This window comes from Vidua macroura, chromosome 5, assembly GCF_024509145.1.
Source record: "Vidua macroura isolate BioBank_ID:100142 chromosome 5, ASM2450914v1, whole genome shotgun sequence".
NCBI classification, from domain to species: Eukaryota; Metazoa; Chordata; class Aves; order Passeriformes; family Viduidae; genus Vidua; species Vidua macroura.
Genome location: NC_071575.1, coordinates 51,193,228 through 51,265,316, shown reverse-complemented (window position 1 = coordinate 51,265,316; position 72,089 = coordinate 51,193,228). Strand labels below are relative to the sequence as shown.

General features: G+C 38.9%; 2 protein-coding genes across 2 annotated transcripts; one reads left to right on the top strand and one right to left on the bottom strand.

Annotated features, from left to right (window-relative positions):
• The first annotated feature begins 20,226 nt into the window (after nt 1-20,226).
• FAM3C (FAM3 metabolism regulating signaling molecule C) lies at nt 20,227-48,246 on the top strand. Its single transcript, XM_053978068.1, has 10 exons — nt 20,227-20,353; nt 32,906-32,965; nt 35,060-35,164; nt 36,306-36,335; nt 36,733-36,856; nt 41,353-41,411; nt 42,928-42,978; nt 43,449-43,533; nt 45,466-45,592; nt 46,607-48,246. The coding sequence occupies exons 2-10, from the start codon at nt 32,953-32,955 to the stop codon at nt 46,694-46,696; spliced, it is 684 nt and encodes a 227-aa protein (XP_053834043.1). The 5' UTR covers nt 20,227-20,353; nt 32,906-32,952; the 3' UTR covers nt 46,697-48,246.
• Nucleotides 48,247-52,236: 3,990 nt separating this feature from the next.
• On the bottom strand, nt 52,237-63,658 carry WNT16 (Wnt family member 16). The gene is made up of 4 exons (XM_053978639.1): nt 63,379-63,658; nt 63,033-63,280; nt 60,792-61,078; nt 52,237-54,239 (listed from the first exon to the last, which is right to left on the bottom strand). The coding sequence occupies exons 1-4, from the start codon at nt 63,462-63,464 to the stop codon at nt 53,775-53,777; spliced, it is 1,086 nt and encodes a 361-aa protein (XP_053834614.1). The 5' UTR covers nt 63,465-63,658; the 3' UTR covers nt 52,237-53,774.
• Between the last annotated feature and the right edge of the window lie 8,431 nt (nt 63,659-72,089).

Below are 72,089 nucleotides of genomic sequence, written 5' to 3'. Positions count from 1 at the left end.
TTAGACTTGGCCATGTCAAATATGACAGGTAATTATCACACCTGTGAAAGAAAGAATTTGCAGCCTACTATCCTGCAGCATTAAAAAAATGAACTGTGCTTTGAAAATTTTAATGACTTCTTTCCTTTTTACTCATTTGAACAGCTGAGTATGCAGCAGTTACTGTAAGATTATTTTAATTGATGATTCCTTTTTTACTAACACAGAAAATCAGTGCAACTCGAGTATTCTGCTGATGACGCTCTCTCTGGAAACCTGTTTCAAATTAGCTTTCTTCTTTCTTATACAACCACTGGAAAAAATGAGATAGTAAATCCCAGTATTCATATGCCTGTAATGGGTCCCAGTGAGGGGACATTCTCCATTCAATCTCAGTTTGTTCTTCCCTGTGTAAGTGTTATGATATCATGTTTAATTTTAAGTTACTGGCAAGATATTCCAGATTCAGAAAGGGAATGGGTGATACTCTGGGAAAAATCTGGAGCCTGTAAGAGTAGAGACTATAAGCTGCTTCCTTTAAAGACATGAATAGACATTCATTGGGTAAGCCAGGGAAAATCAGGATGGCAAGCGACGACCTTAAGACTATATGGTTGAGTGCTTTTCTGGGGAACTGAACTTTCCTCAACCACAGACTGCTTTTATGATTCTGGATATTTTTTACATTTAACCTGCTGTCTTGGCCAATAAGTGAACCTCATGCTTTGAAAATTTAGGGCCCTGATGTAATTTTTTTAAATAGAAATTGGAATATATTGTGTATTGATAATTTTAATTTTCATTTCTCTGCCTCTGCTTATAGAATGAGAATAATGATACCACATAATGTAATAGTCACATTAATTAATGGTGGTAACTATAATAATGCTTTTGAATTACTTAGCTTATTCTGTTAATAGCAATCATGAAAATTATGTAAAGAAAATGCAATTTCTTTTTAATCTAAACCATGGTCTGAGGTGGGGAAGTATTGAAAAATGTAGGTAGAGTTTCATATTATTAAAGACAATCACAATGTCTGTACATTGAAAGAGCAAATTAAAATTTCACAGAGATCCTCAATTCTATCATCCTATAAGTTCCAAATGTGATTTTTTTTTTTTTTTTTTTTTTTTTTTTTTTTTTTTTTTTTGTAGTTCTCCAGTTCTAAACCTAATATTTAACTTTCATTCCTAGTGCCCAATCACTCGAATCTCTGGAAAAGCAGATAATAATAATAAAATTCTATGCTAGAAAGAAACACAAGTTTGGAAGTTATTTTCTGATACCAAGATATGTATGTTAGTTATTACAATGTCTTTCCTTCTATTTTTTTTCCATCCTCCCATTGCTTTTCTGCCATTCAGATTACTAATCTTCTACTTCCTAATCCCTTTCTAGCTTCCAAAGGCTCTCAATGAACTTACATACAGCAGTTTGCTGCATTACAGAAAACAGGGAGTTTTGCTTGCAGAGCTAAGAATATTCTTCTCTTAAAGAGATTTAAAATACAGTCAATCTTTGTGCAGCATAGCAAATGGTGCTTTCCCAACACTAACTTCTGTATCAGATTCTTCCCTCATTTAGCCATGTTTCTCAACAAATTCACCCATTATAGGCCTGGAGCATATACAATTTTAGAAATAAAATACTGAAAAACCAGTAAAAAATGCTGTATAATCACCTAGCTAATACGAGCAGCCATGCCTGAAGTCACGTGGGATGGCACAAGAAGCTGAAGGAGCTCTGCCTGTTAAGATCCACAGCTGCAGAGGATGCAGAGTCCTGCTAAGCTTCTGTCCACACAACGTGCTGCAAGGAAGGATCCCTCCCTGCACCTGCACAATTACTGATCTGCTGATGTGCTTGCACCTTTGCTCCCCCCGTGTCATGTTGCACTAAAGGCATCTGAAGGGTTTCAGTCTGTAAGAGGAAGGTAGTGAAATTTTACACGAGAAAGCTTTGCTTTGGACTTCCTTTGGGACTGGTAGCTCATGAAACCCTATAATAATAATGTTATTCTAAGATAATCAGACTCAAAATATTATAGAAAAAGAAGCATTTTATGTAATACTGCTAGTCCCCTCATCCTGAGCAGCTAGTCAAAATTGGTGGACTTAGGAATTACTCCTTGTAGAAGCCTTTGTAAAAGGCTTTACTCTTTGTAAAAGTCATTGGCAATGTGTTTCTTTGTTATTGTTCTCATTGTTTCCAAACACGTATCAAGCTCATATCTTTGCATTAAGGAAAAGGAAAGAAATAAAAATGGGTTATTGATTTTTCTTTTGGTCTACATACCCATCTAAACCCCGTTCATTTGTTGCTAGCTGAAGTCATGCCCTAGAGCTGGAATCAACCTTTGGCCTCTGTTAACTTCACTGTTCCACTATATTCCTCCTTCTCTTGAAAAACACAGCTCTACCAATCTGTCTTCTCTTGATAGCACTCACATGAAGTCCCTCTGCTTTCTGCAGTCAGATTTTTGCATTCCAATAAATAAAAGTGATGACAGACAACCTGGTTTTGACTGAGAGTTGACAGAGATAAATCCCCACATCACATAAATTAGCATAAGCTATCTAAAAAGTTTAAAAATGTGATATGACAAGCTTACATTTATCTTACAGTAAATGTAGAAACCAAAACACCAAAAATAAACTTTACTAGTGTGGAGGTTTCACTTTTATCATAGTCATTAGATCATAACGACACCTCAGTTTCCAAATAACATTACTTTTAAGTTGCAGTATCACAGAAGTAACCATTTTTAAAAGCCAGTGAAGTAAAAAAAAAAAAAAATCAGCATAATTAGCCAAGCAGCTGTGTCTGAGATGAGAGATTCAATTAGAAAGTTAATTATGCAGAGCTTGTTTATACTGATATGGAAAAAAAGGATTCAGTCCAACCTTGGAAGCCTATGGCTTTTGTTAGCATTTGAATCGAGACAACTTCAAGAATAAAGGCTTTCTCTCAATCAAACAAAATCTTTCTCTGAGTAATTATTATCACACTTCAGGGAATGGAGCTTGTAAGCCATAATTCTGCCAAGGGACTGACTGATAGAGATATAGAAGTAGCCTTCAGAAATGCTCTGCTGGGAGCGCTGCTTGATTTTGAAATCAATTAAGGAGCAATAATTAAGAGCAAGATCAGGATTTTTTTTTTTGTTTTGTTATCTGAGAAGGTGAAATGGTATCAGAAGACATCCCTTTTTACTCTGCCTGTGAAATGATTACAGTCCCAGTATTTATTATCTCCTGAGAAAGTGATCAGCTCTGTTCTAGCAGGGCAGAATTGGGCACCCCTGCTGGTACACCTTCTGCAACCACAGAGGATACAGAACAAAAATGAAAAAATGCCCTTTTCAAGTATAATGGTGCAAACATTTTCATGGATGTTACAAAATTTGGGTGGTCACTTGCACATTTCCTCTCAACCATTTTAGTCTCCTAACTGAAGTGCCTGTTGCTTAGGGTCTTATTTTACAGCAAGAGGGAGAAATGTCTTTAAAGAGTGATTCAGCCAAGCCAACTGCAAGCGCTTATTTCTATTTATTGATTTGAGAATGTTTGTTGGACAATTCATTTAAGGGTCCAAAGTATTTTTAAACACATTTATTATTTCCAGAAGTGTCACAGGGCTGATGGAACTTCATATTATTCACACAGACAGATGAGTGCTTTGTAAGTACATTGAGCCCTCAAATAATCAGATCACACCTCTTGTTATTTTGCATAGTAGCACTTTTCCAGGGATATAGGACAGCCTCTTCTTGGTCCTGAAGCAATATTACAAACAAAAATTATTACATTATATTATGTTAATATTATGAATTTCTGTCTATGCTATTTTATCCAGTCCCATAATATTAAGCATTACTCTTTAAGATGAAGCAAATCCATATTAGTTATTTTGCCTAGCAAGTCATATATCCAGAAATTACAGATACATGTAGACTACACTCATTTTACTTCAAACTAAAGACAGAAACTGCTGTGTAAGATTAGTTATCTAAAATATACTCCAGTGTCATGCAGTGTACTGAACATTTAGAAAGTGGCTTGATACTTTCTGGCCATCTGTACAGGACCAAATGCACCACTGGTACAAGGAGGTTCAACTCTGATTGCTTCATAAGCATTCAATTCATTTGCTTGCAGAATAGTAAATATTGTCAAGGAATTTCAAAGGGTTAAGAGACCATCAGCAAAGCGAGACATGAACACGTATTATCTCATAGCCGTATTATATATGAAAAATTGATTATTTTCCATAATACAATTATGACACTCTATGATATGTTTATAAATTGCTGTGCATAAAAAATTGCCACTAAGAAGTCATTCTTCATTTGTAGTTGCTGTTCAGTATACCATATACTCTCAGGTACCATAATATCTCCCTCTATTTCAAGGGACAAATTCACGTGTGGAGGTACTTACTGCGGAAATGAGGTCTTCTTTATTCTGAACTTTTTGTAATTTTCCTCCTATGTACTGTGTGATACAGAAACTTTTTGCACACCTGGAGATTTGGTTGTTGTTCACCATGGCTCTCCTGGCAGGCTAACAGCCTTAATCACTCTAGTTACTAAGATAATAAGATGAATTAGGAGGCAACACTGTAGTTACAGTAAATCAGTGCATCTACACACAACTTCACATCAACTTTGATGTGAAACAAGAAAGGCAGGCCACAACCTAAAACTTTCTGTGGTGTTTGTATATGGAGGAACACAAAGGGAACACACTCATCCAAAAGCACTCCAAACTCGTCCACAGAGCAATGGCGAGATGGACAAATTAACTATCAACTCACACAGGCTGCTTTGTGGCTGTGGCCATAATCAGTGCGATGCTGGAAAGTCAAGGGCAAGGTAGAATTGATTGCTTGGTCCTTCCCAGTACATTGATGGATGTAGGTCTAATAAAAATGTCTAATAGAAGCATCTCATATGCCATCAAATTTTGGGTCTCTTCATGGGGAATTAAATTAGGCAGCTAGGTGTTAAAAATCACTATGGTTCAGAAACAGTGCTAATAAAGTATAGAAATATACCTATAGAAACAGAAATAGATATGGCAATGCAACTTCAAGAGTGCAGTTAAATACCTCTTTGTTATCTGAATCTCTTTGCTTATCTGAGTCAAGTAAGGCTCATAGGGACTGAAAGAGGTTGTAATACAGTCTGCTGAAATTAGTTCTGCAAAATAAGTTACATGGATTTCATCCAGCTTCCAAGAGAGATGTGTCTTCATCCCAAAATAAATCATCACTGCTTCTGCCACTAACAGTCATCTGTGCTGGTATTTTCAACAGAAGAGCTGAAGGCGCTGCCAGCAGATAGGAAATGGAATCTTTACTGCTCCTTAGGGCTGTCATTTGAGACAGGCACAAGACATGTGCAGTAGTAGGGAGCAAAGAGTGCCTGCATGTACTGCCTGAGAGCCTGCAGCTCCCCACTAACTCTGCCTTATGGCCTTATGGCCATCATCTGTCCTTCCACAGCTTTCATCTCTCAGTTACTTTGAGCAATGTGTGTGTGTGTGTGTGTGTGTGTGTGCTTGCCTCACATTTTTTGAAGTACCAAAGCATTCCTTCCCTTTTTCTTTCAAATGGATTAAAAAATGAGGTGAACCTAATAAATTATTTACCAGCACACATATAAAAAAGCTATTCTTGCTTCCACTACTGTCACTGGGCACAAAGCCAGGTTCCTGAGACTTGTTTCAGGAATGGTTGACTTCCATCTGGGGTGAACAGAGGTCTTCTAATTACTCACCTGTTGGTGTGATATGTTTTATAGATTTGATATTCTGTATGTACTAATTTTGAAGAAAGAATGAGACAGTACAAATTGTTTAGTATATTCTAGGTATGTATACAGGAACCTTATTCTACTATTTAAATACATTACCAAATATGTAATGCTGTCTTTATTTGTGGTCAGTGTATTGTTCAGCCACTTTTTGTGGTTTTGAGATTTCATTCAAGATTACTACAGTCCTTTTAATCAGCTTTTAAATTGGTATTTCTGCCATCCTTACTAGGAAAATTCGCACGATCTCTAATTCAAGGTATTGAATATACTGAACAGAAAATAATGAACTGCAGTCCTCGGAAACAACTAGAGACAGACTTGTGTTAGCCTTCTCTGAGAAGCAGTCTCTGCCAAGGTTCCTCCTCAGCAGCTTAGAGCATTCCTATCCCAAAACCTAGGTGTTACTAGGCCTTGCTACAATCAAAATTTAAATGCTCCTGTATGCTGCAGTACAATGTGGATAGACAAGTGCAGTGTATAGCAAATACGTAATAAAAAAGAGCTGAAGATGCTTAGGCAATTTACTTAATTTATCATAAAACTTATTGTTTCCATGGAAAAAAAATAACTCTTTAATACAAAAACTAGAGGAATAATTCTTAATTTGCCAAGTTTCATCTAGTTGTCAAGGTAAAATTCCTACAGAGGCTTTGATCAGCACCAGCTTTTAACTCTCAAAAGCAAAATAACTGAGATGTTTTCTAGTGTTATAGTATCACTGCAAAAAAAAAATATTCTGAGGTCATGTACAAAGGACAAAAGTTTTGGTATCTTCATGAGGTTCTCTATCTTTTCACTGTTTGCCTTTTTTAGACCATCATCTTTCAAAAGTAGTCTGCTTTACAAACACAAGGAGTGTTTTACATACAATCTGGAAAAAAACTCCGAACCAAACCAGTCTGTGAATTAAATGCATTTATTTTAGTGAGTCTACAAACTTTTGTCGCACAGGAAAAATATGCATCCAAATAAATATCAAAAAAATCAAAATCTTCTCTCAGAGATGAAAAAATATTTGACAACTTTATAATATTTCTTTTATCCATAGCTTCATCCTTATTTTTACAGTATCAACCTTGTGTTCTCAAAAACAGGTTTCATTTTCACAGATGCTCATGAAGTATACCATTTCTATACCATTAAATATTTAATAGGGAATGTCAAGGCTATAGTGTTTCATGCTGTAACCTGCTACCACCATATTAATATTCCTTTCATCAAGCAACAGTTGCAAAAAAATAATTAGATTTTTTTTCAAGGTCTTAGATTGAAGATCTAAAAGGTATAGTACAATTGGAACTGATTTATTTTTTAATCTGTAGTTTAAGTGAAAACTGTGACAGTTATCTCTCACAGGCCTAGGTTTATATCACAATAATCATCAGGGCTGACAGTTTCAGTTTTGCCTGTGCTGGGGATCAGAACACCTTACAAGCTCTTCATCCTGACTGGAGTGCTTTTGCAAAACAAAGTGGAAAAGCCTGTATCTGCATAGACTTTCATACCTCATGCCACTGCAGTTCAGGTTGAACTGATACTGCTTCACAGTATTCTTTACCAGTCTAGTGGAAAAAATCATGTGGTATTTCCTGGTGTTGCAACAGCTATGTCTTGCAACAGAAGTTATCTCAAACTACAAGTGTGTGTCAGTAAAAAGGAAGAAGTAAGAAGCAGTAATTATTAGTTTCTCAAAAGACCCTCTGATGGACTTTTTACAAGGACAAGTAGTGATAGGACTAGAGAGAGTGGCTTTACACTGAAAGAGGGTAGGTTTAGATTAGATATTAGGAAAAATTCCTTTACTTTGAGGGTGGTGAGATACTGGAACAGGTTGTCCAGACAAGTCTTGGATGTCCAATCACTGGAAATGGTCAAGGCCAGGCTGAACAGGGCTTTGACCCACGTGGTCTAGTAGAGGGTCCCTGTCAGTGACAGGGGAATTAGAACTGAATGAATTTTAAAGTCCCCTTTCAATTCAAACCATTCCATGATTCTACTATTGCTCAACTTACTCAAAACTAGCCCTTCTACACAATGGAAATTATTACAGTAGAAATATACTGTACCATGCTTATATGTGTGCAGCCTGCTGAAACTCAGGAAGCTCTGTGGGCAGGTTTGGTGGTTTGCTTGCATATGAAGAAAACAAAATTATTTTTTAGCAGCTACTGCATCACTAGCCGTTTCTTCATTTCTTTCCACATTGAAGCCTAATGTGTTGGTTTTGTCTGATATACAGGTTTACATTTTGTTCCTTACTTTGTGTTGTGTGAGAGAGCTCTCAAAGAATTGGGATAAAATGACAGCATTGTGTCCTTACAGGAAGTCGGGAAAGTTTCCCACACACTGGCTATCAATCATGTAAGGCAGATAGCCACAGTGATGTCTCTTCATATGACACATTTTCTATTCTGATCATGTGGCAAACGCCCATCTTGGTCACAAAGGTTTGAGGGGGAGGTCATGCTGTACTACCTCAGGTCTTAAAGAAGTAACAGTTCATGCATAGCCATTTATTCTGAATTGTGATTGTGAAGATTTACATAGGTTTTACCAGGGTATGAGACTGAGATGAGAATACTTGTTTTCTTCCTTAGTGATGAGTACCCTGGCCTTCTGATTTCAAACTATCTTGCAGCCTTTGGGAAAAGATCTACATTGCCCAAAACCAGTGATATTACAGGCATGTGTTGAGCAGCATGTCATTCTGCTGGTGAACTCAACGGATTCAGACTGTCATCTTCTCAACCCTGCCTACTACCCCTGCAATCTTCTTTCAGACTGACATGGGTCATATGTGTTTACATATGCATGGAGCCTGATGCACCCCAAACACAACAGAGCTTGTGCAGACTGAACTTCAATGCATGTGCTGCAAAACCAGTGTTCAAAATGAGTCTTACTTCCAGTGCGTGCACAAGTCAGTTGCACAGTGGATCCCATACGCTATAAACCTCTCAGGCTGTGCCTGCATACTATAGCACAAGTAAGCACTAGAGATGTGGCTGTATGTCCTGGATTTGTGGACATGCAGACACTGAGATACCTAGAAATCCTTGACAAATGGCAAAACTCCAGTAGTTCAGGTGATTCCTGAAAGCAGTAACCAGCTGCTGAACTTGGTAAAGCAAGAATGTGCAATGCCTGGCAGAGCTGTGCTGCAGACTAGTTTTCAGTTGTGGTCCCAATGCAAGCTCAGTCGTAATGCCAGACTGCAGTGTAATCAGGGAATGATGACCACTCACATTACAATGAAACCAATTTAGATTCTTAGATATTTTCAGAGAGCTTGGAAACTGTTTAAACATTATATACACTAAACTGAGAATAGGAAGTCTGAGGGGATGTATTGGACTGGAAACCCAAGTAAGAAATTATGAGAATAGGTGTAACTAAACTTCCACTGATATCTCTGACTCATCTGGGTGGGGTTCTCCACTCTGTGCCAAATTGACCTGAACTTTACTTTATACCTATTAAATGCCTTTTCAGCTGTGTTTTTCTGAATCACCAGGTAGTCAACTGAGTGAGGCAGTTGACTCAGGAAAAATAACTCCCTTGTATTGCTCTCGTACCCAATATTTCCTTTTTCTATCCTGGAGAAATTTTAAGTTCTAAGACTGAAAAATCGTATCCAAGAGAAAGAAAAGTCACCAGTGGAGTTCCCATACAGAGAAATGAGACCTATCAAAGCAAGCCAAGAAAAATAGTAGTAGGAGCCTAAAGATACATAGATTCCAGATTGAGTAAAAACCACACAGAAGTTTTGCTTCACAAAAAACCCTTAAGTTTTATTTACAAGCAGCTTGCTAAATACAAAATGTTGCAGCAGAGTACATGAAAATGTATCCACAGAGGGACTGATTCAGCTTAGTTTGAAGTCAAAGAGAGGAAAATTGGAGACCCAGTATTTTGGAAAGAAAATCAAGAAATAAGATTACCCTTGGGGCAAGAAACTTGAGTGTAGGTTAGCCTAAGAATGCTGTAACAGAGAGAAAGGCCTCAGTTTTGAGGTAGGCTCGGACACCAGCCTTTCATCTGCCTCCCAGTCACTCTGTGTTATCCATCTATGGCATAGCAGTTGTTATCCCATAACATGACTGGATGTTTGATTAAGCAAGAAATAAAGTTTAATCACCATATAACAGATAATTTGATACTGGATACAACTCTGCCAGCAGCTCTTGCTCACATTTGTCAAAATTTTGCCTCATGTGGTTCATAGAGTTGTGTCCATACAAGGTGTTGTCCAATTAAGTCAATGGGAAGTTTGCCATGATTTCAAAGGAGTCAGGATCTCCCCCATATTCATCACGTGGCAGTGTATTCAGCATGACAGCGAAAGTGAGTGTACTTTAAAACTTGTTTAATATGTGCAAGGAGTATTAAGTAACTAGTCAATGGTGAATCCTCACCAGTCAATACCTCATCTTTGCCAGCTCATATCTATCCTTCAAAAGGCACACTCTTTTGCATAGTTTGGTTTCTAAAATGCTCATACTTCTCTATTTTCATCATGTGACTGGTAAATTAGCACTGTTTGACAAGCTCTTAAATGGGCAGATTAAAACTATATGCTTGAATGCTGTTCCACTGAAGTTGATACAAAAACTTTCCTGGATGTTGGATAATACTGGGATTTCATGCTGCCTCAGAGGCAGTATCTGAACATACTGTGTCTATCAGTTATGACTGTTGACTGGAAGACAGTCAGATTTTTATTACCTTCAGCAAATATTTACATTCTACAAATGCGTAAAAGTCATTGTTATTTCCGTTAGAAATCTAGAACCAATATTTTCCTTAATAGATAGGTCAATGGTCCCTTTAGCTCTGTATTGACAATGGCTCATACTATATATTTGCGGAAAAAGGGTCAGGGAAAAGCCATGAACAGAACATATTTTTTCATGGTATATCCTACCATAATATCCTGGTTATTTGCAATAAGGGAATTTCCAGGATCTTGGTTTCAGTTAGAAAATTGTGTTGAATATTAATCAAATAAAATTTTAGAAAATAAAGTTTTAATTGAATCATAACAATGTGGAGGTTTACTGTTCCATTCTCACTCAAAGGAGGACTATAGCTTGTCTTACCTTTAAACCCTCCCTCATTATACAGATTAAAATAGCAATTGTATTATTCCCTTGGCTTTTTCTACAGTCTGAACAAACTCCCTGACCTGCTCCTACACCATCACCATGATAGTGGCTCAAACTCAACTTCACATTCATTGTGCCCTCTACCATGAGCCCATCTCATCAGTGCTGCTACTCAGCCAGTTAATTCTCAGTGTATGTGGTAATCCTGCTCCAGGTGCAGAACTTTGCACGTCTGCTCTTACAGCTGTATGAAGTTTCTGTTAGCCCAATCATCAAATTTCCAAAAGTCATCCTGGACTGAATCTCTACTCTTTGGCAGGCCACCATTACCCTGATTTAGTGGATTGCTAGTAGTTTTCATCACATTTAGTAACTATAATTGTATATTTGACATTGTGCATGACAAAAGGGATATTGGAGCTTTTCACAAAACATTTCAGTATGAGAATACCAAAGTATGAAACATATAAAGAGCAAGTAGCCTTTTTTTTTGGAAAATCTGGTGTGGCTTTGAAGTCACTGCCATCTCCATGACTGTTTTCTAATCTCATGTTTGTGTAGATCACCAAGTCAAAGTAGCATCAGTATACAGGTCATGTTGCCATGTTAGGCTAAATCTGAGAGAGAAGCAACTGCATCATGTAGGATTGGAAAAGAAACAGACACATACTCACTCTGTGAGCTGAGCTGTAAGGACTGTCCCTTGACTGCAAGATTAGCATGTGAGAAGTGAAAAGCATAAAGAACGGGCAATGAAGTTGTTCTTTACTTTGGCTGAAGACAGAACTGGATGATCATCTAAGGCACAAAAGAAGGCATTTGATTTTAACTAAGACTCTTAATAGAAAATGCTGGACTTTGAAGTAGTAAATCAGATTATATTTTTTTTTTTTTTTTTTGGTTCTAAAAAAACAGTAGCATTTCCTATCTTTTTTTTTTTTTTGTTTCTAAAATGGAATATCATGTATTAGTACTTCAAAGATATATTGAAAGAAGTAGTCAGTTATTAAGTACTATGAAGAAAGTGTTAGCAATAGCAGGGCTATATGCCCACATCAACATGGGCACTACTACCTTGTCTTATATTAAGGTATGGTCTTTGTCATTTGCATGACTATGTATAGTCAGCCTGTCAGAACTCCATTAATAACTGTGTAATTTCATACAACAGCTTGTGATAAATAGATATGCACATGCTTACAGGATTAGGCTCTGATCGGGAATAAAGACTCATTAGAGCATCTGGACGAAATGCAAATTTTTTTTTTATACAATAGATGATTTTAATATTTCAAAATTTGGAGTAAAACCAAGAAGTGTTAAGTCTTTTCATAGCATGATGCCTCAGTTCAGGGGAAGCCTGTTAGCCTCACCCCCACATGTCTGGGGAATCAGGATTGCCAAGAAGCCACGAAGTAGAGGGTTCTTCCTTCCTTCCCAGCTCTCAGCCCTCTGTCAAACCCAAGGCAATGCAGTCTGTAAGCTCAAGATCTCCCAGAACCAGCCAAATGGCTGTTAAGAAAGGAACTGGCAGGCTCATTTGTCTTGGAAGCCTGCCTAGATTCCATTGGAAATTGGTCAAAAATGGAAATTCTTTTGTGGAACATTTTGATTTCAATTAATGACATACCCTGATGAAGAAATGTTTCATCAGAAATTTTCTAGCCAGATTGTTCTCTGTTGGAAGTAGATTAAGCTATTTTTATGGATTTTTTTTTTTTTTTTTATTTTATTTGTCAGGTATTTTTTTCCACTCCCACGTTTTGGTAGGATCAGGTTAATGAGCAAAGCACTCTGAACATTCCGTGGCATTTGATTCTGAGGTTTTGCTCCAGGAACCCCTCCCTTGAGCTGAAATCCAAGTTCCTGCTCCATCGTGCAGGCTTCAGTTACTGAAATTGTTATCAACTGAAGCTGATACGAGAAGATAATTTATTGCTCTCTATTTCCACATTTCTTAAATATCCCTAAATGCTCTTAAGTTTAAAACAATTAATTCAACTAGAAGCCTGCCTCTGATTAAAGACGGGCATTAATACCAGATTAGTCCTAAATACAGGAAAGGGACATTTCCTGTGGAAGTCCTGATATATCCTTCGGTAAGCAGTTTTTATTCACTTAGACAGCTTCTAATGGTGCTACAAGAAATAAAATCTTGTAGCCCTAAAAGGTTCAAAAAGTGTAAGATTTTCTGATTATTTCAACTCTAAAATGGTAGTAAGTAAAAACCATTCTGTGACTGTAAATTTATTTTATTGGTAGGTGGGCAAATGTCAGAATAATGTCATTTGTTGTTGTGAAATCAATGAGAATTCTGTTAATGAAGAAGAAATGTTTCTTCAAACACCACAAAGACTAAATATCTTTCCTCAGTTCATAATCAGAGGCCTCATTATGCTAAAGAAAAGGAAAATTTTCTAGATGAGTTATCTAACCAAGTCAACAGGCCATGCACATAGGAGAAATGTGGTGGCTGTAATATGGTAGGAGGGTTGTGGACTCTTTTTGAGATTTTCAGGTGCAATCTCGGCAGATAAGAAATGAAGAAAACTTCCATGACACAGGTGCAATACTGCTGGAAGAAAAATGCACTCAGCTGTGTAATGCCAAAATTCCTATGCTGCTCCCAGCAGTCTATCCTGTCCTGGTTCTAGTGAAGAACACTACTCCCACTGGCACTCCAGATGATGAAGTATTGCATTGCTAAATAAGGAGCTGCAACCAATCTGTAAGAGCCTGTAAGTGTTTTGAAGAACAGGAATATCTTCAAAATGATCTTGACAGAGAGCAGAAATAATATAAAAAAGGCTACAACTTAGAGTTCAGAAAATCAGCTGCATAAATATAGGACTGGAAACTCTCAGCAGGGTGGCAGATCCACAGATGAGGATGTAGGGGTCATACACAGCTACAGACACGCGTCAATAAATGAAATTGCTGTGGCAAAAAAAAGGAAGAACTCATGTAAGAGTACTGTGTGCCATAGATAATTTTATGTTGGTGATTCCTAAATAGAAAAGGTGTATTGAGATTTGGCTACCATGTTTCAAAGAAATTGCAATCCAGAGAAGGAGGCTGCAAGTCTGTGAAACAATATCTGTTATTAAGGATTAAAGGGAGTGTGACTGTTTTGTTTAGGGAAGGCTGAGAGAAAACAGAAGGAAAAAATCTTCAAATAAGACTAGCACAAACAAGAATAGCACAGGCAAAGCAAATATGTGGTTCTCTGTACATGATCACTGTAGATGTGACGAAGAAATGAGCATGCACTACAACAAGGAAGGTTTAGGTTAGACATTGGGATCATAAATATAGATAGGTAATGTCATGGATGATTTAGAGAGACCAGACTCTGCCTCACCAGATGGAGTGTGAAGGAAAGTTTTGTGATTCTGATGGGAAGTAGAAAGGTGAATCAGGAGACCACCAGAAGCCCCTTTCAGCTTTTTCCTGACATCTATGAAAACTATGTGTATCTTTATCTGATCAACCAATCAGTTCTAGCAAATTCTAAAAGGAACAGATTTAGGTATAATTTAAACCATTTTACTATGAGAAATGTCTTTAGTGAATTTGTAACAGAAATACAGCACTTCAAGCAGGAAAGTACTTTGTAATGCAAATCTGTTACAGTAACAATTCTGTCTAGTCTAAGTGCAGTGATTTTAATTTCACTAGGGCCTGACTAGAAACTAACTGCAACAGCAGAACAGACTTTCACTCCTCCAGTATTTTCCTTTCCTCTTCCCTTATGCTCTGTTTGCAAGATAAAAGACTGATTACAAGAAATAAAACTTTAGAATTCAAGTCTTGCCTGGATTATTTTAAGGTAATTAATAGATTTTCCTTTTGACAACATTTATTGCTGAAAATTAAAAGAAAAAAAAAAGAAGAAAAAAAACCCCAGAACACCCCCCCAAAAATCCCAACCTACCAAACAAAAAATCCCTATCCCACAAACTAATGAACAAAGAAGAAGAAGAAAAAGAAAGACTACATTCAGGCAAATACAAATGCCAAAACCCAAAATTGCTGTCTGTTTTGTTTTAGGAGTGTTGCTAGAAAGGGCTGTTAGTATTTTATTTCAGAAGTGCAAGACATTTTGTGCACATACACTGCAAGACACATGTGGAAGTCACATTCTGTAGAACTAGTGAGGTTTCCTACAGAGACACAGGGTCAAAAGACAGGCCATGGCCTGCTGTATTGACCTGATAGAAAAAGTTCATGTTTTGGAGAAGTTTGTCTTCCTCTAGTTGTTGTACACCTCTGCATTTTTAGCGGCGGGGATGTGGGGGAGGGGGTGGGGCGGTGGCATGGGAATACAGGAGTTTTTTTTTGTCTGGACAATCTACAAACCAGTATTCAAGATGAAACGTGAACACAAGTTTAACAAACTGGGTGAATAGACACAGCAAAAGCAGAGCACAAAACACCGCAGCACCAAAGGGTGCCTGCCTTGGAATAACTTCCAAGCTGCATCTTCTTGTACCTTACAAGCTCTTTCCTTCCTTTGGTCTTTGTACAGCACATTGCTGCAAAACAAAGCAAATGATCTTTCAAAGTCATTATTTGAACTAAAATGTAAGTTATCTGTAGTTGTATCACATGGAAATATGTTTTTAAAATTCAATAAAAATCATACTATTTTTTTTTTGTCAGAAAATCTATGGTAGTAGGCTTGTATAGTATTGAATCAAGCAGCATGAGAAACAGTTAAAAGTGCTGATGCATAGGGAAGGGCTGCCCTGCTGCAAAAAAGAGGTGTCAGTTCTGACAGGGTACTGTGCTTAATGAAATTGTTATCAAAATTGGCCAGTTCTCATACCATACCTCTTTGGCTATTGAGGTAAGCTTCCTTCAAAGACATCTGAGTTTAAGTGACCATATCAACTCTGTAGTAGAAGGAAGTAACCAAGGAGAAATATTTTTTTGTCCTAAACTGCTGAACTCAGAAAACCACCATGACTGTGGTGAATAGAAAGGATTCACTGCATTTGTTTTATTGCTCAGAAAGGCTGAACCTGTGTCCCAGCCAGAAGAGCTTCTGAGACAGGAGTTGGTTAGCTGCAGGAGAAGCCAGAGTCTGCTTGCTTTTCTCTATAAATGTTATTGTGCTACTTTGAGATGCTCAGCAATACCATTGCTACATAGATAGAGGCATAACCCCAGTGTGAAGATAGCAAGTGAACAGTATTGAGGGTGTATGGGTTAAATAAGGAGTTAGCAACTTCCAAGTCATCCCAGAAGTTCTCATGTTTCTGGTTCTTTTGCCCACAACTGCAAAGCAAAGCTTTCTAACCTCAGCATCCAAACTACCATAGCTGTAGTATTTTAGTCTCAGAGTACCGTATTTTCTGGCCCTTGAAGAGATCACTTTTGCTATGTGATCTTATGAGCTCTGCTGCATCACTATGTATCTGTTCCTGGAGCTTCCACAGTTACCAGGGATTCTTTCATTAGATTTGAGATGCCTGTACTAGCTTGAGCCTAGTCTGGTCTCTAGATAAATCCCTTTGACCTGAAACCTTCTGCGTTTTGGTCTGTTGCACCTAAAGCATATTTGCTGTCCAAGTTCTCTCTTTCACTTTCAAGGACATTCAGATGCCTCTGGTATCAGTTCTGTAACTCTGTGGTTAGAGCTAGAATCCTGTTTTCAGGGCTGTTCCTATCAATCTGGCTAAGGATGCAATTACTTTTCTGTGGTCTAGCCAAGCATGACAGTAAGAATGGAATGATCACCACTGCTGCTGCACTTTTTATCTTACTCATCACTTGAAGCTTAGATGGATGGGTTCTGGTCATTCCATCCTGGTGAAAAATATGTGAGCTGGCAGAATGCTTAATTATACAGGCTGCTTTCTATTTCCGGATACACAGGGTTTAATTTTTTTATTATAGTAGCACCTAAGGGCCTAACTGAGTACAGTGTCTACCCTGCAGAGATTTGCTGAGTTGCCCTGTCTTTCTGCCCCATTACCCTGAGAGTTTTCTCAGAAAATTAAATTCTTTCCTTCCCACTAGAAAAACACAGACATGGTAACTACTCACAGTGTTTATATGTCAGTAAGACAGGGGGAGTGTTCGTCTTGGTTAAGCATTAAGGTGTGGGTGGACATGGAGAGACTGTCCATCAATTCCTCTCTCATCATTTGTGATATGTTGTAAAAAAACAGAGCACATTCCTTACACATTCACACAGGTGGGGGGAAAGAAGGCTGGAAACTCGTGGATTTTAGCAACAGGAGGAAGGCTCCCACTCCTATCTGCAGATCTGCACCTACAAAATCCTGAGTGCCCTGGCAGCAGGGTCCAGGAGCTTGGTCCAGGAAAACAGTTGCACCAGCTAAGCCTGAACCTGCAACAACACCAGGTGGAACCTGCAAGTGAGAGCAGGGGCAGACTCCCTGCTATGGAGGAGGAGGTCCCCATAGGCTGACCTCACCTGCTGGCAAAAGGCATTTTCTTCTTGCTGGGGCCTGCATTTCAGATACTGAAAAAAGACTTGTGGGGCCTTAGACTGTGCTGCTCTTCCACATGGGCAGCAATGATATTGGCCATGGGAAGCTGTGAACATATTAGCCATAACTCTATGGCTCTGGTAGCGAGGGTCAGGGACATGATGGGCACTCTGGTTGGTGGTTTTCTGGTTGATCCTGCCAGAGAAAGGAAAGACAGGTCTTGAGGAGGAGTGGACAGACACTGCAGATCATCAACTGGAATCATGCAGCTGGCATCAATAACAGGGATCTGGTTCTTATGGTTATAAGATCCTATCTGAGTATCAACAACTGCTAGGAACAAACTGTGTGTTTCTGACAAAGGGGAGCTAAAGCAGCTCTGCCATATGACTGACAAGAATGGTAAGGAGAGCTGTAAATTAGGAATGACAAAACAACAGGGAGAGAGATGACAGCCTACAGTCAAGTAAGGAAGTTGTGTGGGAGAGGTGTAATGAACAGAACAGGGTGAAAGAGGTCAATTTAAGTGGATACACAGCAGCAGAGGGTGCCAATGGTATGGCATTGTGGAAAAGCCCTCATATCTTCTCCTAGGACATCAGCTCAGCCTGGTGCCTTATCTGACATGCTTGTACATTAATGCATACAGCATGGAGAATCTACAAGGGGGGGTTAGATGTCTGAATGCAGTTGCAGAACTACAGTATCTCATTGGGAGCACTGTGATATCATGGCATAGTTCACACATGGGGGTGGTGCAACTGATAGATACAGGATAGAGGCAGTTTAGTGAGGACTGAGAGGGAGGGGAGGAACTGACTTTGAGAGAGCCGCACTGATGCATGGAGCTCTGCCTTGGGAGATGTAGGATCTGGTTGAGAGCCTGTGGATCAGGAAAAATATCTTGCTGAAATGAAACATTAATAAACTTGGAAGCAAACTCCATATGTTTTCTATGACAAAGAGTTACATTTGGAGAACGTTTTATTGTGTGGAAGAATTCTCATGCTGCCACAAGATGTTCCAAGTGGTGCTCATGACCTTTTACAAGGCAGTAACACATGAACACTAAAATCTGTAGTCTGTCTTTCTCAGGACATCTATGATTTCCAGCTGATGCTTGTTCCTGATCTCCATGAGTACAACCTCAGTTGGAAATCTTCCTTAGATGCTTCTCTACTAAAACTGGAGCACATTTGTGGCTATGAAACATGTTGTGTTTCATAACAAACAATCTATAGAAGGAAAAATGGTCAGTTCATCACAGACAATAATAGAAAGCAAACTCCTGTAGGTATAGATATTTATACTTCTCATATATTTATACTTAATGTGCATAGCAATTTTAATATATGAAAAAGGGACAATCACAAGACAAATTAGAAATAAAGAGGGTAAAGAGGAATTGTGAGCCTTCTTGAGACACTGGGAGGGCAGGCATACCGCTTTTTCTTTGGTTCTGTCAGCTGCCACGTTTCCAGGGAAGTGTGACTCTGCACCTTCTGTGTGTTGTGGCACCTTTTCAGCCAAGTAAATAATCAATGGGATTCAACTGCAGCCATTCTGAAGTCTAACTTATTTCTTTGACTTTGATACAGATGTATTCTGAGGTATTGGTTATTGTGCAGATAATATTATTTCTTCTTTAAATAATTTGATAATGCTACTTATGTAAACTTTTTAAAATGTTTGTTTCAATTGCAAACATTTGCTTATCAAAGAAGTTAACCTCTGTTAGCATACAGACTTTACTAATCTGTTACTGTAGACAGTGCCACCTAATTAGTAATCAGGAGAACATGGTTAAAATTAATACATTAAGCCCTAACTGTCAAAGTATTATATATCTATAACATCTTTTAGAACTAAAAGCTATAAATACTGTCTTTTTTTGTGTAATTCTCCCACTGGGTACTCCTTTGCTTAGAGATAACAGTATGCCTGAAACTTCATTGTGTTGTGAAAACTTACTAAAGAAATTACTTGATTGATGTTCAAATAGCCATCTCATACCAATGATCAATCAGTCTCAAAGCATGCTATTTTAAAACCAATAAAAGAAATAGCTATTGTCCAGAAGTTGTTAAAATAAGACATGGAAACATCCTTTTGTCTACCTGACACTGATGATGTGCAATATGCCCTACATTTTGGCTGTGGTTTTGTTCTCTGCTAAGAGAAGTGCCACACTGATTTTGTAAAAATGCTCTCTTGCTGGTTTAACAATAGTGGAATTTACAGGGTTTGGAGCTCTGCTTCCCCAGCACTTTCCATACCCACCCCAGCAATAGCCCAGCTGAGTTAGGCCAGTGAAAATCTTCCACAAAATAAAATACTGTTCTTCCTGCTTGTGTCCCTACCCACTCCAACTACCCCTAACTCCCTACCTACGCCACCTCATGGCGGGGTTAGAGGAAAATCAGTGCCAAAAAAAAAAAAAAAAAAAGGGGTAAAGAAGAGACAGGGATTATCTTTTCTTCTTACGCAGTAACACAGAGTGCCTCCGTCCTGCTGATCACAATGTTTTTGAAAGAAAAAAGGTCGGACTTTATCTTAAAACAGAAAATGCCATTTCTGTTCTGCAACAGAAGATAACTTCTGGTGTGTTTGGGTAAAAAATAAAAGAAAATGTGCGTAAAATATAAAAGAAAACAAGCAGAAACATCTCGGTGTCCAAGTCGCTCCCGGGATGGGCACCAGGCTGGCTGGCACGCTGTGTGCAGGGCGCTCCCGCCGATCCCCCGCGGAACCCCGCGCAGGACAGCGCGCAGCCCCCGCGTCCCGGGGCGGCCCGCGGGCGGGGCGCGGGGCGGAGCGGGGCGGAGCGGCCTCGGTCCGCCACCGGCAGGGGGCGGGTGCGCCCTCCGCGCCTTCCTCCGGCTGCGCAGCGGCCGCGGCTCCGCTCGGTTCCTGCTCGGGCCGGGGCAGCCTTCGCGGCGCGGCCGCCGAGGGGACGCTGCACGACGTGTCCGCGCCCCACAGCCCCGGTAGGTGCTCGCGTTCTCCGCGGGGCTGCGCGGGGCGCGGCCCTTGCCCGTGTCCCGCCGGGCATCCCGCCGCTGGCTCCGCCGCCCGGGCGCGCATCGCTCTCCTCTGCGCGGGGCAGCCGCTGGCTGCCAGCCCCTGCCTCCGCTGCTGGCATTCCCCGGCGGTGCCCCTTCCCCGGGCCGCCTGGCCCTTCCCCCATCCCCTCCTGCCTCGGGAAGGGTGAGTGGGCCGGGGCCGCGGGTCAGAGCCGGGCGGGGCGCTGGGCGGGGGCTCTGTCCCGTCCTCCGCCCTTCCACCGTCCCAGCCCGGCGAAGGGGTCGGGGCCAGGCTGGAGGCAGCGGTGGGGCAGGGGACGAGCGCCCGGAGCTGCCGGCGGGGCCGCGCGGGAGGAGGAGGAGGCAGCGGGTGGCGGCGGTCGGGTCGGCGGGACGGCCCGGTCCCGGGAAATGAGTGAAACGCTGGCAGCGTGGCAGCCCCTTCCTGAAAACGAGGTGGTGCTGCTGCTCAGTGGTGGGGTTCCCTTGGCTTTCTCTGTGGAGTACGGGGTCGCGGGCACTGTTGGTCCATGAGTTGTAGGGCTCAGCTCTAAAATGCATCGTTACAGACGGCAGCCGTGAACTCCTAAGGAAGTTATATGTGCTGTTTGCAGAGAGATACTTATCGTAGCAGTCTGTATGCCTTTGGTTACCGGCCTCCGAGTTGCTGAAGTAGGAAAACATAGAAAAATTATATATATATTTTTTTTTCTCTTAAGTAAATGCTACCATATGTTAAGTCACGTGTTTGGCTGAGCCACTAAGGGGCTATGTAACTTACCTGACTTGTTTATTTTCCCATTTTCTCACATTTGAAAGAGGTTAAATCATAACGTAGTAACTCCAGACTTGGGTGAAGATCTTTGCATATACCAGGTATTTTAATATTCTGTGTGGCCTATTGTGCCGCACAGACTTGGAGCCCGTGGTGCCTCTTTGCTGGTGAACGCAGCTGACTGCTCCTCTCGTTTAAGTATTTATTTAATACTAATTGGGGAGTTATTTATAAAAAGTATCAAAACCACAGACTCACACCAGAAATGGCTGCCTAATGACTGTCGTGTTGTTTTCTTTTTTTTTAAACTTTCGAAACTTCTCGAGGTATGAGTATCTTCATTAGCACATATTTTCCCTCAGGGTTTCTTTTATGCATAGTTGTTTGTGTGGCAAAACAAGTTTTGTGACTTGCTTTAAGCCTGCAGGTAGGCTCTTCACAAGCTAATAGCTTGCTATTGTCATGTAATAACATCTGATCACTGCAGGATGGAGAAAGCACCTGTTGGGTTCAGGCGTTGCTTCCATCGCTTTGCAAAAGTCCTGACCACTTCACCCAGTAAGAGCGCAGAGTAAATAGATAATAATCGTTGCTTCACCGTACCACGAGTTCCTGTCCAGCCTCTCTAAGTGCAGCCCGAGTGCTTCAGGGCATATGTGTTCTACCTAACCTGGTTTTCGTAGACCAGGTTGCTTAAAGCCCCATCCAAACCTGGCTTGAGTGTTTCCAGGGATGGATTACCTGCTGCCTCTCTGGCAAACCTGTGTCGGTGTCTAATCACCATCCCAATACCAACCTCAGAGGCAAGCTGCTCTAGTCCCTTGGACACTGGGCCACCGACTACAACTCTTTGAGTGGCCACCCACATTTAATGAGAACTATTAGTGCGTATAGAAGGGAGGGATGATGTACACAGAGTTTAAAATTTTAGTGGAACTTTGGAAAATTAGTATTTAAAAAATGCATTTCTGAATGCTTAGTTTTCAGGGTTTTGGGGAAAATACTGACATACAGGAAACAGATTTTTAATTTTTTCAATGAAATCATAAGATGGATTGATACTGTGCAAAAATACCTGTCTACATGCAGATTATATTGCAGCCTGACGATTAGGTGTCCAAAAAATGAATCCACAGCAGACACAGAGAAGTTGTTCTTAAATATTTTAATTGATCAAAGAGAATTTGCTATTCAAATAGAACTTAGGTTCTGGTTTTTAAACTTGTAGTTCCAGTGAAGTCACAGAATTGACATGTGAGTGTAATGGCTGCAGGTCTTTCGATTTATATTGGTAATCAGTGTGTCCATGAGTCATTATAGAAGTCATATGTATGTTCGGTTCTGAGTTTTTCACTAAAATTTGCTGAGACTGTGTAGGGCTTGAGGCATAATTATTTTAAACCTCCATGTTTTACCTGCCAGTGGCCAGCTGTATTAGCCCCGTGACAATTGTTTTGCTGTCAACAGTAATTGTAATTGTAAAACAATTGTAATTGTTTTTCAGTTTAGGAGGATCTATCTGAGAAGTCTCACATTGTTCAAAACCAAGATTGTACATAAATTCTCAGAAAAAAATGTAATTTGCGTGAGTGTCAGAAATCTGATAGTCTTGCAGTAAGATCATGACACGGGTGAGCAAAACTAGCAGCCCGATGCTGCTGCACTTTGCCCCTCACTTTGCCCCTTGAATGTTGTCCTCTAATCTATTATTAAGGTTATATTCTCTTTTACTTAATGAGCAAGATCATGTGAGCTGGAGCAGCCTGGCAGGTGAACTCACCTATCTCATCAGTTTTCATGTTTCCTAATATATAGGCATGAGGACACAATAGAAGGGTGATACGGAAGTAACTTTGAACCGGTATTGCTGCTTGAAATCTCATTTCCTAGTATTTCTTGGATTAAGCATCTGTAACCTATAAATAGGTGTCCCTGGCTTCTTACTTCATCATCTAAAATTCTGTGTTTGACCATGAATCCAAGCACAGCTTCCTCATACTTTTGTTATGGGTATATGCATCCTGAGAGGACTTTAGAAATTTTTTTGTTAAAATAAATAAATGAATATTTTTTGGGGAATTTGTAACTCTTAATTCCACCCTGTAATTTGTTTCCATCTACTTGTGTCTCAGTGTTATCCACAAATTTAAAAATCTTATCCTTCTTCAGTAGTTCATTGATGTTTATAATAAGTGGTGGATGACTATATTAAATGGTATTTTACGCAAGGTTCCTGAAATTCAATCACACTAAAATTGTCACATTAATGATAGTGACTTTTTGGAATTGTTCAGCTTTTTTTGCTCCCCATATACATTACTGTATTTTTATAATACAAAAATAGTTTGTATCCTGATTTGCAGACTGAGCTGCCCAGTAGCATTTTCCAGCCTTGGCCTCACATATCCTCAGTGCCAAGAGAATGTGTAACAGTCTTTGTGGAAGAGAGGAGAACCTCTGTAAGACTAACAGGACAGAGGGAGCTGCTGAAGTAAACTTTGCCTTGCATTTGATGTTACTGTTGAGTCAGTGACAGAAAGTTTCACAATATGTTTATATGTACAGGCACATGCTAGTTCTCATGACAGTCCAGTTAAAATCTTAACATTGAAATACATTACAGTCTCCCCTCTGTTCATAAGATTTGCTTTCTGGTGACTGGCTGGCTTCCCCTTCTCCCACCCTCTCTCCAGTTGTATCTGTGCTGTCTGAGGAGACAGTAACCATCTCCTAGTAGCAAAGGTTTTTTATTTTATTTTGATCTGTTCTGGTGTCATCAGTTAGTTGAGTCATCATTTCACAAATGTTTATGCTGGTATTTGCTAGTATTGCTGCTGCTAGAAAGCCACTGACCTGCTCCCAGACACTTAACTCTGCTTTTGGATCTGCCTTGATACTCTTCACTTTGTGGGGGAGGTGGTTGATGGAACTGCCATGGCTGCTTGTGTGCTTGCTGGTCAGCTGAGTATTGGTGACACGTGAATGGTTTTGGAACTGCATTTAAGTTGACTCAGGCAGAGGTTTATGAAAGGAGTTCCCATAACAGATAATTTCTCTTAGGAGAGCACGATCCAAAGGGGATCACATCGTGAGTTGTTAGAGCGTGGTTGCATATCAGTGTCTTTGTGTCAGCTGTGCATAGTTTCAGTGGTAAGGTCACTGTAATAAGCACCTTTCTGTCACTGAGGGATGCTGTTCCTCAAAGGAGTTTATATGTTCCTAATGTGGTACATTTCTACATAAGTAATGACATACAGTGAATTGCTATGCAGCATAATTTTACATTTCCCCACTCATGACGATGTTTAGATTATAACATCTCAAAGGATAGAAAATATCTATGTTGGATTTTAGTTAGCAGATGAATACCAGTTGTTAAATAAATATTAAAATTTACAAATTATGTAAACATATAATATATAAAAAAGAACACATTGTCCCTAGATTTTTTTTTCTGTGAAATTATTCCTCACAGATATGGCTTAGGGTTTTGGTAGTGGTTGCTGTAAAATTGCGCCTAGCCAAAATGTAGGTTGTGGATCTTTGTTCTGATATCTTCATGCTCAGAAACCTAGAAACTACAGGTTTTGGGGCTGTTTTGTGTGTCTTCAGTAGGAAGAGGTGAGTCAGTCTAGAGCTGTTAAGAATCTTGTCACTGACTGACTTCCTCTCTATTTTCAAGTCTGTTTCACCTCATCACTCACAAATGATGGCCTGTCCAGTGCTAATGTGGACCAGTAGCAATGACTTGCCTGCACCACAGAAGCACTTTGGTTCTGGGTGCCTCATGCACATGGAGGTTATCAGGCACCAGCAGCAGTCTCGCATATGCAGTGTGATCCCATTAGCAATATCCTGTAGGCGTAGCGTGGTGTGTGGTGCCTGCTGCTGACCTTCTTCCCAGAGCTGGTATGCAGTGCTTTCTCTGCTGGCTGCTCTGCTCAGCCAGTGACATGCTCTTTTAATCCTGCAAAGGGCCAAAACCTATCCAAACGCTACCTCACATGGGAGATGAATAGATGAAAAGGGGCTCCACAGTGTCCCTTAGAACAAGAGGAACTAGAGACACCAGCAATGCTGTGAGCAGTGACTGTCACTGGGGAGTACTTTCCCCCAGTTTCCTTGTGAGATCAGCATGTACTTTGCTGGGATGAAGTGGAGAAATAAGTTGGTGTATGAAGTTCAGCAATTTGTCCTTGATGACTTTATCTATCTGAACTTCAATATTGGAGTTGGGTATTATCCAACCCCATGAAACACAGAGCTAAGATTCTCTTCAGTAGATACGTCAACAGCAATGGTACGAGATACTTTGTCACATATAAATAGTGTAGGTTTTTAGGCACCGTAAATCACATTCTTAACTACATGACTCAGTAAATTTTTGTAATAATTGAGAAGAGTCTTCAAAGTATGGATTGAGTGCTTATAAGGCTAAAATTTTTTTGTTGTTGATTGGTTATGTTGGTTTTTTTTTCTTGGATTGGTTTGATTTTGTTGTTTTAATTGCAGAAGGAATGTGGGTTAAGTTTCATTCTCTGTGGGATGAATGAATGCCTTAGTACTTTTATCTCAGCTTCTCAGAATTCAGAAGAATTTTTCAGTGTTTGAGACTGACTAGTTTGTGTGTTGCCTAAGGTGAAAGTACTGGCTTGATGCCACTAGCAAAAGCTTGCATGGACAGTGATTTGACATGTTGTTTGAGAAAGATTTGTTTTGAATTTTAAGTTTCAAAGCACTCCAGCACAATGCTGCTTCTCATGTGTATTTCCTTTCCTAAGAGTGAAACCACAGAGTGGTAGTCACAACACAGGACAGGCAACAGTAGCTGGAGTATCTATTTATAATTTTGAAATAAGCTTGGATTTAATTTCCTACATGTATCTGTATTCTTTTGTTGTAGATATAACTTGATAGAAGTAAAATAAAATCTTGTATTTACAAGCAAACACTTTGGGTCTGATTCAGTTGTCTAGAATACTAAGATAAATCTTGATATGTATATGGAAGAACACAATTCTTATAAGAAGTCTCATTTATATAAGAAATTAATAATTTTACTTCATGGTACCATTTGTCACAAAGGAGAAAAGAAAATATGTATTCCTGAGTCTCTAAATGTTATTGTGTGGACAAAGCTTTTTCTTATGTGGAGTTCTGCCAGAACCTCAAAGAATTTGTATGGATGTAGGAGTGCTGCCTGTAGGGAGCAACTACTGGAGTCATAGCCTGTATTTCCAGAAGACACAAATGGTGCATGATTATACAATAAAATTGAGTTATACTATTTACTTTTTAAAAGATGTAATTCTTTTCCATGTGTGTCCTTCACTACTTTCAAATTAAATTAATTTTATAAACATACTGGAAAAACTGTTCATAGCCTAGCAGAAAAGTAAGCAATCATCTGGATAAGAAAATGCATCCTGCATTTAAATAAAATAGTCTTAAATTATTTTGAATGTCTCAGCTCTTTTGTCCATGGCATATAATCCAGGTTGGCACAACCACTGGTTTAAAACCAGAAGTCACATAAGAATAGCTAATGCTGTCCTTGACGTATCTAATTCACTGTGTAATATTGAGTAAAAAACCACCACTGCTCTGAAATGCTTGAACATAACACACTGAAATATCTTATCAACAGAGGCTGGATTAAACACAGTGTTGTTTCATTGATTAAATTTTACCAGGTGTGAAAAGCTAATTTTTGTTTGTTTGTTTGTTTTAAGGAATTTTTGATGTTCTCTGGCAGGAATAAAATGCATGTGCTAATCATTGAGGAATGCAGTTTGTGCTAAAAAAAAAAACACCAACAAAAGACTATGTCCTAATCTACTAAAGTCTTGGAGATAAAAATAAAAGCTCAAGAAGTTTTTTTGTTGTTGTTGTTATTGCTTTTTTTTTGTTTTTGGGGTTTTTCCTGGGCTTTTTTTTTTTTGGTGCTAAGTAATTTTAAATACTTGTTTTAAGTGCAGTATAGTGTATGCTATTCATATTAACAAATAGCAGATATATACAAAACCAGGTATTACGTTATTTGACTTTGCTAGAAAGTGTACAAACACGTAAGTCCTGGTTTGGGGGAAAAATTTCCCCCTGAATTGAATGCAAAGCATCTCAGGCTTCCACACGTTTAATATTATATAACCTGAGTACAGATTTGCATGTAATAGTATAGAAATGTGGGCTTAATATTGAAGGGGATATCAGCTCACACCTTGTCGACTATCTGTGTTAAGAAAAATTCTCTGTTTCCGGATTTTTATGATGATTTAAAGCCTCCTTTTAAATTTTTTGTTTATCCTTGTAACTGTAAGGTTGTTTTTCTTTAATATTATAACTACAAATAAGTAAGCTGCAGAGCATACTGGGAACAGTTACTCTCAGCATATTTTTAAATTATAAAAATATGTATTTAAAGTAATAATGTCTTTAATATGTATTTTAGATTTGCTGTAAATAATAGTACTTTTAAAAATATGTATTTATTTCTATAAAAATTTGGAATTACACCTTGAAGATAAGAGGTCTGATCCTGACTTCTCTCTTTCACAGTTCCTTGCACAGCAGACTTGATTCTTTTATCCCTTAGTTGGTTTATTTAGGTCATGTAATTCTTATCTAGATTCTTCCATTTGGGGATTATGCATTGAGATAGACTTAGGGAAAAAACTGCACATGGGTCAAAGTTAAGTCAAGATAACACACAGAGCATGGTATTTTTTGTTTATTTAGGCAGAGCAGTGTAATTGCTTTTTGTTCCATACACAGCAGTCCTATCAGTGCAGTTCACAATGAACAGTTACACTTTTGTGGCGGTAGGACATTGTTGACCCCAATATTAGACAGCTGCTATAATATCCTTTTCCATTTCTGCTGCTTATTTTGCTGCACTTTTTGTCAGTTTTGGAGTGTATTACTTTCTGTTTTTTTAAATATCATTGTTGATTTTGGGACCTCTTCCTAATCAGCTAAGGTCAGAATTCAAAATTATCTTGACCTTCTAAATTCTTGCCTCTCCTCTTTGCTTGTTTTTGTGTGCCCATGTTATCCACTCATGTTATCAAGTTGCTAATGGAAATACTATTATCCTGGGAATGAAATAGATTAATCTACATGTTTCATTATCATCCTTCAAAACAGTAATTACAATCGTATTTGAAACCCCTTTTAGAACAGAGTTGTGGCAAGTGGCCTCAGCTTTTCTGCATGGTAAGTAGGGCAGAGGCTGTGCTCCTGCCCTAATGAAGTGTGTCCCATAGCACCATCTCTGGACCAATGTTAAGAAGAGCCTGCTAGAGAATTAACCAAATTGAATTGCATTCAGCTTGGGACTGAAATCTGCACTTCATTCAGTGTTAAGTCAGTGAGGCAGGATTAATAGGAACCGTTAATTTGTCAGTTATCTCAATGCAGTTTTCTCTTGCACAATGATTCTAGGGGGGAAACTTGCATGATGACCATACATGTTCTGTCTGACACATGAATGTAGAAAGAACTCGGTGTGTTAGAAACTTTATATCATCTAACAAAATATGATGATAATTTGCTTGGAAGGACTGTAGGCTTGTAATTTTCCTAAACAAAGTCATTATAAGCTTCCTCCAAGAAGGACTTAGCAGGATTCCCTTAAGAGACACAGGTTACTTTTAAAAGCAAGCATCTGGTGGTCTATTTATTGAAACTAATTTAGGTATGAACAAAAATACATGTAGTAGCTCTGTGGAGTTATCGATTAAATATTTTGTATTTTTGTTGCGTATGTCATAGCACACAAGTGGAGCAGAATGGGGGAAAGCCCTTTGTTTTTCTCTTCATTGTTTTTTTTTTTTAATTGTAATCTGTTTTCTGTGCCTTATAGAGAGCATTTTAGACTGGGAGTTGTTTGATACACAAGGATGTGGCGGCTGCCTGCCACGACCTCAAGCAGTCGAGATGTGCCGGCTGGCACTGCCCATGTGAGGCCGGGTGGCCGCCACGTGAGTGGGCACTCCAGGGGAATGGCGTCTGCCAGCCTGGTCGTGCTGAGCACTGTGGTGTGGGTAATGCAGCTTTGGTAGCTTCACACGCTGAGAGGAGGTGAAGGGACGAGAGAAGGACACTTGTTTGCGAGCCCAAAGAGCCTTTATTCCCCCACGTGTGGCAGGAACACAGTGCTCTCGGGCTGGTTGCAGTGACAAAATGCCGAAGAAATGAAGGATGGCAACAGATTAAATAGGGGATGGGCAGACAGGGGTGGAAACCTGGCTCGCCCAATGGGAACAAACGACAGAGAAATGACATCAATTATGACAACCAATGGTAACATAACAGAGGTGGGTACAGCGTCCTGGGACGAATAGAAAGGTTAAGGTGGGGTGATTGATACAGAACTTTCATGAAGAAGCTGGGGGTGGTTTCAAGACTGACACCCAACAGGGAGTGAACAAACCCTGACTGATGGGACTAAATAAGGAGAAAACAGGGAGAGGTGAGGAGATTGACAGGTATCTGTGGATCCGAGAGGCGGGAACTCTTGGGGTGAACAACTTGGAACAAACCACTGTGAGGGGAAAAATGGGGGAGTACAAGGAACAAACCTAACTAACATTAATAAAACAACTGACTAAATAAAACCAAACCACAACACAAGGAAGCAACCAGTAACCTCAGCTCTGAACTGTCTTTCCATATATTCTCTCCCTAGTAGTTTGTATCCAGAATAAATAATTTTTTTTCTGCCTGGATGGATGTGCAACTCCATGCAGAGAACTGGACAATGACATGCCAGCATTCAAGAAGGATTTATAACTTCTAATTTCTTGTCTAATTTCCTGTTCACATTCTTTTGTGGATAACTTTTAATTTCACGCTGCACGAGATAATTTTTGGTTTCATTCTGCTGTCTAAGTTGTGGACCTTGACTGAAAAACTTCCTAAGTTTTGTGCTAAGAAAACAGTCTGAAGAAAAAGAAAATCCATATTTAAGTCAAATAATGCTTCCCAAACCCAGGCATTTTACTTCGCAACTTGAAGATGTTGATGGCTTCTGTTGCCTGTTTTGTGGTGTTTTCCTTGGCCTGTGCATCTCTACAGGGTTCTGCTGTATTCATCGGGACACTGCCTGTCAGCCCTGCTATGGGCTGCACATCCTGCCTCAGTCTCTAATAAGTGATACAGAGCAGCCTTTTTGTACTGCTTGACAGAGAATGATGTAGTAATAAATGATTATCTGTATTATGTGACACTCATAAGTCAGGAGGATACTAAGGTTCTAATTCTCCTGCCTCTGCTTGATGGAATATTACATCAAAGAAGAGAAAAATAGTGTTTGGGTTATTTTGGCTCATTTCTAAAGCAATCAAAGGAATGTTGTTAGAACTGCTTTTGTGCATCTGAGTTTGAGCAAGCTCAGTTGTGATCCTGTGTTCTTTGTTTTTAAATGATCCTAAAATGTGCACTATTAAAAATTCCAAACCCATTTTCTACTCAGTTCTCTAATTTCAGTTATGATGTCTAATGCCGAAGATGTGAAGTAATGGTCCATAAGCATTTATAAGGGTTCACAGTTTATTCTGTTTTATTCCTGTTCTGTCTTGAAATATTTCAAAAAACCAATCTAAGATAATAAGTGTAGGTCCATAAATTATTTTCCTGCAACAACACTTGTCTGTACTGTAGCACTACTGTATTATTTGGTAAATCAAACCTCATGTTTTTTCAGTATACCATAATTTAGAAAAAGAATCACTGTTTTTTAAAAATTCCTTTCAAGTTGTGGCATAGCATAATTTTTCCTTTTTCTAAATCAAAACACATTCCACACTTAAAAAGTAATGCGTATTTTTATTTGTTGATTGCAGCAAATAATGATCCCTGAGACATGTGAAAGGGGATGTTGGGATAAAAGCAGTCAAGGTTAGATCATGTGATTGTTTCACTTAGATTCTTCTTTCTGGTTTTGTTCATATTCTTGTTTTCATGCTTTGAATTCATGATCTGTTTTTGTTCAGAGTAAAAAAAGAAACTTTTTTTTCAGTGCAGACTTAAAATAACCTTGTAGCTGTTCAAAGTACAGCCAGTGTTTATTGTATTGATCTATTTCTGGATGTCTGGAAGAAGAAGCCTAAAATAATTCTGTTCACAGACTTTGAAATAAAATGAGTTTATCTGTCCCGACAGATTCTTTTCTGCCTTTTTACAAGAGAGATAAATACTAGCCTTTCACTGGAAGAAGTTATTATATGAGGATATAATATGTGTGGCTACAGCTAAATGGATATATTATGGTCTATAATATGCTGTGAAATTTCCTTTACAGTAAAACATTAGCTCTCAAAAACATTTGTCTGCTTTTAAACATAGGTAGTATTTTCAAATTCTAATAGAATATAAATAAGTATTTCTGTATTTGCAATTTTTTTTCCTACTTATTTCTCCGCTGACCATTTTATTGTAAACTTGAAGGGATAGAGCACAATGACTGAGTCTTTGACAAGGAGACAAAGACACAGATCACTGAACTTGAAGATACTGAACTAAGTGAAGGCAAAAGGTTTTCTGCATAATACCATTTTTTTCTCTCTAGTATAGACCATGAGAACTATGTGGGTGTTTTGGTGCTTCTCTGAAAATAATTTGTATTTCTAATAACAGCAGTTTTTCTAATAATTTCTAAATTATTGATGTTTTTCAAAATCATGGCATAGAACTGCAGAGGGTTAGGGATACTATAGCTTTCGTGATGGGGGTCTGGGACAACTGCTTGGATTAGAGTGAGAGCTGATTACATGTTTTCAAATGTGGCCTTAGTGTAGATGATTCAACAAGATCCCTGAATTGGGGGAAAGTTGTGCCAGATGTCCAGGCTCTCTGCGCAGCATGGGCCCACCAGGACTGAACATGAGCATGGAAGAGAGCCTGGAGCAGCTCTTGCTCTGCAGGTAGAGGGCAGATTTGGTATGGCCTCTGGACCTGCATTGCTTGAGGAGGAGGAGGAGGTGGGAGCTTTTGTTCAGAGCCTGTGGCGTTTGTGGCCCACTTTGACTGTGTGATGACATGCTCTTCTCAAGAAGCTTGTGGGTGCTTAGGCAGTGTTTGCTTAGAGTGGTTTTCAGTTTATTCTAAAATAATTGGAGTACTAGGGTTGGTGCTTCTGTCATCACTGACCATCATATTATTCCTCTGGCTGTACCTATGAGTGACAAATATGTAGTTACATTTCTGTAATGCACAGATTAAAGTGTTGACCTTTCAGTTCCATTGAATGCAGTTTATGTAGTATCCTAGAGACCAAAATGCTTAAATCTTTTCTCTCCAAAGCACAGTTTGCTATGCTGTGTTGCCAAATAGCAACTTGCATCTAGAAGCAGGTAGGGTTTTTAAGGAGTGCAGGTGGAGTTGTTGACTTTTACCACATAGCTTTAGGAAACTAAAGACTGCTTAGAGCACTGATAAGTACTTGGGTCATAATTTGAAGGACTGAAAGTTAAACTGAATTAATAGAGGACTAGGTAAAATCAGTGTTATTTCAGAACCCTTGTCTTGTGGAGAAACAAATGAAAGCAAGGCATCAGAAATCCATCTTAAATCTTCCCTTAAATGTGAGTGTTAAGAAATAAGTATTCAGAACAATCGGCATTAATTTTATTGACTAGAAAATCTATGGAGTTTTTTGCTTATCACAAAACTGCTTTTTTGGCAGTAATTATGGTGGTTTTTAGTTTTTGTTTTATTTTTTGTTTGTTTGTTTCCCATAGGTGGCTATTTTAATGCAAGAGTGTAATTTGCTTTCTGAAGACTAAACATGAGAATAGCAGGTAAGTGCGCTCAGTAAAATCAGACTTCGGTAATTTATGAAACAACTGCTATGGACAACATTGACAAGTTGTGACAATAAGGTTTTAAAGTCATAGAATCATAGAATACCAGGTTAAAAGGGATCTTGGAATCATCTGGTCCGACATTTCTTGTCAGAAGCACGATCTAGTCAAGATAGCTGTGATAGGTGCCTAATTCACCTGGAAAATTACTTTCCAAACATGTTTGTGTTTTTTAGCAAAAAAACAGTTGGATGGAAGGGGAAAAAAAAACCTAAAGTATATATGGCAGTTCCTATAGGATGTTTCACCTGTAGCAAACATGCCAGTTTTGGTTCAACTGCTTAAGGAACCTTCTAGGAAATTTCTTACTGTTCCTTTGAAGGGAGCACTTGCAGATCAGTGGAAAAGCTCAGAATATAGAGTAGTTGGTCCTCAGACTGAGTTCTTGTTCATCTCACATACTTTATACTAAAACATGCTTTCCAGATGCCACTTGCTAGATGACACATTCCAAAATCTGGTACCATCTTGTGGTTTTAAACAGTGTTGCTTGGAAAACCTTTACCCCATTTCGTAACATATATTCAGATCATCTGTTTCTCCAGTGCTTGCACATGGTTCCCTTCCTTTCAAGTGCAATGAACTTTGGAGTTCCAGCATAATATTTTTAAGCTAGGTTTACACCTGTGTTTTCTTACATCATAATGTATGTGTGCTCCCAGATGAAAAAGACCAAACTACAAGTGAAAACACCTTCTTCATCTTTCTTTTCTTTTTCTATCCCCTTATCTTTTTTCAGCCTTTTGGAAGGATTGATTAGCATCTCTCATCCTTCTGAAGGCTGAGTAATCTGTCTATTTTAAGATTTTCTGAGCAGCCCATCACAGCAGCCATCTGAGATCTTGCAGGAGTATATAAGTTTGTTTTTTTCTAAAGGATTTGGCTGCCAATCTGAGAAAAAGAAACATGCTTTAAGGTTGATTTTTCCAACCAGCTTGACATACTGCGGGGAGATAGGAAGGCAGGATGTTGATCAGATGCCTCCTCACCTGACTTGTACTCTCAGTCAGTATTTTACAGTCGGTTAAGAGTGGAGTATTCTTTAAAAATATATTGCAAATTATACTAAAAAATGGTGAGGTTTGTGGCAGTATCACGTACATTTCCATTTCAGATGTAAGCGGCTGTGGCTGTGTGCTTACAGCTTTTTTCCCAGCAAGTAGATTGGCCACTTAGCACTGCAGGAACTTAGCCTTGTAAAACTTAGAACTGCCTACTTCTGTATATTAAAAGGGAGACAGGAGAGGTACTGCTTTTTCTTACTTATTTTAAAATAGCCTTTGAGTCATTCAACTTACTTTTTGAAGGTCGTTAATATAGATTTCAATATAGATTTCTTGAAAAGTAAGTGAGAATGCTTGTTTCTGGTTGGCTTGTGGTTTGGAAGTTTTTTGTTGTTTTTTTTTGGTTTGTTGGTTGGTTTTTTTTAATGTCATACTCAGAGCTGACTGACCATTGTAGCCAAGCTGCACTATATCAACAGATCCCTAATCACTCAATCTGGGCCATATATTAAAACAGAGGTAGCTCAGTTTGAGGGCAGGGGAAACACTGTTTTTGTGAATGGTAAAGAACCAGGTACTCGTTACTAAGAACATGCAAGTGGAATGGAGAAGGTGGGAATTTTGCCTTTGGACAGCAGCCAGGTAGATAATCTTAGTTCATTTGCTTAAGCTGGATTTTCATGGAGATCTGGTTTCTCCTGGCTGCTGAGCTGAGTTGGTGTACTACAGTGTCAGACAAGCATGAAGGTAGAGAAAGTTAAGACCAGAGTGCATTTGGTATGATAACCTGATGGATTGGTGCAGTTACATCCTACATTATAATATCCATCCTACATTATAATGTCCATCCATAATATCCATCCTTTTTTTTTCAGATTTATTCTGTTTAGTAGGTCCACAAATTATCATCCTGTTTCTGAGTTCCCCAGAGTGTAATTTGATACACATTTCTGATGTTGCTAATTTTGGTAAACTAATGTTACCATTTGCAGGTAATTTTTTGAAACTTTTTTCTGTTTCTTAACAGGTGCTGCAAAGTTGGTAGTCGTCATAGCAATATTTTTATTGACATTTTATGTCATATCTCAAGTGTTTGAAATAAAAATGGATGCAAACTTAGGACACATATTTGGTAAGTGATGACTTTGTTTTGTCTGGACACATTAATATTTACTTGAGCCTTTATCAAGAATATCATATTAGTTTTGCCTGAGCTCTTCAACTTAAGAATTGTGTTTATCTTTACTATGTGTGCTTATTTTTTATATATATGTGTATTAAATTATTTTCTGTATGGAATATTTAACCTACTCTTTTAATCATTTTGATTCTTTTGTCTGCCAAGGATACATAATTTTACCTGCTTTTTTGTTGTTGTTGTTTACTGGAAATACATTCTTAGTGTAGAGTAATAAATTAGGCGACTTGATTAATGTTTCTGAAAATCTCTGCTATGCCTTACTACTGCTAAAGAGATTTAGAATTTGTTTTGGGGGTGTTGTTTTTCTCTTGTGCAGGTATGTTACCATGTTAAATTGAATGTGCAGTAATCAAAACATTTCAGATGTGCCCAGGTGTTTTACACAGATAAAGATTAGCAGTTGAGGTGTCTCAAATTTCAGAGTCTATTTTGAGCCAGAATTTTCTTTCAAGGTGCTTTTTATTACCAAAAAAAAAAAACCAAACAAAACCCGAACAATGTTTGGCACATGGGTGGAGTTTGTGTTCTTTACCTCTGATTACTGCAGCGTGAGCTGCCATCCGAAGCAGTCAGCAGAGACATCTCCAGTAATCATTGTAGAGGCGGAGGTGTCATTCAGACGTGTGCGTGGTGAGGGCACTTGTGTCTCTTCATATCTCAGGAAAGGGAGTCATGAATGGTTGGGCTGAAATACACCTGAACTGCAGGCTTCCACATGGGATGGAAAGAAACCCCATCCCAATGAAGCTGTAAGGAGGGAATTAATTTCACTTCAATCCCCTGAACTCCATAAATTCTCAGAGGTTTTGGATCTCTGTGGGTTTTTGACTCCATGACTCTCTAAGAGCCAAAAATTAAAGCAGCACTTCTGAATGGGATTGCTAATGACTTTCATTCTGCTAATTCATAAAAGTTGTTCTTTAATGCAGCATAATAATCAGGTGAATTTGATACTTCATTTCAACCAGCCTGTTTTTATAGGGGTACAGAAAGATTTTACATTTATAGGATACGATATAGCAGATGACACTTTAATAGTAACATCTTGTAAAACTTTCTTTTTTCATTTTAGCTAGATCAGCATTGGATGCAGCTGCACGCTGTGAGTATTCATAGGCATGTATTACTGCTGTGCCTTGCTTTTACTAATAACAGAAAGACTGATGAATTTTCATAGTTAAGAAAGTCTTAATTACACTTCAAATGCAATCAGAAACTAATTTTCCTCTTCTCCTGATTTTCCTAAATTTCTGGTAAAGTCTGTTTTGTAGTTTTGGCTTGTGGCTTTTGATGACGGTGCCAGAGCAAACAGCAGGGTGACAACAGGAAGTTGGAATAATGAGGTGCTTCAGGAACTCAGATTATTTTAAACTGCTATGTAACTATGGATGTGATAGTGTGCTTGTGTTTCCTCTCTTCCTTGAATTCCTTCAGAACGTATTTGCCTGTTAGCCTACATGTGGCGTTCTCTAAAATCTTGGTTTATTTCCTTTTGAAAGCTACAAAACCTCCAAGATACAAGTGTGGGATCTCTAAAGCTTGTCCTGAAAAGCATTTTGCATTCAAAATGTCAAGTGGAGCAGCAAATGTAGTTGGACCTAAAATTTGTGTAGAGGATAATGTGTAAGTATTTTTACCTGTTGTTTCTAAGTGTCTCTTTCAAATACGTAGATCACTTTGCACACAAAATCAGCAGTTTAAATTAGGAGTTTTTTGCAAACAGTTTGCAAAAAAACACATGTCAAAGTTTGTGACATGAGAAGGTCACATTGCATTATAACCTTATCTCTGATGAAACACACTTAATGCTCTGAAGTAAATACAGAAATGCATGTTGTTTTAATACATGCAAGATAGCTTGCACTTTGTTTCAGGTTTACACAGTTATGGGTTAGTTAGACTTTGTCAACTGAGATGAACACTTGTCTCTAAGTAACTTGTCCTGGTGCCTCTAATAGTAATTCAGTGAATAATTATATTTTTTGCAAGTAATCTTTTAAACTATATTTCCTCAGTACCAATGTAAGAACATATTTTCTACTTTTCTTCTAAGGTTGCCTTCAAAAGGGAAAAATAGTATTTTAATGATCAGTAGTTATTTAACTGTGCTGATGGTAGCTAAAGTTAATAAACTTTATATAATTGTGAAATGAGGAAAACAACTGCTTGAGACATAGTTTGGTTTAAGTCCTCTTCTTAATAATGTTTTTGACACAGTATTATGAGTAATACTGTGCATAAAGTATTTAACTGAGTACTTTTCAGTAAACCCCCATAATGGGAATATTAATATTTATTTTTAGACTGTCTTTTTCCTCTTTGGGTGATAATGAGCAGGAACAACCTGAGCGTGCAGCTTCCTATAACGTAATCTAATCCACTTGATTTTGCAGGTGACATGTCAGAAAAGACATAATGTTAGTGTTGTTGGAAGGAGATTTTTTAAAATATCAGTCACACTTAACACTTTTTGCCTTCCACTTGCATTTAAGCTACTCCTTTTTAGCTGTTTCTCAGCTCAGGCTATATTAGTACAGATAGCACGTACAGCAGCTAGTGCTAATGAATTCTAGAGCCAATGGCAACTTCTCTGTGAACAACAGAACCCCACATAATAAATAGGATAATACATGTATAAGAGAAAAAAAAGTATTGGTAGCAGTTTCCATCACTTTACTCTCCAAAGTAACTGTAAGGCTAGTCTCAAGTGATCTTAAAGAGAAGACTGTTTTTAGCACTAAGTCGCATTCCTGTGTAAGGCTGGCTTAGCTCAAGCTTGCTGGCTTGTGTGGGAGGCAGTTTGAGCAGAGCATCCGGCATAGCTGGGGAGCAGGTGCTCAGCAGGAGCTCACCTGGGCACCTACGGCCTACAGGCTGCTCCTTCCACTTTCGTTTCTTACTGGTGACTTGCTCGGTGACCTTGGGCAAGCTGTTCTAATCTCAGCATGGTATTTCTGCTGGTGTTACAAAACATGCTGCTGTCTCATTCTGCTTGCTTAATATAGGAAGCTTAATATCTGTGGAGACTTAAGCTGATTCAATGATTAAAAGTTGTGGGAATGCAAGTAATATTTTAATTTCAGGATTGTAGGGTTGTTTTGTTTGGGATTTTTGACTCTTTTTTGTTTAAATGTCTTGCTGACTGATTAAATAAGAAGAGGTTTTTTTATTTCTGTCCAAAAAAAGAAAAATCCTCTACTAGATATTTTGCTGAAGAAAGTGATGAAAAAAAAGTAGTTGTTGTAAGAAGTCCTCTAAGTGGGCACAACTATTGGATTCTAAAGTCCAGCTTTCCTTGGCAAACATCTTTCTGAATTCCTTCAGAGGGGAACTGGTCATGTCTGTCTAATTGTCCACCAGGAAATTTGATTGGTTTTATATGATTTCCTGCATTGCTTATAAGAGGTTTTATTTCTCTTTCAAAATCTTGTAGTTTGTAAATTCGTGAAAGAATTCTAAAACTGATGAAGGGCTGCCCCCCTGTGAGAAGCTGTTGCATTGCAGCCTGTTGTGTTTGTGATGATGCACAAGCTGTCTCCAGGGTATAAAGTAATATATCAGAGCTCTGAAAAAACCTCATTTCCTCTTGAGTAGCTCTTATTTTAGAGATATTTTGTGAACTCACACTTGGAAAAAGGTTTTTCTTTTTCTGATTACTTTGTGTTCTTCATACTTCCAAGACAGCACAGCAGGAATGAGTTTTCATAATTTGTGAATGATATTTACAGAGTAGAGTATTTTTCCTATGTATTAAATGTAAGGATGTCACTTGAATTATGAAAGCACTAAAGTTGCTGATACAATTCAGAATGCAAATAATTTGTCAACTTTTCTTTTTTATTATATAGATATTTTAATGTGAGACAGGATTTCTGTCAAGTTCAGTTCTGATTTCTGACAAGTTCAGTTATAGCCTTATTCTATATTGGGAAGCCATAATCCAAATTAGAAGAAAACATTATGGACCCATCATCAAAATATTAAATTTAATAATTTAAAATTAATTTTAAAACTTGCTACTTCATGGGCTTTTTAGAAGGGGCTATATTTACTTCTTTACCAGCAACTCCTCCATGCAGTTTTACATGAAGCCAGTTGCATGATTGTGCCACAGTAACCCAATAGCAGAATGTTGTACTACATTCCTTTAGTAACTATTAATTCTTGTATTCATCATTGCAGATTTTATCTGAATCCCTTATAACTTTATGCATGTGTGGAGTTTCAGTGTCTAGTAACCTCAGTATTAGTTATTTTTCTCTTGCTACTGATTTACAGAGAATTTTGTAGTTAAATGAAAGGATTTTTTTTCTTTTTTGTAAATTAAGTGCCTACTAAATTTTGCAGGAGGAAAAGAATGGGTTCAGAATTTCATTGCCTTTATTCATTTAAGTTCCAGTCTTTATTTACCATATATTTTTCTTGTTTAGAATGTTTTCTTGCTCAGACATGACATGAAAATCACATGATCAGAGCAGAAAGGATCCTCCAGTGGCTAAAATACTTGTGGAGTTTCCTACTAACCAGAATTGAATTCTGAATTTCAGCAGAAAATTTCAAGTATTTTCTTTCAGAAATTACTGAATTATAGTTTTAATTTAAATCATAGTCTTTGGCAAATAGTATAACTTAAGGGACTGACAGAAGAATGTGAACTCCATCATCTCTAATTACTAGTTCTTTAAAACCTTTTAAAATCACTCTGCCAAGAGTTGCCCTTATCTGGTGGTCTTTCACAGCCTCTCTGAATACTGAGTCTGTTTCTGATACTTGTCTATTCAGTTTGTCATTCCTGAAATTTTGGCTTCTGTCTTCATCCTGGGTGCAAAAGATGGCACCAGAGAGGAAGATTTTTTACATACTTCTATGATAGACCATTTCTTGTTCCTAGCCTATCACTAAGAAGTTGGCAGGAGAAAGCTGACATGGAAACTGTGTGTGTAAGGATGCATTGCTTGGTTCAGACATGACCAGAGAACCATATTGCTGAGGAAGAAATGTGAAAAAATTTTGAACATAACAGGATTGTACCATGTGTAGCCCCTTCCTAAAGCCAGCTAGGGAGGTTAAAGAATTCTTGATCAGGATGGAATTAAAGCATCTTCCAGAGTGTGTTTGTAACTAAGGACATGCGTGCACCTATATGCTTTTGCTGAGATGCTGTCTTTAATCTCAGCTGAAGGCTTCTTCATTATCTTAAATTATGTAATTGTTCCAAACTTCTGTTTGTCCTGTTTATGTTACCTCTTTTAACCCTAGCTTCAAAATGTCAGTGCTGGCATATTTGGGGTCTGAAGGCAGAACAGAGTTCTTCAGAGTGTGTGAATTGCCAGTGAACAGGGATGAGGATGTCTGGAAGCTTCCTCTCACTGGAGTGGTACAGCCATGGTCTAAGGCACAGCATCCTACCTAAATCTTAATGTTCCTGTTACCTCTTCTTTACCACTCTGAAGGGCTTCCACTTCACAATGGGACTCTTCAGCCCCTTTGCCTCTCTTCAGTTTGATCAATGAATTACTGTCATAGGTTCTGATATGTTTTTGGGATGTGTGATTGTAGTCCAAGATTGTATGCAATTTTTGCTTAAAGTCCCATCAGTGTACTGTTTTTCTTGCAGTTAGATTTCCTGTTACATGTATGAGTAGCTAAGTGCTTTGCCTTTCTTGTTTCTTCATGTGAATTTTAAATGTTTCTGTTCAGTTGGCTTTTAAACTCATTAACTCATTTTTGTTTATTGTGTGCTTAAAAAAAAAAGCTTAAAGTGTTGGGTTATGTGATTGTGCTGAGCTCCGCAAATAAATATTTGTTTATTTTTAAAAACATTAATAACTACATAAACAGCATTATTTTTGTGGCACTTTTAATATACAGATGTACTTTGAAACCATGATTAAGCAATCAAATTAAATCGATACAGCTGGGGATACTTGATGTATTATTCTTAATTCAGTGGTGCCCTAACACAGATTAGTTCAAGGAGATTTTGCTTCATTTAAGTACTCATGAACATGTGGTCTTTTAACTATGTCTCTCTTAGAACTTGATCCTATTTAAAAACCAGAAATATTTCACAGCAGAAGATTGCCTGATTAAAAATAAAAATATTCATTTTGTTGCAGTTTAATGAGTGGAGTAAAAAATAATGTTGGCAGAGGAATAAATACGGCCTTGGTCAATGGTAAGTGACATTTAAGTGGACAGATTCTTCATTTTCAAATTGTTTCTGAAATTGAAGGTGAAATACTATGGGATGGTGAAAGGCAAGCACCAAGGAGAAAAGGAAGTACTCAGCTTATTTATACTGAGATAATGACAGATACTGGCATTGATGCCCTGTTGTTACAAAGCAGAAAAACTCAGTGCATTTTTGTTTCTAAAAATGGGTTGTAAAAATAGTAATGTGGAGTGCAGTGGTGACTGTCTTTTCGATACATCATATAAATTCCTAATGCAAAAACAGAAAAAGACATGAGGTGCATGCTACTTCTTTTGACCTTGTATATTGCCACCACTAATTATACTGTAGAATGCATTCTTCTGTTGCTCTGTTTTCAGTGAAACTTCTTTAGCATCTTTATCAGTTTTGTTACTACACACAAAGACCAGTTAATTATTTCCTCACTTAAATCAGTATATTTGGTCTATAGACCTTGTCCATAAATACATCCTGTTAAGTGTTAATTGTGTTCTGGGTTTGTAATTTTCATTAAAACCAAACAAGTTTAGCTGTGTGTTACCTTGAAAGCTGAACTGAATGTCAGCACTGGCACATTTGTCTTTAATGTATAGGAAACGATTCCTTGTAGGACTGAGATAGCACTTTATCATTTCACAGCAATATAAATTCTTGTTATTTGCAGATTGTACTCAGATTTACATCATCTAAAGCATAATTTGAACAATACTTCCTAATCCTGTGTTGCTTTCCTAAATTGTCTCAATCTGTTCAAAACCAAAATACCTATCTTTGTATTTTATAGCTCCAGTCTTTCTCTCTGTCTTCCAAACTTTAAATGAATGTATATATTAAAAAATCCACCTTCCATCAAATACTCCTTTGTAGACAGCAATAAGAAAAGGTAATAAGATATACTATATTGTCCACTTTTTTCTATTTATTCTGGATGTTTAAATCTACTTGCAGTAGTAAGTCTATAGCAAAACATACAGTCTAATTTTAATCTTTCTGACTTTCCATATGGCATAAAAGGCAAATTATAGCTATACTGTCTATTTTTGCAAAACCAACTTTAAAAAAAAGGCAGATATATGAACTGAATATTCTGTGTTGGTTTTAGAGCCTGTGGATGCTTTGATTTATTTTAGATTCCACTTGAAGCAAAATCAGAATTTTGCCTAGAATCATAGAATGGTCTGTGCTTGAAGGGACGTTTAAGATCACACAGTTCCAACCCCCCTGCCATGGGCAGGGACACCTTGCACTAGACCAAGTTGCTTAAAGCTGTAACCAGCCTGACCTCCAACACTTCCCTGGGTCTTCTCATTTTTTTCCTCTTACCTTCCCTTGCATTTTTTCACAAACCACTAAAAGAGAAGTTACCATAATTCATTTATCTAGTGTCTTCTGCAGCACTTTGTCTGAAAGAATGTAAGAGAACTTGGGCATGTTATCTGTAAAATAATTTTGTCTATATTTGATGGCACCAAATGTTTCTTTTTCTCTTTTCCTTCAGGTAAAACAGGAGAATTATTAGATACTAAGTTCTTTGACATGTGGGGAGGAGGTAGGTGCAAGTACACTGGTCAGAGAGAAACAACAAATGTGGGTTTTTTATTCCTTCTTGTCCAGACTCCATTGGCTGTGTGATTTAAGGTGATAGTTAAGGGAATGCTTCACCTCTACCTTTGTAATTGTGAGGAGAGTGCAAATTTAAAGAAGCACAAGCAGTTGAGGTGGGAGGGAATGGTGTAGTTAATAAAACAGACTTGTTCTCCAGAGTAGTTCTTATTAGTGGTTATGTCTTTACACAATAAGGATTAAACTCTTTCTATAAAATAAGAGTTCTCTGATGCATTTTAGCTCTCTCTCACTCTGCATCTTTTTATAAAGATATATTTACAAATTTCATGTATATTTTATATATATAAATAGTGTATATATTTACAAATATTCTTAAAAGTAATGTCTTTGCAGATGTTTAAATATAGAATTGTTGCTTATTATTAAACAATTTTATGTTCTCTTTTTTTTCAGATGTGGCACCACTTATTGAATTTCTGAAGACCATCCAGGATGGAACAATTGTGTTAATGGCAACATATGATGATGGTGCAACCAAGTATGTAATTGATTTTAAACAGCAAATGTTGCTTAAACTTTTACATGCTGTTTTGTACTAAAAAAAATACATTATCACACAACCACTTTTAATAAGATTTTGTTCTTCCAAGATGACAGATTTGAAACTACTTTTAGTTTATTAGTTTTGTAATGCAGATGTGATTTGGGCACAATAAAAATCAAACTAAAACTAAGCAGATATAGGTGTGCTGATTTTTCTATTGCTGATGGCTCATTCTGTTTTAGGCTAGTAAATTCAGATAGGTCCAGATATAGAAACATGATTATGAGAACATACTCTGGTGGAAAGTGTCTGTTCCATCAGCACTTTCTTCAGATCACCTCCAAGACAGAGTTTCGTGGTTAAAGGATGGCAGAGACCTTTCCCAACAAGCCTTGCCTGTATCCTTACATTTAAAGTTATGTAAGTTACTAGTGTGAGTCTTATATTTTTTGGCCTGAATGTTTTACTGTTTCACCATAAAGCTATTATTTATTAATCTAGATGTAGACTAAGACGGTTTAGGTCTCCTGAAGCATAGTCTTTCAACTTTCACAACTTGGGTCAGTTTCAATAAATACTAAAAATTACTATAGAATATGTATTATAATCTACTCCTCACCTAAGTCATCCTATCCAAAGGATTGCTTTTCACTGTAAAAATTGAAACTTCTTTCTTTTTCTTCTGTTGTTTTACTAATTTACTTTTTTGTTAATGTGGTCTGTACTTCTTTTTTCCTCTTTTGATTCAATTTGTTATCTACAACTTGTCCGTATTTTTGATACAGAAGCAGCTTCCCTATGACTAAGTCCTGACTTTGCAGTGTGCAGTCTTTACAGGAAATAGTCAAGTGTGTTTACATTCACTGCTTTTAGGAAAGTTTACTGGGGTTTTAGCCAAGGTTGGATCTTCTCTCCATTGTTCTGTTCACTTGTTCTGTTACTTTACATTTTACCTTCTTTCCTTTCTTCTTTGACATTTTAGATGTTAAGTAATAATAAGTAGAGTTAGTTTTGCTTCAGTAATCATATTACAGCTGATGTTTTTGAAAGTTTGTTTGTAGCTAGAATACAGCTAAACAAGAAGTTGTATTTGTCCTTGTCATGCTGACAGACAGGAACTACTGCTTACTGACTACTACAACTATACTGGTAGTTGATAGTCCATATAAATGCCAGTTCTTAGAAACAAAATTGTGAAGAGTCAAACTGCCCTAATGCTTGAGAAGTTGGAGTATGGGTTGGGCAAATAATCTCCAAGTATTTCATAATCTTCATAATTTTGGCTAAAGTGAGTCATACAGCTATATCACAATAGGTGGTAGTAATCTGTAGGTTTTTATTTATTAACTTAAAGGAAGAAATAAAGAGCTGTTATGTGGAGATTTTGGAATTATATCCTACAGAACTGTTTTCCTTTAGATACTAAAATTATCCTACTTGGGTTTGCAGGCACTGAACCATGCTGTGAGGCAGCATTCTGAATTTAGAATTAACTGCCCCAAGCAGATGAGAACTTATTTCAGATATTCATTTCATTCTTCTAATCTAAAAGAGCTTTTACTTCATCTAGACTTCAACTTGAGCCTGCAAACAATGTTTACTTTAAAGACTCACTTTTTTAGTTGCTTGGAGAACTGCTAACAGAACTTGAGATGTACAAATTCTCACAGGAGAGAGTTCTTGGCTTTTGTTGATGTAGTGATAGGTTTATATCCTGGTTCTTTGAGATTCTAGTATGAAAGAGCAGCGCTTGATGCATCAGGTGATTTCAGAACTAGCCTTACCTGATTCTGAAAGATAGATCTTGCCCAATATTGACTGACTTAAAGTATATTAAATAAGATCAAAGCAGACTGGTGCACTGAACAATGAAAGCTCTAAGGGCGTGTGTTTTATTCACATATGAACTTCTCTGGTTTGTTCAAGGCTTAATGAGGAAGCACGGAAACTGATTGCTGAATTAGGAAGCACATCCATTGCAAACCTTGGCTTCAGAGACAACTGGGTCTTCTGCGGTGGTAAAGGAATTAAGACTAAAAGTCCATTTGAACAGGTTTGTGAGTCTATAACTTCCTGGAATTTAACAGCTTGCATTAATAGAGGCATAGCATGTTTTATAAATGCCATGCATTTGTTCAAGATGGGTATCTATTGCAGTACTGTCACACAATCTTATTTTCAAGTTTTTTCCTTTTCCTACTTTTAAACGTACAAAAAAAAAAAATTCTTTGGTGACTCATAAATAAGAAAAAAAAATCTTATATGGTGTAGATCTTACTATGCCAGTAACTAGATTATTCATCTTTTTAATGAATCAAATTAAACTGAAGAAGTCAAAGCTTTCTGCCTGAGTTGTGTTTTAAATGCACTAAGAACAGTGAGCTTCCAAGATATAAGGTGGGTAGTTAAGGAACATAGATGTTCCCAGCTGTTAGCTTTGCTCTTCTCTCAAATTGCTGCCATCGCAAAATTTGTGAAATAGAATATATTCCTATACTTTAGCTGTTACAATGCAGCATGTGCCAATGTTGCCTTTAATTACTGGTAAAAGTAGCTTTGTACTAGCAGAGTAAGGATGTGTTTTCTTCTGCCAGCTTTGTAAGGGAGGGGAAACTTAAGTGCAGAAACAGTGGCAGACTCTTGGAGGCAATAATGTCTTACCTGACTGTAGATGGTTGTTTGGTAGACAAATAAAATGTTCTTTCAGATCTCACTATTTGTTTTCATTGCTTTGTAATTTTAGTATCCTTACTTATTTTTACCTAGTGGTTCATGCTTTAATGCAGTTGGTAATTTCCTTGATTCTCTCTTCCTAAGCAAACATCTATAATAAAATTTAAAAATGTTTCCCCTGTATGGCTTAACTTTTTACCATACACTTGTCTGAGCAAGTTACTTTAAATGGTGAATACTTATAGATTGTTATGTTTGATTCAAAGCACAAGAAGATAATAATGTTTTTTCTTTGTCCATGGCCTGAAAATAAGTACATGTCTTAAAGCTATGAGTTAAACCAAAATGATAAATGACTTCATATTAACGGCAGATTGATATTTTCCATTTATAGCATATAAAGAATAACAAGGACACAAACAAGTATGAAGGCTGGCCAGAAGTTGTTGAGATGGAAGGCTGTATCCCTCAGAAGCAAGACTAAATGAAAACAGAAGAAAAGGAAAAAGAATATGGAAGAAAATGCACTTTCTGCTATTAATAGAGAGAGGGCTATGAAGGAGACTGTACTGTAAAAACTATTTTTAAAGCATGCAGCCATCTTGTCAGTGTGTGCATGAGCACTGACATTTTGAATATTGGGATTATTTATTGCTGACACACATAGATATTCTTTTTGTAAATATGTCCAAAATAAAAGAAACATCCAATCATTTCTATGCAGGTTTCTTAAAAGCACAGTATTTAGTTTGCCTGTGGTAAATAATACTTGTAGATAACTGGCTAATAAATTATGTATGTGGACAATAAATAGATTGTGACAAATGCACTGTCCTCTTAACAGTGCAATGTTGCTGTGACTAGGTAAACTTGGTGGAATATTGTAGATTTTAGTAATACATTAATAAGGAGCTTTATTTTTTTTTATCCTCTGCCTTTTTAATGGCATCGTCAATTTTTATTAAAACTGTTTGGTTATTCTAATACCAAGTGCTCCAAAAATTTATTTTGTGGTCCCCCATCAAAACTGAATAATCAGCAAAGGAAGTGTACATGATAGTATAACACAGATATACTATGAAAAGCACAATAGAATTTTTTTTTCTATCTTTAGGGGATGAACTAAGATAAATATGTAAATAGAATGTGTGATATTTAAAGGCAGCTTGGAAGAATTTGTACTTAACTTGAAAGTGTTTTCTTTATAGAAGGGACTGACACGTTAAGAGCAGTGCTGTGGCTAATTTTTTCTTTTTTTTTCAGCTTTTGTACCGCTGCTTAACCATTAATTCTTCCTATGGCTGTTCAGCTGCAGTGGCTGGTCATGCAGTGGATGTGTGTAATGGAAGAGCTTCCTCTTTTAGTTCTAATGTCAGGAAAAAATTTCCCGTCACAAAGAGCTTGCTGGAAAGCAGTTTGCCTTCTAGTGAGAGTTGTTTCAGGGTACACAGCTCTGTACCTTCACCACCTTCAGTACTTCTCATGAGCTGGGGCAATTTCTTCTTCAGTGGAATGTCAGAGAGAGCAGTGTATTGGGTTATGCAATCTGTGACTTAGAAACTTAACTGACAATGCTTCTGTCATCTTTTTTTTAATGGGAAAAAAAAAAAGGACCAAGTTTAAGTGGTCTTATTCTTTAGCTTGTATCAGAGCTGTGTGAAGACCTTGCTTTCTTTTTAAACTTGTATTTCTTTTAAGTAGGGCCAGCTTGAACTTTTCCTGAAACTGAGTTATACCATTCCAACTGACTTTGTCCATATTCACAAAATTAGGGCTGACACAGAACTGGCTGTAATCTCCTGGAGCTTTGTGTTGTGAATTCTGCTATATTACTCAAAAACTTCAAGCTAGTACTATGGGGCAAAAGCCACAAAGTATTTTTCAGGAATCAACAGTGAGTTTAACAGAGGCATTGGAAATAGTATTATTGTTGATGTTTTCTGAGTCAAATTCTGTGCACTAAAAATTTCAAGCAATATTGAGACTTACCTTGTAAGAAAAATAAATAATCTCTGATACCAGAGTAAGACTGGATCCTGAGTTGTTCTCTGTGTTTAACTAGCTTTTTAAATAATGTGGTTTCCCTTAATATTAATGTGAAATAGCTCTAAATGCACCTGACACAGTGCAATTACTTTTGTTAAATCTTCCAGATTTTCCTGTGTAGGAAGATGTGTTAAAATCACAGGTATTTTTTCATTGAAGTAAAATCCCCTTTTCTAATCAGTTTGAAATTTTATTTCATTAGTTAAGGCTGTAGTGAAAAACTAATTGTCTAATTCCTGGAATTTTCACAGAAATTCAGTTCTGCTGGTGTATATGCCAGTATTGGCTACGCTGCTATCCAGAATAACACCAAAATAATTTTGAAGTTACTCAGCAGGGTTTTAAGAGGAAAAAAGCCTATTTGGCTGCATTAGTAGTTTCCCTGGACTACATTTGTCTTCATTCTTATGGCTTTGAATGCCAGTGAATATTTCATCTTTCTTCAAATTAAAAAGTTAAAATTACCTCTGCAAAATTAAACTGAAGATGTGCCTTTATTAGCAATCCAAGTTGACTAAAGATATCATAATTCTCTTAACCCCTTAAAGTTGTACCAAAAGCAAACCTTTTAAACAATGTATTTTAAAACAATGGTAAAATTATTTTTGTTGCATCTTAAATAATTTGAGTCTTAAAATTTTGATGGAAATCTTCCTCTTATTCTCTTAAGCCATGTCCTCACAGCTCTACGGTATCATATTTAATAAGACTTGCCAAATATTTAAAAGTTGTACTGGGTTGGCCACACAAATGGGGTCTCCTTGCTTTTCTCCATCACCATGCTTTATTGACTTGCTTCAAGATCTGGTCCAGCCTTCTCTGCCTTGAGTGGGCAAGTTACAGTATCCTGCTGCTGAGATGAACTCTCTGAAATCAGTGGGACCTTCTGGTAATCTATCTGCATTTCATTTGAGTTGCCAAGCACAAAGATGACTGTTCTGGCCTCTCTCCAGCTGGGCATAGGAATTCAGTTGCAAAGATAAAGGTACAGGTGCATGTGTGTGTGACAAAGCTCCAGGATCCATATTTTCCTATATGGAAACATAGGTGATGGGACATTTGTAGCATCTTGTAGACTTGAGAACGGAGCAGCAAGGGAAGGGAAGGGAAGAGAAAGGTTGTGAAGTATGTCTACCTCAGAAAGTAGAGCTGTGAAAAGAGAAGGGGGAAGGACACAAGAAGTTTTCAACTTAATTTTCACTGCAGAATATCCAGCTGGGAGTCAAGGCACCTGAAGATGACTTGAATGTAAACCACAGCTCTAGACTGCTTTATTAGTGGTGCTTTATATGGATTAATTGGAGTCCTAAGAAAGAAACTGAAGGGGGTCTCTGCCTTGATGTACCCTCTGCACCTTCCCTAGTGTCTTTCATGATCCAGCTTTTTTTTTTTTTTTTTTTTTTTTTTTTTTCTTCTCCCTCTGGGAAAAGCAGACCCTTTTACAGCCCTAGTTTCTTTATTTTGCTCAGCATGCTTTGCTTTCCAGATGTCTTACTGTGGCACTTAGTTTCCTCAAACATTGAATTGACTGCTAAATGCTTGATGTGTATTTAATGTCTCCTGAACTGTTTGGTTTTTCTGCAGTCTGAGAGTTTTTCAAGAATAAGTGTATTAATAAGAGGCCAGGTGGGTAATTTCAAAAGGGGAATTAATACTGCCGTAGGTGCTGACTGACTTTCCTGTGTAAGGATGGGAAAGGCTGCAGTGCCTCCCTAACTGACTTGGGTCATAGCTAAGGTGGATACTAAGCAAAGGACTTTTTATTGATGAAATCCTCTTCAGTTTTAAGGCTGTAAGGCCATTGCCTAGCCTTAATACAAGGGGCCTGTGAAAGAAACTTGAAGAAACCTGTAGAGCTAGATGGGAACTTTGTGGCTGAAGCAGGAGAGTGTGAGAACAGCTCTTGACCTTTCCAGTGATATCATGAGGTGTCAGTGACTCCTGATGCTGTACAAGGGATGCAAGGGACCATGCTTCTCACCCTCTGAGCAACAGGCCAACAGGGCACAAACACCTGAGCTTCAGCCACACCCTGCTCCTGCCTCCCTGGGGGCTGATAAAGTGAAGAATGGCAAGAGAGAACATGTTCTACTTGAGATGTTTTTTTATGCATTTCTGATAACATTAAAGCCACTTTTAGTTCCTCCTTTCTGCCTTTGCAGTTATCCCTTTCAAGGTTTCAAAGATCTAAGGCATCCTTCATAGACTCAGGTTAAAACAGATTCCTCAGATATCACTTCCTGTGCTTAACTGTCCATCTAGGTGGGTTGGCTCATGTGCTATCCAAATCTTCTTAGCTGAAAATAAACAATTACTTTTTAGGAAGTTAAAAATGGATGACGCTCCACTTAGGTATCTTTTTGCATTCTTCCTTGCCCTATGTTCTCCTCTCCAGAACACACCAAACCAGTTCCTTTAATCTTGTATTTCAGTTGCTATAATCTCTAAATCTGTAATCACCTGTTGCCTCAGAAAGGTCTGTTCCTTTCTTAGGGTGTTGTCCATAGCATGATATAGCTACAGGCTTATGCAAAAACATGAACAAAGGCACTCCAGACTGAGTAAGAATTATGACTCCTCTTTGAGTTTGGTGGATGGCAGTGGAAGACAGTGCTAACTTCTGTGGAACATAGCTTGCAAATGTTTTTTTTCCTACCAAATGCTACAGCATTCTTTTCTAATTATCCTTTTCAGCCTTGAATGTTTCAGCATTGTTTTTATCATTACAGTGTCAAGTTCTCAGGTCTTTGCAGCTGAATCACTCCATTGAAAAACCTGGTGGATACGTTGATTTCTGACTTTTCTATCTTAGTTATCACAGATGCCTCAAAAGGACCTAACCCACCACGTAGATCACTACACCTTGTGTTAAGTTTTATAGTATATTAGTTAATAAAATGAACATCATCTGTTTATTGTCATTTGAAGTATGTAGATATGAAAACGCTGTTTCAGGGAATTAGAATATATAGGCAGAGAGGTAGGGATCAGCACAGAGCACTGTAATAGTCCAACTACATTGTCTGCTATGTAAAATGCATGGAAATCACTCCATCCTCTGGAGAGTTTCTGATCCCTGGAGGCAGCCAAAGCAGCTGTTTCCTTCTCTTTCCCCTGCTGATCTTGCAATCAATGAACAGGGGAAAAAAAACAAAACCAAAAACAAAACAACAAACTACTGAGTTTAAATAATATTTCAAGGTCATTTTAGATGTCAAAAATTGTATTTTCCCAAGTATGGTCTCAGCAGAAAGTATGATACTGTTCTATCAGGACTTAGTGCTGTTAAGTCATCTCCCATCCATGCTGCCAATTGGTCCTGTGGCACAGCCTGAGGAACTTGTGGGTTTATTTTCACTGTTGAAACAACCTGGGGTGACAACTCTCTCTTCAGGGTCTTCCACTGTGATATGTCTTCCCTATCCAAGTGTTTGCAGAGAAGGTGTTGAAACCTGTGACAGTGCCTTACTGGCATGCTGGGCACCCTTCTCCGAAGCAGATTTTTTGTGGTTCCAAGATAATAATTTGGTCAGGCCAATGGAGATGGACTGGCCAAATGTGGAGTAAAGGTCCAAACAGCAGATAATGGACTTCATTGTTGCTGAACTGATGTTCCTAAAATAATCCACATAAGGCAGTGAAATACCACAACACAGAAGATTTTGTTTCCTTCCTCCTGACTTACACATCCAATAAAGAGTGACAGTTCAGAATCTGGTCACCATCTTTCCTGGGAAAATGACTGACGACTAGGAAATGAATTCTTCAAAGTAACTTTGAAACCCTCAGCCAAACTGTCCCAAGCTTCTAAAAACTGGCTGTTAGTATGGAAGAAGTTAAGGGATTGCAAACCCTTCCAAGTTCCCTGGATTTCAGTGGGAGTACTTACTGCTGGAGCTGGGATTTCAGTGTTTGTAAAATGCATTTAAGAGAATAATAAAAAGGAAAGTATGCAGAATACTAATTAACTAATTAACATTTAGAAAAATCATAGTGTTTCTCATCAGTGTATATGAACTGCAATAGTTATAACCACCCTGATGATACAAAGCCCTAACATTTATGCAGTTCTCTGACTAATTTACTCCAGCACATGCAAACAAAATTCGATTGAAGGCTACTACAATATTAACAAATATCTAACCAACAAATCTTAAGGGCTGTAGTCTTATCATATTAGTTGTGGAAACCTTTTACATAACTTGCATAATTTAAATATTTACAAAATATAAACTTTCTTGTCTTATCAAAAATAGTTCTTTGCACAATTAAACAACAGTAATCCTTTCACATGATGCTTTTTAAGCTAGGCATAAAATCACTGCATAAAAATAAACAACCTTTCACAGATGTAAAATAAAATTAAGCCAACAAATGGAGATAGAGAAAGTGTTATAATTAACAGTTTAAATATTTTAATGGTGTGAGCCAATCCATAAATTGTATTGTGCATTGAACTTACTGAGGATGCTATCTAATGAAAAATTCTAGCTGCTGATTCTATAAAGAAAATCTGTTTTAAAAACTCCATTGCTTTATGGCAGATTCCTTTGGGCTAAATCTCATGTGGTTAATTTTGATAATGATGGTGAACCACCAATGAGATGGTTGAATGTGGCAGGTTATTGCATAGAATTCAAGAGTGGGGTGACAACCAGCTGACTTGCAAAATGTGTGCTCAGATACTCAGGAAATGCCTGCAGAGGGTTTTATTTCCTTCAAATATCAAACTGTACTTCTGTCCCTTCTCAGACCTGTCCCTTGTGTGTTTGAAGGTTAAAAATCCTAAGATTGCTGTTTGGTACCCCATTCACATTCACCAAGCTGTGCTCCTGCCTCTCTCCCCTGGGCACAGCTTGACCCTCCTTTTCCAGGCAGACACTGCTGAGCTCTCTGCAGTCACAGACATTCCTCACTTCCTGATGCTTTTCTGCACACTTTGCAGAAGGCAGTTTTCTGAACGGCTGCAAAGCAAATGCTTCGTGGTCAACAGCTGAACTCTTTCCCTATCTTTGTCTCTTTCCCTATCTTTGTGGGTTTTTCTGAAGTCTGCAGATATGAACTAACTAGTGGATCCATCTAGTCCCAGTTTTAAAAGCACAGACATGAGCACTATATCTAATGTGTCTTTCAAACTCTCTTAACTCTCAGGCTAATGAGATCTTGAGATTTCTCCACTGTACCTAGCCACCACATGGATCTTCAGGACATTGTGTCTATTAAATACTTGAAAAGTTTAGCATCTGTCTCTGCTTATGGAGTAACATGTTAAAATGTTCAAATGTGTCATCAGGAGTCCTTTTTGCTGTTTAAGCTGTCCCTGCATGCAGCCTGATATTTACTCAGCTGTCGTTTCAGTTGAGGCATGCTTGGATACCCATTGTCTGGCAGTACCTGTTGTTCCCCCTGAGGCCGATCCCTCTGAAATCCCACATGGTAACAGTGATTGCTGCCCCTGCAGCAGCTGTGTGCACTACAGAGGGTGGATGGTTTGGCCATGTTTCCTGTACTTCATCTTACTTGCAGGTGTGTACGTCGGTCATGGTCTCGCACCTCCTGCAGCGCACGTAGCAGCACCAGACAAACTTGCACTCGCACCTTTCCACGTGCCTGACAACGTGGGTGTTGTACCCACGCCCACAGCACAGCAGGTTACAGCCCTCAGGTCCCTGTGAAGTGCGGTTACATTCTCTTCCCTGAGTTCCAGGGATCCCCAGTTTTTGGTCTTCGACACAGTAATTGGGTGATTTGTTTACATACAGCAGGTCCTCCTTCCCAATTGGTATTTTTCTCTGGCTTTTCTCTTTCCTGCGTAGCTTTTTTTTCAGTCTGTCTGATATTTGTATGCTGTTTTCATACTTATCCTTTAAAAACCGGCCAATCTTTTCAAAGGATGGCATGGTTTTCCAACAAGTTTTCACAGCACAGGACCCAGAAACACCATGACAACGGCAATCCACAGACATCAGTTTTGCTACAGCCTGAAAGCAAAGGGAGAACAACATTTGAATGTGGTCTTTCATTCATGAGGAATGCTGCCTGACATCAGTAGCACAGAGGTCTCAAAGTATTTAATATTACAGCTGTCACTGCTATTTCCATAACAGGGAAGTCAGAGCACGTGTTAGGAACCAGGTTTCCCGTCCTGGACCCCCACTATGAGAGGCATGATTTTCAGACTTGCTCTTCATTTGCAGTTTCAAATGGCCATAATGTAGCAATATTGATCACAACAGTGAAAGCTGTGATTTCTGGACGGCTTTTCATTTTGGAGGATCCTAAATACCTGAATGACATGTCCTGTGTTGCTCCTCCCATTGCTGGAATGAAAAAGGCTCTCATGGGCAAAAGGGTCTAGTGGGTCTAGCAGAAAGGGAAAGCAAGGATAGGAGAGGTCATGGCACCCTTCCTATTTTGGAAGACACTTACTGGGCAAGTAAGTGCCCAGTTATGTTGCCTTTTAAGGGTACTTTACAGCTACCATGAAGATCACTAAACATTCACAACCGTTTGTAACTAAGGCCACAGGAATGGCTGAAGTCACACAGCAGTGCCTGGGCAAACAGTGTGGCTCAGAACCCAAAGCAGCACAGGAGGAGGCACCTCAGGGCAAACTTTTGGAAGAGCAGAAGGATGCCCACATATCTGAGCTTCACAGAAAGTCTGTCAAAAGACCCACCATGAGGTGTCCTCGGCTCAGGTATTCTGTAGTAAATCTCAGATGCTTCTCACTTATAGTCTTGAGCCCTGTTATTTTAATTTAGACATTACTAGTTCTAGTACGGGTTTCTAGTGTTTCCAGTTTCGTAATGGCTCTATTTAACACAACTATGTAGTTGCATTCCTATTACTTTTATAACTGTCAATGTTTTAGCAAGTTTCCACAGTTATTGCCAACACTTAAATACCCTTAGATGAGATACTTTTCCATGCCCATGCAGAAGCACGAGCTGGGCTGAACAGTAACTGTCTCACGAACAATGCAAATCTGAAGCCTGTGTTAAGCTTTTTGTAACACACAATTTTGGCTCAGTTTATAGGATATCAAGCCTGAAATAACTGGAATCTGTAAACAAGCAGTAACTTCCTTTACCTCATATCCTTGAGACTGATTCAAACACTCAGGAGACAATCAATACAATACTTCCTTCTCTAACATCTAATAGTCATTGTATAAAATCATATAATTAGTCTTGTGACAACCCTCACATTAGAGTTTGAAAAAGGCATTGAAAAATCACACATGCGCAGATATTGTACAAGATATAGTTTTTGGTTTGTTTTACATTTGCATTAACATACCTTCTGAAGCCATCCTGTAGACTCATATGGGCCATTGGTTAGTGGTGTGGAAAGCCCATGTTGCCGTCTTCCATTTTACTAACCTTTGCCCCCATATTTAATTTCCACAATCAAAACAATTGGGAAATTTAACAGTAACTGTAGATTTTAAATTAACTTATAGTAAGTTTGTCTTGAAACTTCTCATGCATCAAGGTCAATGCATATTCAAATTAATCCTCTTTGGAGGAACTGCTTTTATCAAAACATGGGGAAAACAAAAAAAAAAGAAATCAACATCCCAACTACATGATGTTTATTACATTTCATCCTAAGCCTTTGCTTATCCCTCAGCCTCCACACATACTAGCTGCTGTCAGTCTATGTCTTTCTGAAACTAAATTAAAAAAACAGAAGACAAATCTAACATCCTCCTCTGGTTGCCCCTGAAAAAGTAGTTTCATTTGTGCCAGTTCCTAAGCCTTGATTCTGCAGTGAGATCTGATACCTGAAATCCTATCAAGCCCCACTGGCCCTCTGTAGGACCAGAAAAAAACTCAAGTCCCAGACTCCATATTGGTAGCTCAGGCAGCACAAATACCATCCTCAAAATTCCAAAATCAGTCAAGGCATACAGCAAATTAAATTAGCTATTTCTAATCTATATGCTAAACTGGGACTTTCTATCATGGTGACTGTGGTCACTGAAGTTTTGGGATGAGTCCAGCATGGTTACTCCATTGTTTTCACTGGGCATTGAGGCCTCCTGGCACATTCTGCCCCAAAGACATTGACTCATGCTTGAGCTGGCATTTGCATAAAATTCTACAAACATTTAAAAAAACCACATGGCCGAAATGTTTGCTTGGAGTTGCATCTTTGGTGAATAAACAGGAACGATTTGTAGGTGGAGGTTACTATGGAAGCGAAATATGCAAGACATTCACAAAAAACATTAGCAAGAAAGAGCAGGCATATGCCCTGACCTAGAACAGTCATTAGCCTTTGCAAACTGAACCTGGCAAAGAGGTACTTCTGTACAGGAAATACTTCCACATCCTGTGGGCTGGAGATTTTTCTGCACTACTGGAAGAAATAAGAATATTGCAACAAGCAAACTCTCACCCATGAGCACACACAGATTCTTTTAGTGGCAAATCAAATGCTAGTTAATGCTGGTTGATACTTACCATGTCCTCTACACAGACTAGTTTCTCTTTAATAGATAGACTTGACCTTGCTCATATCTCAAGAATCTGTCAATAACAAAATCACTGGGTAGTCAGAATATTAATCATTAAGATGTAAGAGTGATTGAGGCAGATGAGAATTTAAAATACAAGGACAAAAAGTCTGTCAGAAGACAGATGACCAAATAAAAATGTGAAGGAAAACAAGATATCAAAAAATAAATCATACACATGACTTAAAAATAGAGAGGATTTAATAGAATTTTTCCAATTTTGAATGATGTTATTTTTATCAAGTAACTAGAATTTCAAAGTAGTTTTAAATCATATTGTGCTACTAGATTTATAAGGTTACAGATGTAACCTTATATAAGGTTACATATAAGGTACATAAGGTTACATAAGGTTATATATAAAGCTCTTACTAAGGGTAGAAGGATCCAGAAATTGTCAGAGGAAGCTCTGGACATGACTGCTAGGTGCTAAGGGTGAGTTACTTCCATGTGGGCAAGTAGCCCAGCAGATGACGCTCAGAGTTTTTCTCTGAGGATGAATTAAACAAAAGTAGAAGAAGATAGAATTTTGAAACAGGAGCAGAAACTGATGTTGAACTCTTAGACTGATATAAAAATATAAAAATGCAGCATACATTAGCAGTGTATGAATGAGCTGATTAATGAAAGAAATACAAATGTGATTCAGTGTCTTGCTTCCAAGCTGCTAGGATGGGCAAATTTTAAGCCTGGACTCCAATATACTTTAAGTTGCCAGCACAGGGAGGTGACATTTTGCTTTGCCTGATCACAGAACATGCTACTGCATCTCAGTCTGTCATGTGAACTTCAATGAAAAAGCTCCCATAATTGAACATCTGGCAAAATTTAGGGATTGGGCATCTCCTGATGGTACAAACAAGATGGTACACCTAAGATTGTGCCTATAGAGCCAACATGGCCTTCAGGTGGGACACAGCTGAAGCATACACCTGTGTCTCAGCGGTGCACAGTGATTGCAGAGTTACTGGGACCATGACCTCCAGACTGACTACACAACCAGTGTTCTGTTTCACATTTTAGGTTCATATGGTGAATCTGTTCAGTTATTCATGAAATAGTGAGAGGATTCTCCATATGAAACAAAATTCCATGGAGAGCTTCAGAGGAGCACTGTTACGGAAACCTAGTGGATAGATGTGTCATTCTGAGCAAGGTGGGACAAGTTTCTTAGGTGGGTTATGGTACTGACTGATGTCTGGTGAGAAATGACCAGTGTGGTGACTGAGCTGGGTCCACCAGTGTTGTGGTCAGCCACAAGCCCATCTGAGCAGTTCCTCCTGCCCCTATTGCTACTCAGCCTTGGTGGTACAACACGCACAACAAGAGTGCAGGTTAAGTGATGAACAGAGATGAACACTGCTCTTTTTTAAAATTAAACCTGAGAGAAAGATAATTTTTTTATCTGTATTCCTTTCACTAATCCAGTACAATTAACTGAGGGAGCAGCACAGGGTAGGAAACTGTGGCTAGAACAGACAGACTGTGGCAGAAAGCAGAGACTGATTTGCAGCAGAGTGTCAATGGAAGCTTGCATACCCTCTAATGCCCGTTAATGCTTAACACGTTCAAGTTAAGCTTTCTGTTGGCAGGCACTGCTCTCAGCTGTGAGACAAGGACTGCCAGTACTTGTTTTGTCACAGGAACCAATGCCTGTAATCAAATGTTGCAATTTCAGCCGCTGGTAGAACTAATATGATTATTTATGAAGACAAGCACGTGCCCTACCAGAGGTGCATCACTTATGAACAATTCCAAGCTTGGCGAGTCTCTTACCAATCCACAAGTATCAGTAAAAACAAACTCTCCAAAAAAGTCCCACACCAAATAAATTTCCACAAGTGGAAAAGTGAGCAGAATTTTTCCAGTAGTAAAATAATACAATGATAATGAACCCATAGTGCCTGACTCCCCACCTCCTTTTGTACAAGGAGCAGAAAAGCCCAACTCACATACACACATCTAAGCACACTGAAAATTGCCATGCTAAAAGATGATGAATGTTTAACTTCTAGCAGAATAAGGATGCAATTTGAATCTTCTGAGGGTCACATTAGTGGGCAACTCAAAAGACACACAGTTTTAAAGTTTTTATGTGTTGATATGAAAACTATGAGATGTGGAAGTATAAAATAACATTTTGTACTGAAATAGGAGAGAAACAAGAGAATTCTGCACATACCAGTTCTATTACTAACTGCAAACAAACACAGAAGTACTGTCCCTGGAAGACTGCTCTTGCAAGACACCAAACCAGCAACATGATAGTATTTATTACAAAAGATCATAAGATATCAAAACATTCTTCTTGTAAGCCCCAAAACATGAAGGCAAACATTTTTTAGCATCTCCTAGTTAAGATTTGAAAATACAAAAAGAAGAGTTATGCTAAACTTTACTTCAGATAATATTGCTGCTAGAAATCCCAAGTACCAACAATAAACATTCTTTTTCATTCTGGACAGTGATCAAAATATTTGCTTTATCCTATATTTTTCCACTAAATTACAAAATATTAATGCATGGAAGCTGACTATATATATTTCTTCCTTAACTATCTCACTCTACAAATATGATAAACAACTCTTTGCTCTTTCCTTAAGGAAATAATAATTTAATCTTCTGTTCCTCTTATTAACATCTCCTACTACAAGATAGCAATCACTTTCCTTGGAGATGATTTAGCTGACTGACATCTAATTAAACTCATAGCTTTTAGTTCTCAGTTTTTACTTAGGTTTAAAGTTTGCTTCAACTTACTTCAGTTATAAAAAGGATCTTTGTCACCTGGAATTATGGAATGATTTCAGTTGGAAGGAACCTGAAATATTTTCTGCTTTTCCAACTACATAGCTTAAATGAAATAACACATATTACCTGTAAAAATTACTTCAAATTAAAGTAATTTTCAATTATATCACCATGGCTCTTAGGTTGGCTTACTATGGCTACTCCTTGTCTGTGGTAGATAGAAAAGTTGATTACAGTAAAACCCACTGATGCTGCTTCCAGCTACAGGAAATTTCAGAGTCACAATGGAGTCCATCAATATGTGTAGTCAAAACCAGGTTTTCCCTTTTTTTTTCCCTTTAGTTAAAGCTGTGTCGCTGAGCAAAACAGATTTAAAGTATTATGGGCCCAGAGAGCCATTAAAGATGAAATCTCCAAGGTAAAGCAAAGAAAGTAATTTTAAAGGAAAAATAATACTAAAAATAATAAAAAAATAATACATTATACAAAATAATACATAATTTTATGGGAAAAATAATACAAATCTCTGCCATTCCAGATGAAAGCTCCAAGCACTAGATTACAGGCTCACATGTCCCTATATAGGCTATTGCTGCCCCCATTTTACATCCTCTGCAGGACAGGAAGGAGAATCCAATGTCACACACCCAAACACAGTTTTCCTCAGCAGCCCTGGGTTGGAAGTTCTTTGGACTGAAAAAAAGCCATCCAAAATCAGTGTCCTTTCATTTCTTTGATGCATGTCCTAACCAATGAGCTACTTTGAAGGTGTCATTTCTATCCCATGTTTTTAAAGAAAATATTAACTCTTGATTTCCCCTCTGAACAATGTTAAACTTGCACTCTCAGGTGTGGACTGCAGGCTGCAGATGAGTAATGAGGCCTTGTGTCTAGCTGACCTTCTCAGTCAGTATTAGAGAGAATTATAAATGCAGGTCATGATAATAACAGAATAATCAGTGACAAAAATCATATCATATTATGATGATAACAGGACTATTTCAACTTTGTAACTGAATATCAAATATCTAATTAAGATAAATTTACTATTTAAGCACTGAAGATCTATTACTTATTTTGTGGATTTTACTTTAACATAGAGAAATTAGTTGGTTAAAACCAGCTTGGATTCTGAGTTTGTACATGTTTCTTTGGTGATGTTACTGCTGTTCTTGCCAAGGCCCCACCTCCTTTGGCTGATGCCATTTTGTCAATGAAGGTGATCAAGCAGCTGCTGCCACACCTGAATGACACTTACCTGCCTCCCAGCCTCGTTGTTGTGCAGGTTCATCGCCACCAGCCCGCTCCCACTCTTGCCTGTTACGTTCTTGAACGGCACATCCAGGAACTTTCTGCTGAAGGACATTCCATAGTGGATATCATCAGAGCAGCCGCCCCAGTGCCAGCCCTCGCTGGCTGAGCCGCCGTGCTGCAGGGTGACATCGCAGGAGCACTCGGTCATGTTCCCCGCGCTGCACGACCGCGTCACCGAGTGCACGAGCCCAGCCGCCGTCACTGCCGAGATGAACGCGGTCTCCTTCGTGCCTGCACAGCAAGGCGTGGAAACGTTACTCCATAACTGCCTCTGATCACCTTCCTGGCTGGGCTACAGAAAGGGACTTTACAAGCCAGATGACTATTAAAAGGGAACAGTTACAAGTTTAAAGTCATCGCAGCTTGGTCTATAGTGTGAATTTGCTCAAAGCAGTGGATGTTCATACCCCAAAATGACTTCAGGGCCTCTTCATATGGCCATGCTATTAATGATGCTGTTTCTCACTACTTATACAATGCAATTTTCGGTAACTTCTTTCTAAATCTGATTAGGAATTTTATTTGCCACAGAAATTTTCAAGCCAAATAATAAATAAAGAATCAAACTCCAAACCAACCACATTCCAAACCCCTTTCTCTTCACTCTGTTTTTCACTATCCATATTGATTTGAAGAAGAAAAGGTCAGTCTAAATCTCAGAGAAGTTGTCATGATCCCAGGTTACTTTGGTACAGGGCCAAAACTTACCTCATGCTAAATTTAGCAAACGTTGATGTTCTTCTATTTCACAAAGGTTGCAAAGAGCCCCAAAAATCTTAAACCAGGCAGAAATCAGCACAAAGATATTTAGGCCATGTGCCTTTCCTAGAATAAGCTGGCCATGGGAAAGACAGCAGCATGAAAGGCCTTTACTTGTTAGACTGTATCTCAGAAGAATCATGGAGGGACCTGCCCGGGCTTCTTACGCCTGCCCCATTCTCTGACACTTCTGGCATAATGTGGCACCCAGCCACATTTAACACCTTACTGTGTTAAGTAAGGCATACTCTAAGCAAATTGAATATCATTGAGTGGTCAATAAATGCAGATGAAATTTTACTGAAGTGGGCAATTTTTCACTGTTGTGAAAATTATTTCTTTCCAGTCTTCAGAGCTTCTGCTCATGGGCAGGAAAAGTCGTGTTTGTTTCTCCTGTTTGTATTAGTCTGTGGTGCCAGTACCATCATAAAAGTCTTCCACAGTACACACTAGTGAAGCTTTGTGGGTGAACAGTGGCAGTCATTTATGGGTCTTCAGAAACAGTCCTTCCTGTTGAACAGAAGGACTAACACACATATGGCTCCATACAGTGGGGAAAACTCTTTTTTTCTTTTTTCCCTCTTTCCTTTTTGGAATATGCACCACTTTTTATTCCTCACTTTATGTTTTCATGATTTAAACTTGTGGGTTTTACACTGTTTTAGTACAAAGTGAAGATTGCATGAACACAAAGTGAAGTACCACAATACTTACAATCATATCCATCACACAATCAGTGACCAGGGAGCTAAAAAAAGTTTTTTGCAGGATCCCTGCAACTTGCAGGAAAGCTTTGGTGTGACTTTTCTTACAAAAAAACTCATCCTTGTTTCAGTGGAAATTCCAGCAATTTCATAATTATTTTATAAAAAAAAAAAAAAAAAAAAAAAAAAAAAAAAAAAAAAAAGCGGCTTTGGTTTCATTGTGCTGATCAATACCACATAACTGAGCACATATGATATATTTTAAAGAATTTCACATTGTATTTAGTGCCCTGAGCAGACTTTTTTATCTGCAAGTGACCTGTTTGAAATAACATGTCATAAGCCCGCTTATTTAGTAACTATGACACAAGGGGATAAACCCAACATAAGTCTAACAACAACAGTATTTCAACATAGTTAAGTGGATCTACCTACGGGCAGTGTAAACCACGGACGTTCTACGCGAAAATTACAAGAAGCAACCACAACGTTGCAAAGACAAGGGCAGGTTTTCTCTGCTCGGTGCATTTCGTGTGCCTGCGGTACCTCCCGGGACGTCGGCAGGACCGCCCGGCCCGGCTTCGCCCGGCTCTGCCGACGGGACGCACGGACGGTCCCCGCCGCCCCGCGGGGCTCCTGGCCACGCAAAGCGATTACCCCGGGGCAGCCTCGGGTCCCCGCCCCGCCGTGCCCGCAGCGGCCCCTCCGGCGCGGTCACTCACCGCTGCTGAGCTGCTGCCCGAAGGCGGCGGGGGCGGCGGTCCCGCGGCGGGCGGCGGGCGGCGAGCGGCAGTCCCAGCGCTCGTGTCGGAACTGGCTGCGGCACTCCTGGAGGCCCAGGCGCGCTCCCTCTCGGATCGCGGGCATCAGCTCCGGCTTCTGCTCGCACAGGTCCTGCTGCCGGCGGTTCAGCGAAGGGCTGGCGCAGCCCGGCTTCTCGGGCCCGCCGGCCGCGGCGATGCCCAGCCACCTGCGGAGGCAGCCGCCCGTCAGCGCCGGGCCCCGACGGACACGAGGGGACGGGCTCCGCGCAGCCCTCCCACCCTGAACCCGCGCTCGGCTACTCACATCCAGGTGCTGCCGGCGGCGGGGCAGAGGGCGAGCAGCAGCACTGCCCGCAGCAGGCACGGTCCGAGGGGAGCCCCGCGCCCCATGGCAGCCGCATCCAGCCCCGCCGTGCAGCCGCCCCTGCCCGCGGCCCGGCCCCGGGCAGCAGGGACCGAGGGGGACTGTACCCAGGGGCACCCCCCTACTCGGGTGTCTGCCCCTCCAGGGACAGGAGGCAGCCGGCGAGGCGAGCCTGGGCCGTCGGACGGCCGTCCTGGGGAGGCTGGGCTGACAGGGAGGGTGGCAGGAGGGGACACATCGGGAGCGCTCGGTTCCTGTCAAGGTGACAAAGTTGGGATTGATGTTTTCCCCGGCTCCTTCCCCGGCTGTGCCTCCCAGCCCGTGCATTGGCCGCCCGGGGGCCGGGGCGGGCCGGGGCGGGCCGGGCGGGGGCGCGGCGGGGGCTCCGCTGCACAAAGCACCGCTCCGCACGGCCCCGCACGGCCCTGCACCGCTCCTCACGGCCCCGCACCGCTCCGCACGGCCCCGCACGGCCCCGCACCGCTCCTCACGGCCCCGCACCGCTCCGCACGGCCCCGCACCGCTCCGCACGGCCCCGCACCGCTCCTCACGGCCGCGCCTCTGCGGTTCTGCCTCTCGGGCTGCGAGGCGCCCAAAGCGGCTGCGAGGTGTGTAGCGGGGACCGGGCACGGCAGAGCGGAGCTGAGGGCAAAGGAACCCGTAGGTCTGCAGTGATTTAATCCACAGAAATGAGAGAGATGTTAATAAATCATAACATTCCCTGCACTTTTTATTCAAATTTTCTAATGCTTTAGCAGTGTTACCTGAGTCAGCATCAATATTCATTCGGACAGCATTTGTTCACTCCTGTTAACTTCAGTGAGACGGGCTTATCAACAGCTACCTTGATTGCCAGTCGTTAGTTACACATTAAAAGCCAGTGAGTCAGCTAGCACCTGATGGGGAGCTGGTGTTGGCACTCTGGACTTTCAAGTCCTCTTTGATCACAATATATTGCTGCTTCCTTCTGTGTAAGCAAAACACCTGCACTAAAAATAATCTGGATAAAATGACAGATCTGTAAAACTTTGATTTGACACAGTTGTAAATTAGTGAAATAGCTCTTGTGGACTGACAACAGCTCCAAGTGAAGAACACAATAAATCATCTCAATGACAAATGAACATTTTTATGAGTACAACATCTTGGGAAATAATCACGTAGATGTGCTGTTTTCCCTGCCTTTTTTCTCCATGAACGTGCAGAGATGTTTTAAGAGCACAATCTGTGGTCGATTTAGATCTATAAAATGATGCCTCCTTCCCACTTCATGCTTATGTGTCTGCTCTCAAAACTTCTCCAAAGCATCATCAACTCTGGGCAGATTGCTAATGACCCCACTAGTTATTTAAACCTTTCAACATAACTTATTTTCTCTGTTCTGAATTTTAGTCTAGAGAACATCTGCTTGTGGTTGCAGAGGAACTTAGACCAGAGTGAGGGACCTTGGAACATAGGGAACCAGTCATGAAACAGGCCTGAACCAGCCAAAATGCAAGGGCTGTGTCAGAGAATTATCTAATTATTTCAGGACACATGGGTTATTTTATCCTCTTTGCTGCTTCCTGGCTTCATCTTCTAAAGTTAATTCAGAGCCTTGGTCTAGCAGACATGGATTCCTTATGTACTGTTTTATCTGCTCTATGAATTTATCATCCACTCTGAAATTATTTTTTCCTGCAGTTTCTTTAAACAAGTTTCTTCTCCGTGGTTGTTTGTTTGTTTTGATTTTGTTGGTGCTGTTTTTTTTTTTTAATTTTTAATTTATTAAAGTTATTATAGATATTTTGGTTCTAAATTCTTATATGTAAATTTTTCTATTTACATATAACATACATATAGCTACAGAATTTCATATACAAATAGCAATGTAAGATTGAAATTTTTAAAATATTGATTTCAAAAAAGTCCAATCCTATTTGTAGCATTTCCGATATGGCCCCTTAAATAAATAAATTACCTTTCTGTTGGGTTCTCATGGGGATCTGATTTTATGTACATTTTTTGCTACAATCACCTTTGTCTAGCTAGGGAAACCCTTTGATCCTATACATTGTCAAGTGAAACGCAATTTGGAGGGCTGATGCTAAATAAAAAGTAGTATTTATTTTAAGGGAGTTCTTGAGATCATCCAATTCAATCTCTAAGAGTGACTGGAAGCAAACAACATTTTTCCATGACCATCTGATTTTAAAAAGTTTGGGTTACTATGTGTTTGAATCCTAATCTCCCATCTGCCTTTCTTCCCATCTGTTTCCCTTAAAACCACTCCCCGTTTGCTGTCACAGCCGGATTCCTCACCAGATCCTCATCCTCTGCCCTTCTGCGCTTTAGCTTCCTGCCTGCTCTTTGCATTGTCTCTCTGCTTTACTCCCTCCAGCAATACTCTCTTCCCCAGACAAAGGCAGCACATACAGCAGCGTTTCTGTTAGTCTAGAGCTCTGTGTCTGTATGCAGGCCAGTTGGCTACCAATGGAGTGGAAGGGCAAACACTTTACTTTGCACAATATGTGCTTTGCAAACCAGCAAAGGGGAACAATTTAGAAATGCCTTGCTGATCTCCCAAAATTTATTATAATTTGTCATGTGTTTCTGAGGGCTGTAATTCTAATTTGCTGATGCTTCAGAGCCCTCTTTGCTGGAAGACCATTCACTCCATCACAGACAACAACATGAGTGGGATGCAGAAACAGTGAAGCAGAATCCAAGCCAAGGTCAAGTGCTAAGATTCAGTGAACAAAACTTACCATAAATACGGGAAGATATATTTGACTTTCTGCTTATCTTGCTTTCTCTGGCCATGGTAGGGCTATCTGTGGCCATTCATACTAAAATGCCCACATTTTTTATTTTAAAAAGAAGAAATTGAAATGTCGATAAAAGACAAAAAAAAAAAAAAGGAAATGTGTCTAAGCAGGTTTGTATTTCCTGATGGGACATTTATTAATTTAATATTTAATGAACATTAGTGTGATCCTGACAGGGTCAATTACATACATACATACATACATATATATATATATGTACATATACGTATATGTGTATATATATTTATGATTCACTAATATATAAAGAAATACTCTGTTGTGCAGAATCTGTGTGAATAAGCTTCACTCTACAGATAACATGCTTCAGAGATAGACCAATTATCTCTTTAAAAATATAGTGGCTAGTGCTTTCACTATAATCAAAGTTTGTTGTCTTATTAGATGTAAGCACATACAAAGTTAACTTCTCCTAAACAAGACTCCTCTTTTGAAATCTTTGTTCAAATTATTTTTCTTCTTCTGGAACTTCTGATGCCCAGCAGAGACATGAATAAGACAGAACAAACTGCATTATCCTACCTGTACATACAATGCGGTCATTATCCTGTTATCTTATAAAAATGAACAGAGGAAAATCTTATCAGGTTATCTCTTCATCTATGGCATTTATCACATGTGGTGACCAAGCTCAAAATCTGTACTTCTAATACAAAAAGCACACTTTCAATCTCCCTCAGAGCTTGGCTGCACGATGTGTCATCACTCTGGGAAATGCAGACCTGCCAAGTCTTTGCATTGAAGGAACCTTGTTGGCAAAATAGTGGTACCCAAGCAGAGCCATTGCACCACGGGGGTAGTGAGAATACTGCCCCTCAGTGAGAAGGGACATGAGGAGAGATGTGCAGAGTCCCTGGACTTCAGGGCAAGAGTCCTCATGCTCTTAGTGCAGTGCTCCCTCACAGTGCAGCATCTCTCTGCCAGGGGATTGTACAGAAGTCTCAGGACTTCAATAATACATGGCCTTCCAAGATCCCTCTGCCCCTTGTCCAGAGGTTTAACATTATTGCTGTTACTCATTGTAAAATTTATACCTGAAAGTAAACACTGTTTCTGATTCAGACATAGCATGCTGAGTTCACAAATGACTGAGACAGAAATTAAAATGCATCCAGTAGTCACAGGTTGTCAGATGGAGACTTCACAAACAGGCCTTACAAACATGTAATGGTTCCAAAGCTATGTCTGAATATTATGTTTATATCTGCACAACACAGCATACAGAATCACTTTTTCTATGTGCATGGATATATAATAAAAAAGGGAGAAGTAGCACCTGGAAGGTGAGGAAAGGACATGCATGCTTCTCACAAGCCTTTCTGTTATTGACAAGGCATCCAGAAGAAAACTAAGCTTTCTGGAGCCCATAACTCCAGATGGTTGCTGAACCAATTGCTGAGCAGGTCTTCTGGGAGTCTACATCTACTGATGGTGTGCTGCCAGAAAGCTGGGGCTTAGGAAGAGAGGACTCAGTCTGACTTTAGAGTCTGATGTTTCCTGTGGTCACAAATCTAGAGACAGTGTCCTGGGCTTACAATAATTACATGAGTGCTTGAGAATTGTTCATTTTTGGGGGAATCCTATAACTAGGTGTGAGTTTCCTCTGAAGTGCTCTTAGCAAATTCTGCTCTCGACATGGACCATCTAAATGTCGGTATTTTCTAGAGTTACTCCAGGGTGATATTTTCAGCCTACTATTAGTAAGTAAAATTCATCAAGGGAATGCTGTAAAGGCTCCAAAGATGTGAAAGATGTGGGAATAAAATCCACTTATTAATTTGGATTTCACTTTACTTAAAGCTAAAATTAGTAGTAAAATTGTATTTGATAACATTATGCCTGTATGGCGTCAATGAATTACCCTGGTGATTTTGACGATGATGAGAAATGCTCTTACCTTTCTTTTTCATTATGTCCTTACACAGGACATAATGAAAAAAGGATTTTTTCAGTAGCTTAAAGTTTGTTTTATGTATTATTTGTACTTAAAGCAAAATAATTTAAATTTTTTATTTTTGTTTTTTAGGTCAAGTGTAGGTGCTGCTGGCTGGTGTTGCAGAACTTCTAGGAGGTAATTGTGTAGCATGATGAAAAGAGTAGCTCAAGCGCATGGAAGAATCCAAGTTACCTCAGTGCACAGGGGACATCTGGAGGTATTCCTTATTTAGTTTTAAATCAGACTCCCCTGAGGATGCAATACCACTGCTTTGCTGATGTATGTGTAAACTTTATCCAGAATTTCCTGAGATAAGCAGGATAAGGTACTGTTGTGTGTGCTTATGCATGTTCCTGGTGTGCGCAGAAGCAGCATGCTTGCTCCCAAAGAGGTCACTGAATTTTACGTATAATACAGGTAGAGGAAGGAAGAAGAACTGCTTCCCTAGGAGCACAATTTATATTCCCACCCCAACCAATAATTTGCATTAACACTTTCTAGAGGACCCTTTCATAGATGATTTTGTTCCATCTCCTAATAGAGACATGATTCACACACACAGGACTGTTGCCATCCCGTGATGAGAGAAGTGACAGTCAGGGACCTATTTAATTTTCTGATGTCAGAGGGTGCATCATCATCAAATCCATGATCAGGTCCTTGATTTCTCACTGCTAATTCAATTTCTAATGAGCTACTTATTGTTTGAGTGAGGATAATGATAGAAACAAGAATCCACTCTGTAACTGTTGTAATACAAAGCTCTATTTGTTATCTTCTCATTCATCAAGGTATAGATATGTGCCTAATTTGCAAAGCATTTGGTCCAGTGGTCAGACTACTTGCACCATACATATGAATTTACCTACAAGGCCACCTTTCTATCCATGGTGTAGTGGTAATGGAAGAAATTAATGGCCTACTTTTTCAAGTTAAGAGCCATTGAAGTTATAGGACAGCATTTAAAACATTCCAAATTCAAATAATTAATTACATATTTCCCCCGCCCCCAATTTCAATATCTTTCCCATTTCAATGGATGAATTTCATCTTTTGTGTCTCAGCACTTTTCCTTTATATTCCAAATAATCTTTATTATACTTCTTGCCCCCTTCCTACTTAGCACTTTTTGATTGATAAAAATGCAAAATATTAAAAAATTAAAACCTTATACAGTTACATTGTGGATAATCCAAGGCCCATATAAAATTAAATCTCTTCACTGGTAATGAGCACTGCAGATCTTAAAAATCAAGGTGCGAGAAACTCCCTAGTAAGAAAGCAATCTGTCCCTTCATAAATGCTCACTTTAACGTCAGATGGCTACAGGATGTCTTGCACTTGCAGGTTTTATAAGACTGTCAAAATTTTTGGTTGGGTTAGATGACAAACATCAAATCCTTCTTTGAATCTGACCAAGTCTTGCTAAGTCAGTGTTACCTGTTACCTGTTTCCTGAGCCACTTCCTTATTCCCTCTCCTCAGTGATCGCCGCCTTCTCTTTTTCTAACAATTTTTTCTTTTTTGACTGGGCCTGGCATTGGAGTATGTGAACCCACTTAAACCTTTTAACACTGTTGTCAAAGAAAGTCTTTCAGCTTTGGAAACCTTACCCTTCTTATACTCCTGCAGCTGTGATATTTCTCTACTGTTGCATAAGGCGGGGTAGTTGTGGTTTAAAATGTGTGTCATGGGCAAGATGCCAAAGTCTACAGGGTTTAGGCTGTCCCCAACTAACTGAACTCTGCTAAACTGGCAAGTTATCAGAATTGCTGGGGTTTAACATCTCAGCAACTTTGTAATAGCATTGATCTAAATCATGCAAAAGTTAAAGCCATGGGGATAAAAGGAAATAATTTGAGTTGGTTTAAGATTTTTTTTTTATGCCTTCCCCACTGGTAGTTTCCTATTGTGCTTATAATTCTTTATTTGAAAATTTCCTTTTACTCCTGTGTTCTGAGATTTTTGAGCTGCAAAACCTCCAGTGACTACCAGTGAAAATGGGGTCAGTGTGGAGCTTGAGAATCTACAATTTCCCCTACTCTTGAGGTGTAGAAGGAGTGAGGAGACATCAGTATTCCTTAGCATGGCATGGGCAGCAGCAGTCATGCCTCAGGATTCATCCTGGAGAGTAGGGCAAGGCACCCTCCACCCCAATGCCTTTCAGAAGATGATACAGCCAGGTAGTCTTTACTGGAAGAGACAAGCAGGGGTTCATGGCCCAATATTGCCCCAGAGCATCCAGGTGATGCCAGGACTCCGTAAACACCTCTGATGGAAGCGTCTGAGTACCTCAAAAGTGCAGTGATTAATCCTGACTCTCAGAGTGGAGCTGGGCAATTTGTCACTCCCTCTGCCATTCTACAGCATCCTGCAGAGACTAGGCTGCTGCCCAGATGCCTCGATTCTCTGTCTTGTTGCAGTTCCTAGGGTATATGAAAGATTCCTCAGACAAAGTGCAAAGGAGCTCACAAACACAGCTGTAAAATTAAGTGTCACATTGCCATAAATATCTGTTTTTAATAGTGCACACAGTATTAAGTTTCTCTCCTGAATGAACAAATTATTTACAGCCTCAAAACCAAGTTAATGACATCTTCTGTCTAGAAAGAAGCATATTTCTATAGTTTCAATACACTCACAGCAAATGCTTTCAACCTCTGTTATTGCTCAGAAAATTCAGCTATGTTGTGATTCAAAATTTTCCTGCCTTTTAGGTAGTGAAAGACAACAATCAGGACCATCAAGTCCTTTTGTTTCTAATTTCTGTAAATATAATCTATTTTATTTTCTATTTATCCTCAGCAATTGCATTAGAATTTGCTTGGGCTCTCTACTGCCCCAGCTGTGCTTGGTACTTTTGCATGTGAGAGTCTGACAGGTGCTTCATTACTGTCCCTGATTTTTTTTTTTTTAATATCTGTAACTATTTCTGCAGAAGTGATTAGGAAATATTTTTGGATAATGAACTTGGAGCATAAGCTTTATGTTATTCCTCAAAATTATTTTCCAGTGCCAGACATCCCATTATCTGTGTTTTAATGGAACATACATCCTCTTCAGCTGCACTCTGAGAGGTGTTATCTGCAAGGATCCAAGAGAGTCCGTTTGGTCATGGACAAACATCATGATGATATACAACAGGCCTGGTCCGCACCAAAAAAAAGGGATAATAAGCCTGTTTTCCAGAAATGACTATCTTTAGATCTTTACTTCATGTTGTGTTTTCCAAGGCTTGTTACACGTCCATATCTGTTGGAACAAAAGGGAAGAAAGCCCTAGGAGTTTTCTATTTTTATTATCACACAGCTGACTTGGTTAGCATGCAAAGCTAGTATCTCTGTGCACTTCCTGTTTATCTCATCCTCAGGTTACAGAGGATATCATAGCATGCTGGCCAATAATATAGGGCATTTAACAGGAAAGATTTTGAGACTGACTTGGTGATGCGTGACTTGTGCTTTGAAGTACAATTTAATGTGCACATGTGATTAAAAACTTTCATGACTGTAGAGGGAGCTTGACAGTGTGATTCAGGTGCAAAAATACATGAAAGGGAAGTCAATATATTTTGGTTTATTGCAGCTGTCACAAATTTTATATTATCACAATTATGAAGAAATGATGTACTACTTTTATTTTTACATTTGAGATTGAAGATGATATTGTTAGCAATGTCAATACTAATGCCTCTTTATGGTAAATGTAGATATTGAGAGTTAAGAATATACTGACAAAGACAAAACAAAAAATATAAGCTGAATTTAAGGACAGAGAGTAAACACTGATCACATTTCTTTACCAATAAAAATTACTTGTACTCTTATACAAACTGGTGAAGGCAAAAACTAATGCAGCATAGCTCAAAGGGAAGCCTAATTACAAAATGTT

Coding starts and splice junctions, on each gene's coding strand:
- FAM3C (XM_053978068.1), top strand. Junction 36,857..41,352: donor ATTTGTGTAGAGGATAATGT/GTAAGTATTTTT, acceptor ATTTTGTTGCAG/TTTAATGAGTGGAGTAAAAA. Junction 42,979..43,448: donor CTTTGACATGTGGGGAGGAG/GTAGGTGCAAGT, acceptor CTTTTTTTTCAG/ATGTGGCACCACTTATTGAA.
- WNT16 (XM_053978639.1), bottom strand. CDS start 63,464: ATGGGGCGCGGGGCTCCCCTCGGACCGTGCCTGCTGCGGGCAGTGCTG. Junction 63,281..63,378: donor GCCGCCGGCAGCACCTGGAT/GTGAGTAGCCGA, acceptor CTGCCTCCGCAG/GTGGCTGGGCATCGCCGCGG. Junction 54,240..60,791: donor ACAACGAGGCTGGGAGGCAG/GTAAGTGTCATT, acceptor CTTTGCTTTCAG/GCTGTAGCAAAACTGATGTC.